This window comes from Seriola lalandi, unplaced genomic scaffold (assembly GCF_002814215.2).
Source record: "Seriola lalandi dorsalis isolate HSWRI2012SDOR001 ecotype SW California unplaced genomic scaffold, Sedor1 jcf7180002054566, whole genome shotgun sequence".
Taxonomy (NCBI): Eukaryota; Metazoa; Chordata; class Actinopteri; order Carangiformes; family Carangidae; genus Seriola; species Seriola lalandi.
In genome coordinates this window covers 645928-707018 of record NW_019525119.1, presented here as the reverse complement: position 1 = coordinate 707018, position 61091 = coordinate 645928, and the positions used below count along the sequence as shown (strand labels likewise).

General features: G+C 40.0%; 2 protein-coding genes across 3 annotated transcripts in view; both read right to left on the bottom strand.

Annotated features, from left to right (window-relative positions):
* Window positions 1–1665: 1665 nt before the first annotated feature.
* znf644b (zinc finger protein 644b) lies at window positions 1666–29132 on the bottom strand. 2 transcript variants are annotated; one of them, XM_087176702.1, is made up of 8 exons: window positions 28987–29132; window positions 28245–28312; window positions 24574–24622; window positions 10045–12747; window positions 8273–8851; window positions 6110–6232; window positions 5735–5831; window positions 1666–4543 (listed from the first exon to the last, which is right to left on the bottom strand). In XM_087176702.1, the coding sequence occupies exons 4-8, from the start codon at window positions 12731–12733 to the stop codon at window positions 4366–4368; spliced, it is 3666 nt and encodes a 1221-aa protein (XP_087032828.1). In that variant the 5' UTR covers window positions 12734–12747; window positions 24574–24622; window positions 28245–28312; window positions 28987–29132; the 3' UTR covers window positions 1666–4365. The 2 variants fall into 2 exon arrangements, with proteins under 2 accessions (XP_087032828.1, XP_023272291.1); XM_023416523.2 differs by lacking the exon at window positions 8273–8851.
* A 24234-nt stretch (window positions 29133–53366) lies between these two features.
* The window catches only part of tgfbr3 (transforming growth factor, beta receptor III), a 72132-nt gene continuing 64407 nt past the window's right edge, over window positions 53367–61091 (bottom strand). The window contains exon 17 of the mRNA XM_023416495.2: window positions 53367–57700. Coding sequence (XP_023272263.1) covers window positions 57582–57700 — 119 coding nt within the window. The 3' untranslated portion in view covers window positions 53367–57581. The remainder of the gene's footprint in view (window positions 57701–61091) is intronic.

Below are 61091 nucleotides of genomic sequence, written 5' to 3'. Positions count from 1 at the left end.
CCCACTCAACCCCCCTCCACCCCACCCCAACCGAGCTCGCCCCTTGCCGCGTGGTGGCCTTGCACGATACCTCCTCGGACGGCTGCTTGAAGTGCAAATCTGTGTTCCAACTTGTTCCCGGTGCCTGTCAGCATGTTTTCCTCTTGTCAGCAGCGACTGAGTGTGGGCCTGTGTCACCCTTGTACCACCGCTGTAACAGGATCATTGACAGGCCAGTGACACTGCCCAACCAGATAATGGAAACCTATTGATTTTTCTTCTTTTTTTCCTTTTTCTTTTTTTTCTTTTTCACACAGGCAGTCTGTGAGACTTATGGATAACTGGTCAAAGGACGGGTCATGATCAATGGTCCTGATCTCCGGATCTCTGCTGCCACAGACAATGAATGGGGGGGAAAAACATGAGACTGGCTGACAGAAAAAAGTCCTATTAGTTGGTGCACTCATCTCAGGACGCTGCAACACACATTATAAAAACAAACTGGTACTATTTTCATTAAATAACTCTGAGTTTAAAATATATTTCAGACGCTAATATACAAACATAAGTCAAGTTTTTTTTTTTCTCCCAGTGGTTCCTCCCGTTTTAATTTTTGCTAAATCAATAGCAAGTGTTACTTTTGACTGAAGTGCAGGTTGTCTCTGTTTTGTGTGTACAGGGGTTTGGCGTTTGCAGTTTTAATGGAGCAATCTCCAGAGAGGAGGCCCCCTTTGATACCCATGGCAATGATAAGCATGCAGTGGCTGCCTACCATTGGACCCCCATGGCAGATGGCAAGTGTGCGTCCTGCAACAACACATTTCTTTATGTCAGCCTTGTCCCTCTTTCTCTCTCCCTCTCCCTTTCTCTCTCTCTCTCTCTTTCTCCAGCCAGTGGAATAATGAAAAGCCCAATTCTGGTCATGGCTAACTCAATCTCATTATAATCTCTCCTTTTTTATTCATTCGGCCCCTTGGGATGCTGTCTGCCAGCGATGTGGCTTTCAACCTCCAGAGAGAACATCTTTTGAAACAGCCAGGAGACCTAATGAAGTCACAGAGTGGCACAATTATTTCCCAAAGAAGGAGCATTAATGTACTTCAAAATTCCCTCCGGAGAAGCATGATGACAATTGGTTTGTACAGCTTTGATCGCTGCTTTAAATACTGCCCAAGATAAACTGCAGGGTTAGCCCCCTTTGCCACTGGTAAGTAGAAAACCCAGAAGTGGCTATCAAGCACTGGATACATCAAACACTCAGCCTGTAAAGCTACAAACCGGAGTTTAAAATAGCACATAGCCCTAAAAATTACTTCCTGATGGGAATTATAGTGCAAAGTGACACTGGAATCTGTATCTTTTTACCCGAAAGCTTTGCAACTAAATTATTGTTAAACATAACAAATAAAACTGGATCATGTTTCGCGGGCGGGGGGGAACGGTTCGTTAGCACATAACACACCTTTAAACAACGGACTCCAGCTGCTGCTGAAACTCTGTAATTAAAGTTTATCAGATACTTTCCCCTTGATATGAAATGAGTTTTAACCTCAACTAATTAGTCTGTTGTTTGAGTTTGTTTATGCTACGGCTACAACAACACGGCCATCGACACAACTGTAGGCAGTGAAGTGAAGTACGAACAGGGAGTAACAGATCACATGACCAACACTCGACAACTTTGCGTTTTCTTCCATAAAATCTACCAGAAATTCATTGTTTTTATTTTGCTACCATATCATTACTGCAGTGTACCTCCCACACATCACCTGTTAAACCAGTGTTCACATATTCTCTTTTTCTTGCTGACGATGATGATGATGATGACAACACTATACCAATACACATATAGCAAAACCAAACAAAGATAATCCTGGAAATACAACAGAGTCATTGCAGATGTTACACTTTAATTTTAGTGTGATCCATAGTATTTTCTTGTTTCTGTGTAAAGCTGCAGAAAGATTCAGTTTTAACCTTCTTGTGTTTTTGCTTTTGAGCTCCACATAAAACAAAAAAATGTGTCCATTTGTTTCCACCGATCAATCGCCATGACTATCAGGCTTCAACTGTACATCCAAAGTCTTCATCAGACACTTTGCCGAACTGTTTCACACACTTGTCAAACCTTTTGTCCACTTCACCAAAAACTATTATTACCAACCAGTTCCCATGAGTTACTACTAACATCAACATCCCATTGTTCATTTAACTCAGCAACACTGACTTTGATTTTGTATGTTTGGCTGATTAAGTATAATTCACTAAATTTATAGTAGTGACGCTTTGTATCATGCATGTTGTTTATTAATGCCACTGATTTCTAAGTTAAACTTGAAATCTAAAAACAATCGAAGCTCAGTAGAGAAGATATATATTATATAGAAATTATTACATAATTTGATAACTTGTACGCTAATAATACAAATCAGGGTATTACTGTATATTTCGGAGTGCTACAATTTTAAACTCTCAAGTGTAACAAGTTGAATATTTCAAGGAAAAATAGATAGATAAATAAATACATAAAATGCCTAATCTTTTATGACATCTGGTCATACAACCAGGGTAAATATTTCTTTAATTTAGTTAAAGTTTTACAGTGTGAAATGTGAAAAACTGGGGAGCAATATATACATTTACATTCGTTCAATACACTCAGTTTATCAGGAACACCTAGCTAAAAACAAATGCAGTCGAAGCCAACAGTCCTTCAGAAAATCCTCCTCCATGAAGGTTATAGTGTTGAGTTCGAATTGTGTTGACTCGATAATGTGATCATTTTGGAGGCTGTAATTTGTGCTGCTGTTGAATTTAATCGCATTATACAGAGAGGTGTGCCTGTTGTTTGGCCCCTCGCTTATTGATTTGTATAGAGTGGGCAAAATAATAGGAACACCTGTCAACATAACACATGCAGTTCAACGGTACCGCAAAATACACGACTCGACTCGACTCAAGCTGAACATTTTAACCTCCATGAAGCAGGGCTTTCTGCAGGGCTGTTGGGTTAGACCGCACAACTGACAACTGAATGTATAATAATGATTTTCTCTTTCTATATGGATTAATCAAACTCTTTGAAGTGTGGGGTGAATTTTTTTGATAATGCGTTCAGCTGACTCAACCACATACAGTGGGTGCGCTAAGGAGGACAAACTGTAGCTGATATATACAATGTACACACAGGAAAAAAAGAATGTCTTCTTCCCTGCTTGATTAGTTGAACAGTGAAAATGTAAAAAAAAAGAAGAAGAAAAAATAGAAAAATTAGAATTTAAGTGCACCAGTTCAAACTGATATGCCATCTTTGTGCATTGCATAGCCCGTTCTCCTGTCTGAAAGTATCAAACTGTCTCTGCTAAGCGGCAAAATAAGCACCAAGTTGTGAGGAATTGTGTTAAAGTTTGGAGGACAGGTTACGGGGCATGTTCTGTATATGTTCAGTGCAAATATGTCACTAATTACAAGACATCCTTCCTCACGTGAAAACCGAAGCCTTCAGACATACAGAGCTGCAACAATGAGGGGAAAAAAAATAACAATATATCATTATAACTGTAAAATCTTTCTCGTGATAACCAGATCACGAAAAAAGACGCCGATATCGCAGCCGCGACGAGGGCCAGGTTTCAGATATTGCAGTGATGGTTGAAGGTTGAGCAGCAGAACAAACAATGACGGAGCAAGTTGTCTCAACATAATGCAGCATGTTGAATGTCACTTTGATTAAGAGGACTCTCTGCTACAGGCACAGAGAGGTGAGATCCTACAAAGCATCCGCAAACTAATGACAGCCCCTTGTACACTGCTTAAAAAGAGCACACTATTTATTTTATGTTGGTTCTAAGAGAAAGTGAGACATGACCGTCATTCAATATAGCAGTGGCAATATTCCTCTTATGGCAAAAAGTTTCTTATAAAAAGTAAGATATTGAGATTTTTTTTCAGTTATTGGCATAGAAAGTCAGATATTTGGATATTTTTTTTCATTTTATAATTGTAATCTTTTCTCATTTTTACAAACTAGTTTGTCATAATAACAAGGCACTTTTTTCTTATCATGACAAACAATGCAGACCAGCTTGAGTTGGAGAAATATGTTTATCTTTTGCCACGGTTATGTTCAAATTAAACTAGATAGATAGATCCTAAAAGATAAATCTTAAAAGTTGTATTAACTAAGTGGATAAGGCAAAGCATAGCATTGTAATATCCTATAATAAAGTTATTGCTTATATATACAGTATTATTTATATATAAGATTTTAAAGTATTCTGAATTAACTATTATATACTTCTATCAGCAGTCGCAGATTACTTTAAAATAATGAGTGGTATTAAATATTGTGCAAATTCAGATTTCACATTCCAGGCCGGTGCAACTCTACACAGTGCCTGGGTGCTCTTGAGTCATGCTTATTTGTATTTTGTGTCGAAGACCCAAAACCTCCACCATCCCTGTTCCTGAGTGGGGCACGTCAGTGTGCAGAAGGTGCCTCTGTAAATGCTTGATCCAGTCCTCCTGGATGGACAGGGGACCCTGGAAGACCAGGTCACAGAATCTGCAAAGGTAAAGAAAGGGAGAAACAGTCACTGCTACTACACGCAAACATTTTCCTCCAGTCAGAAAATGTAAGATGTTCTCTGTTGTATTAATATCTCTCCACCCCTCAGTTACAGATTCCATATGTACAGGGAGTGGCCTGGGTCAGGTGATGTGTCTAGTGTATTACTCTGACAAGGGAGTTCGTAGACGTCCTCAATTTACTCTGAAGAAGGGAAGCTGTTGTCTACTGACTACACGGTGTCTTGACAGTGTCTCACCCTTAAGCCAGTTGAGTGGTTTCCCAAGCAGCTGTGGACTATAAACCTCTCGCAGGAAAACACTGACAAAAAGAAAAAAAAAGCCACTGCTTCCATGTTTGCACTCTGAAACGAGTTGTTGATTTTTTGACATTTCAGATATCGCATGTGGTGCGGCCCGTTGTTTAGGTGGATATGGGCCTGGAATCTGGGAGAGGATAGGTGCAATAGCTGTGGTTGAAAGGCCGCACCTTTTTAGCTCTGGGGTGCCCCTCATCGTCGGGGATTTTCTTGGCTGGTTCCCCTTTCTGATATTTTGAGAGTCTGGCCTGTTTACTCCAGTTTTGGCAGATTCTGATTTTCAATCAATACAGCTCAAATGTATGTTCATAATAAAACAGTCACTATTAAGTATTAAGTAACAAGGTGAGGGGTCTCTCTCTCTCTCTCTCTATGAATAAGGGGAAACTAACTATTTCTGGTTATAAATCTTCACTTCTTGGATCCACACATGCACAGGTGAGGTAAGCGGCGTGGCGCTAGTTTTAGCCGCTTTGCCTTTGCTAGCTTCTTGAAATTGGACATGTTGAGTAGGGTGATGGTGTTTTACGGGTCTCATTAAGTTTGTCGTTCCAAATGTTTTTGTGGTTGTTCCTCCGTGGCTTACTTTGGCCAGCAGCGACAAGCATCCAGCTGGCTTTGCTAGCGCATGCACAGTTGATGCACTTGCAGCGCACACATTCCACACAGTCACACATTTTAGGCCGTATATGGACGTCTGAACTGAGGCCCGTGCAGACCTTTGCAGCCGCACAGATACGGAACATGTATTTTACATGCGTTCCAGTTGCATGGCCGATGAGCTATCGGCCCTGTGCCTGTGTATGAAATCTGTAACTGGGTGGAGAGATTTCTCGCTGCCTACACGTGTAACCTTCCATTCTTTGTACCTGCAGGTGAGTGTGTAAATCTGAGAGTTCAAGGAGGGTAAAATCTTCTTTTTCAGCCCAGGCCTTGGTCTCGGCTTCTTCTGCTTATAATCATAGCCTAAAATACAAAACAGCACACTGCTTTATCTGAGGCAGTGTATTAGGTTATCACTGACAGGCAAAATATAAATAAATAATCCCACAGCCAATAATCTATTCTAGTCAAAATCTCATTTGTTAAAGTGAGATGTATGTCTCCCAATGCAGCATTCATCCAAAAATATTCTTCTTAATTTTGTTCTGCAGATCGAGCCACTTAATCGATGTTAATCTTACATTCTGACATTTTTTCTACAATTTTTATCGCGTGACATTTTTCCTTTTTCAGAAACTTACCCGGTTCTTCAAATACAGCAATCCTCTTCCTGCATGCATAGGCCTGAAGATGACCAGACAGACTGACAGCAGTGGGGAAGTTGCTGTTACACTCAATACAAATCTCACTTGAATCACATTCCCCTGAAAGATAGAACATGGAAAAAATAAATTAAACTCAAGGGGGAAAAAGGCAAATGGGTGTGGTTATATTTTCCACCTGCTTTGTCTTTATGCTTTAATGGGAATTAGTATTGGATGATGTTCACTTTGAGACTGTTTATCTGATACTTGTGCCTAAAATCAAGGTTTAGGATCATCAAAAGTTACATAGCATTTTAAGGAGAGAGGCACTGTAGGATAGCGTTTTGAGTTCATGCAGTAATTTTATTATCAGGCAAAAACTGTTAGTCCCAGTGTGATCTTAAGTCTTCTTCCACCTGGTTTCATTGCAAACATCTGATTTGCACTCTCCTGTTTGAAAAGTGTTACCGGTAAAGTTTAACACAATCTTGTGTCTTCAGGGGGGCCATTTTCACATACACCACCTCATGAGAGTCACGCAGGATTCATAAACTACACACAAAAAATAAATAAATAAAAGAAATCACAGATCTGTTAGTCTTATAACAGAAAACCGGCAGCGATACTGCTGCACTCCATTACTTGTAATAAATACCCAGAAATGGGATGGTTAAGTGGTTTTCCCAAAACATTAAACATTAAAATTAAATAACCTGATTTGATTTTTTAAAGTAATTTCAGCTTAAAGAGGAGATAAAAACAGTGTCCCATTGATTTTCTTCATATAAATAATATAAATGTTGATTAAAAATGGTGTAATATAATGTATCTAATAGTATAATAGAAACCGGAATCCAAATCAGTTTTCAGGGCAGGACACAGAGCAGACAGCCATCTTTGGGAGTACATTTAAGCTGCCACTATAACACTACAATAATGACAAGCGCTGTAATATTCAGTTTAAAATAAAACTCAACAAAGAGCAGTTTGATTCTAAATCTTCACCAACATCTTTCTCAGTCCCTGACTGAAAGTTTGATTTGGACAGACATTAATCAAAATCGTGCAAACACGGATGATGGGCTTCCAACTCGACATCAAGAGAATCTCATGATTTTTTAATATGAACTTCAAAAACACTTTGGTGACATTCAAGCGACAATATGTGTTGTTTTCTTTCTCCCACAAATCAAATGATTGTGAACCATTCTCACACTGTTTAACCGGCTTCCCCCTGCAGAATACAGGTATCTGTACTGAGAAACTGTAAATTGGTGATAAAATATTGATTAAACAAATGCTATCCCCATTACAATATGTGGTGCATTCCTCTTCAGTCAAACAAAGCTCAAATGCTCCTCTACTGATAATAAGGGGAAACAATACGAGCAGTTTGATTCTACTTTACCGTCATTAAGGCATTGTCAAGTCTTTTCACTGCCAGATTTCATTCGGGGGTAAAATATTTCACTTTTCTTTGATTGATGATGCCAAAATCTCCTGTTCCAAAATAGTGTTGTCAAGCAAAAGGTATAAAATATAATGCACTTGCTGCAATTCAAATTAAGCACCAGACACAGGAGATGAATAATATGCAGTTAAATAACTCTATTCTAACTATTGTACTTTAAGATATAGTGTCCCATCAAGCAATTCAGACACTGCTATTCTACTGATGATGATAAAATGAGCAAGTGACCATAACTAATATATTATTATAAATCATTTAAGGGATATACGTGTATTTGATGAGAATAACTTATGAACTTTAGCCACTGTTAACAACAAAGCAGCTCGCACAAAATACATGTTCTACACATTCGCATAGAATTAACACACGAATGATTCAACTGAGTAGTAAATTACTTTATATTTCTTGAAGTTCTTCTTATGTCTATGAGGGATTTTGCAAAAATATTTACAAATATAGTATAATTTAACCAATTTAACCAATTTAACCAATTTAACAAATGTAATTTAATCTCCTACTGTAGTTCCTACAGTGTGAAAATCAACTTGCATGGACTCAAAACTTACCTGAGGTGTTTGGCAATGATGTAAGTCACTGTATCTGTGGAGTTCAGTTCTACTCGTGCTAAAACATACAAAACCTGCTCAGCCATGAAACTGCTCTCAAGCTCAAAGCCTAGGCCTCCATACCGTGAGTCCAGGCGGGCTCCACACCTGTCATCTGTGTCTCCTCCTTGTAATCTTTGGTCATAACACAGAGCTTCCTGGCTGCATGGGCGTCGCGGTTGTTTCTCGCTGTGAGCGCCGAACTTTCCCGTCTCGTCTTTAGCAGTTCAACTAAAGTGCTTGAGGAGGCCTTCAGGTCTGTTTGTGCTTCTGCTTGTGGCTTATTCCTCTCTGAGAAGGCCTGTGCCTCCTGCTTTGGTACAAATCTATCCCCTATGGCATGTGGACGCTTCATTTCATACTGGAGTGTCACTGGTAGTGCCGCGCGCATCAAGACCAGGCCGCTGCTGCTGATGAACTTCTGAGAGACTGAAGGTCCTGGAGGGAAGTGGTCCTTGTTTAGGATCTGCAGTATGTTCCCATGTTCCTTTTTGTCCTGTAGCAGCTCATTTAGGATGCACAGCGGGGACTTACTGGTGCTGGTAACACTTCTGCCTATTCGTTTCAGGTGTCCCCTCACATGGTTGGAGAGGCCAGTCTTAGTATCAAACCAACCCCAGCACAGGGGACATGTGTGCTCTCCTTTTGTTTCTGGCTTAACAGCTGTATTATAAGATAAAGTTTGTCACAATAATTGAAATGAAAGGATCAAAACAGTATCCCGTACTGCAGCTGTGACTTTAATTATCATGCATTAGCAAAGAAATTACAGCAGCCATGCTAAAAAAAAAGGCTAAATCTGTCTTACAACTGAATATAAGTTCACCCAAAATCTAAGTAAGCTGACAATTGCCATTCACCAAGCCCCACCCCCGTTGGTTACTGTTGCTATGCCTCTTTCAATTCTCACATGGCACATACATTGTTTATAATGACAACCAAATAAATTTGCCGCTTGAAATTTATAGTGATTTTCAAAATAATGGGTCCTTCATTTCAGACGGAGCTAGACAAAAGTGCTTTTTACTTTCTCACCAAAGAGATGAAAACTCTCGCTGGCAGATTTTATCAACTGTAGAAAGCTTATTAAGATAATGATAGCTCCATGAGTTGGGTGACAATGCTGCCTTGTAAAACTCGAGGGGAACATACATGATATTGTGCTAAAAGACTGAGGCTAAAGATAGCATCCTCATTAGTGAATGATCCAGAGAAACTATAAGACACAGCATTTTTCCTATATTGCATTGTAGAACTACTTGGTCCTAATATCATGTGAGACAATTTTCATTCTTAACCCTGTTTAGCTACTTAGCTTATATAACTTGCCTTGGGATACAGAGTTCATGATGCTTCATCTTTTGTTTAGCAGGATGTTCAGGATGAACAGAAAAAAGAGCGGACAGAGCTGCAAACATTGGTCCACAACTCTGATATAATAGCATCCAGAACCTGCTCCTGTACGGTGGGGAAATACTACACAGTGGAAGTGCCGGCCGTGAATTGGGCTTTTTCTTTTTTCTTTTTAACATAACCTGTACACCACAAGATAATCTATTATGAAATGCGAGGCCTTGGAGGTAACACTGGGTAGCGTCTGACTCTTGGTAGTACGCTAGGTAGCTGGAAGGACTAATGTTGGAGCAGGTAAACAATGCTGTTTAATCCATTTCTTAAACTTGTGTATTCATTTGTTTTGAAAAAGGCTAGACAGGCCTGCTGTGCCTGTTGGTTGCTAAACTATGTCTGGACGGTTGCTTTTGGGGGAGGGGTTTATCAAACACTCATTCATATCTCCTTTGTTTGAGTTCTGATCGTTTAATTGCCTGTAAGAATAGTTGAAATAAAGCTCGTACCTCTTCTCATTTTCCTCATGGCGGCGGGGATCCTTCTGCGGGTTCGCGGCTGATGATCACGCAGCGCCACTTGCTCCGGCGAAACCATGTGCCGAGCGTTATAGCTCAAGCCCACGCGATGAAGGTGCCCTCGCACGTGATTGGACAGACCCACTCCAGACTCAAAGATGGCGGGGCAGTACGGACAGAGCTTGTGCTCTACCACTTGAGAAGGGGAAACAACAAAGCCGTCACTCATAGACGTACAAGGCGACTCTGGGAAATCATCACACACTGTGGTTTCGATATACTCCTCCTTGATTATGAGTTGCTCTATGTCACTGCAGTCTTCATCTCCGTCATCTTCATCTGTGAGCTTATGGGCGCTTTGGTCTTTGGCTGAAAACCTCTGCCTCTTTCTGAAATACTTCCGAGCGTACGGGTTCCTTTCTCTCTCACTGCTTTCCAAGAAGCTGCCTGTGGCTCTGCTGGTGTCATCACTGAAGTTATGGCCGCCCTCACAGCCTTTCTCCAGCTCTCCAACTCCAAAATGTTTCTTACGCCTCCGGCTAAGCCTTGGCAATATATTACCATTCATGTTGTCAATAGTGTTTTGCAAAGGTGTTGACATTTTTCTCACTGATAGAGAATTTTGGTTTGTTTTGGCGTGTAAACTCCTGCTTTCCAGGTTGTTCTTGCTACGCTGACAGAACATCTGGTCTAATTTAAGACTTCTAGCTGATGGTAAAACATCAGCCGTTGCAGGACAGTTTGCCTGCTTTGAGCTGCCAAAAGCCTCGTGGTCATTTTTTTCACCGTCTTCTTCCACACAGGTGAGATCAGTTGCCACATCTAATTTTTCCTCTGGCTGCAGGAGTAATTTTCCATGCTTGCCGATCCTCCACAGAGATGGCGACAGCGTGTTTTTGGTGCAGCCGACGTGGCACTTGAACTGAGGGGAACTGACGGTTTTGTCTTCAGACTTTTGAACGTAAATGTCCTCATGTCCACCGGAGCAGTGGGGGAAACGGGCTGCTTCTCCAAAGGCAGATTTACTCCCAGCAATTTTGGGCTGGTCGGCAAACTTTCTATAATCGCCAGAGTGTGATCGCGGATTCTCCAGCTCAGGATGTCTTTCCAATGTTACTTTGTCTCTGCTGGTGAAAAAACCCATCTTACACTGAAATTGAACATGGTCTGCTTCCTCTGCATCATTAGTATGAGTCATTTCCCCACACTGAGGCTGGTGTGTGTCGAGGTGTGCGACATGCAAGTGTAGTTCAAGTGCCTGCCGTGTGAGAGAAATGTAGTTACACTCCTCACAGAAGTAATAGTGCTTCAGATTATCATGCGTTTTGGCATGCTGGACAAAGATTTTGGGGCATTTACAACCAAACACACACTGAGGGCACTGCACTGCGGCGCCTCCGTCTTCAACGTCAGTGTTTTTGAGACCCTTGATTTCCTCCATAAGTTTTTCCAGCCTATCTTGGTGAATAATGATGTGCCTCATGAGGGAGTTGCTATCACAGAACAGACGCCCACACTCCCTGCATATAAAGGTCTGTGAAACATTTTCACTGTTCACCTGATTATGCTTGCCTAAATGATACATCATATGTCTATGGAAATGTCTTTTTTCCTTGAAATTAACATTGCATATTGTGCATGAGAAGAAAGACGGATCTCGCCCAAGTTGCTTCGTTGTCGATTGCTCCACTTTTGGACTGAAATTGTCTTCATCTTCAGGGTCATTTTCCTCATTACAGCCTTCCTGTGCTGCTCTATTAATATGGTGCTCGGAGTGTAAAGCCGGGAGATCTTTGAATGGCACCACGGAATATTTAATACCGCATTGTGTGTCCAAAGAATCGGCTTTGCCGGCGATGTCAACGTTTTCAACATCATTACCACTGCAGCAACGTCTGCGTGTGTGATTTAAGCTGTTGTTAACCTTTTCCAGAGAGCCTGCCATGCTTTTTACATGTGTATTGTGGCGCCTGTCTCTTTGGTGTATCACTCTGGTCTCCAGCCTTCTGTCAGTGTGCAGGAAGCTCTCTCTTTCCGAATCCCAACTGATTACTTCAACATCATCGCAATCATCAGAGGAGTTTTCTGGCCATTCAACGCCGTGTCCAGATCCTGTTTCTATTGTCTTTTTTGTCCGAGGTTGGCTAATGTGCATTTGCTCTGCACTGTCACCTGACAGTGCGGAATAGGCCAGTTTAGACTCATTCTCCTCCGAGTGAGACGGTGGCGTGTTGACACCTGGCTGTGTGGCCAGTGTTTTTACAGCGAGCCCCGCTGTGTTCTTCCAAGCGTCTGATTGAAGCTCACTAGGTGGTGGTAACACCTCGGGGCTCATGTCCTTCTCCACTTGCCACGCGGCATCCAGGACATTGTTGGATAAAACAGAGCCTTTGTTCAGGACACAGTGTACCTCTGAGGTGGGGTGTGAACCAGGCCCATTAACAAGTGCTCCTGAAGGCAATGAATTGCCTGCATGGGGAACAGCGGGGACACTGCTGTATACAAATGGATTCGGCTGGGTTCCATTTAAAGGGTTTTCGTGTTCATCTGAGGACAGACCTGCAGTATTGTTTTTCAGAGAAAATGTGTGACTCTGTAATGGCTCCTGAGTACGACCCGGGCTGTCAGACACTGATTCCACGTCTTTGTCCTCTTGAACATCTGGCTTCAGATCAGACATAGTAGCAGTACTTTCTGAAATATAAAAGAACATCACAATATTATTAAGACGTCTCTGTTTTTATAATCCTAGCTAAGCATATTACCACTTTGTTTTTTCATCCTAAGACAATTTACCAAATGAAATAATGTAAATTACAAAAGGACACGCTGCTGTACAACAGGTACAATAAAATCTATTTCTTTCTCATTCACACTGACAATATGGTACTGTTGAAAGAAATAGTTTTTTGGGCTATTCCCACCGCTCCGTAAAATGAGAGTGGTATTATTCTGTGCTGCATTATGATTTTCCAACACCCTCTTTTGCCACCTCTATTCACAACAAACCCTGCTGTTAGCCCTGAATACCCTGGCGAGGATGCTTAATTATGTGAGCGTACTTCTGGGAGATAACCTTCCTGCTTCGCCACCTAAAGTTCTCAGTCGTCTGCTAAAATTGACCAATTTCCATGGGAACAAAGTACACCTCCAATGAGATCATATTGTGTCTTATCACTCTGTGATGGTGCCAACACAGATCCCAGCATGAGACTGTTGTTACTTGAATCCTGCCAAATTGGCAGGCACACAATCTGTGTAAAACGCACACAAAGAAAACATACACCTTTGCACATCCACATGGACAGGCATACTAATTCTTTTAAGAATGGCTGAATTTAAGCCACAAGGGTTCTTTTCTTATTTTTATTCATATTTATTTGAACAAACATATTAAAATTGATGCCTTTGAATCATTGAACAGGATCATAATCAGCACACAGTTCAACATGTGTATGCTAGATCTCATCACAGACTGCACTGTGCTGTCCAAGGCTGATTTAGTGTAAAATGTAAGCTCGGTGGATTTGACATCCAGGGCTGGTCGCTCTCTACAGGAAGTTGCGTTGCTAACGAAGTGGTAAATTCAGTGTTAATGAGTGGCTTCACTGTTACCACCTCTGAGGTAAAACCTTCCAAGCTCCATATTCTCCCCATCTGTTGTGGTGTTAGAGGTTTGAAGGGGGAACAGACGCTCTATATTTAAAGCAAACTTCACTGTTACCCCAAAACGGCAGGGTGGCAAAAACCATCAAAATATCTTGGTTCAAAATGTGCAAGCCTCATTAGCAGCCGACTCACACAACTCGCTTCTATATTTATAACGAACAGAGGTTCAACAGAAATGCGATTTTTTAAAAATGTATTTGCTTCTGTTTACTTCATTTAGTCAATGTTAAAAGGCTGACTTTGATTTACCTGAAGATATTTACAGGGATTATCAGCTTTAATACGGTTAAGCTGTATGCACAGATCAATCTGCTGTGTACTTTTGTGAACCCTGTTTCGTATTTTACCCAAGACCCAAGACACTCGCCTTGTTTTTCAATTTGGTAAACAAGATTTAGAAAGAGCGTCATTATTTTTGTGTTCTGTTAGACAAAGGAAAACAAACTACAGAACACCTTTCAGTTATGAACTGAGCAGTTTTCATTCTCTGTCTTTCAGGACATGAAGTCTGCATCTCATTTTGAGGACAACAGGAATAGAAAATTATGTTTTCAAATTGGAATAAATTCACATGCTATAGATAAACCTTTTGCCAGTTTATTAGGTACACCTGTCCAATCTGATGTAATCCGATACAACAACCAAGCAATATAACCTACATTTTTTTGAAGCCTTTAAGATTATTGTAACACGTTTTTTTTAATAATCTGTCCTGGGTGAACAAAGTATTAGAAAATACCAACCACACTCAGTGGCCACTTTATTAGGCACATCTGTATTATCCTATGCAACCGAATACCTTTATAAAGCTTATAATATTTAGTTTTGTTGACACTGTCAAAGAGGCATTAATTCAGCTATTTATTTATCATTTAGGGAATGGTTAGTGCTGAGAGCTGTTTCTAATATTCTGCTTACCTGATGCGTATTATGTAAATGAAGTGGACAAATCATTTGAAACACATCTCAGTATACACCAATGCAGTCGTGCAGAATCGTGGCACCAACAAAAAATGGAGGAGTTTTCAACTTTTATAGAGATGGGAGTTGTTGCAAGGCTGTTGTGTTGGATGAAATAAGATTGTTAGAGGTGTACCTAATAAACTGTAAACTCCACTGCCATAATAATAAAAGCTTTGATTTTTACTTTACTAACAGCAAAAGTGACATCAACTCAAGTTATGGAGTTAAAAATGATCTCCTGCAGTATGCTGTGATAGTCGGTGGGTTGGGAAGCATGCCATGTACTCACATCAGTATGGCTTTGAGTCTGGCTCACAACCTCAGCGCATGTCATGCCCTATTCTCTTTCATCTTCCTGTTATTCTCCACTGTGCACAATCTAATTTTGTGAAAATGCCATAACATTTGCCTGCAAAATTTTTTTTTTTAGCTTGAATTATTTATTTCATTAATCTAGGTAACTGTGTAGGCAGTAATGTCATATGACTTTTCTTTAAGGGCAATGTGACTATAATAGCAGGTGAAAGTGATTAGAGACAAAGTTCGCAACCTGCGTCCATCACAATGACACTGAGCGCAGAGGTCAAGCATTATTGTTAGACCCTGTCAGTGCGATTCTCTGATCTACATTTCAAGAACCGTCTACTCTACAAGGCATTGTAAAGTGAACGTCAGACAACACTATTGATTGATAACAATCTACACAGAGATTGATAGTGTCTGTGCAAGTTCTCATTCGTCCAGGTCATTGTTATCTCTTTCCCAGATTAAATCGAAGGCAACTGGACTTGTATTTGTCTTCCACAGACAAATACAAGTCCAGTTGCCTTCGATTTAATCTGGGAAAGAGATAGTGATTGATAGTGAAAATAATTGTCAGTTGCAACCTCACAGTAGACAAAGTCCCGTTGACCATTGAACATCGAATCATGAACATTAAAAAATAAAATTAAAATTAAAAAAAAAAGATAGATTCATTGTGACTCAAAGTTGTTTAATTCAGAACTTAAAGTCTAGCAGGACAACAAGCTGATTGAGCAGGAAGAGTTTGGTGCTGTAGGCTTGTAAGGCTGTGAATGTCTAAGCAAATTCCTTCTTCCTGTTCAACTGAAAACCCAGGCTGGCAGCACAGTGGAGACGGCGCTAAAGACCAACTGGGACCAGTCAGCCAAACCATTTCAACTGCTGGAGCTGTCTGTATGGATCAACAGCCAACCTTATATTCCTCTGCCATCGCCTTTGCTGGAGAAATGTCTAAACAAGGGGGCCACGGTCCCTCAAGTACTGCACTACACAACTTCCTCAGCTAATGGGATCTATTGATTTATTTGACACAATGTGAATTTATGAAGCTGCCTCTTTAGTGTGAGAGTATCAAAGCGTGGCTCAAAACAAACAGACAGAGATACAGCTTGACACTCCAGTAATCCCAGGGTGAGTATGTTCTCTCAGCGAAGGTGCCACAGCGAAAAAAAAAAAAAAAGAAAAAGAAAAACACTGTTAAGTTCTTCTTCTGCTATCTTAGCCCTGCCGTTACTCACAGTATCAAACAGCAGAGAAGCAGGAAGAAATTACTACTATATGATAAAGCTTGTCTTGTTTTGCATAAGAATACAAAAATTAAAAAATTAAAAAAACACAACACTTGCAGATTCAGAAAACAACCCTAAATTTCTTAAATTTGCACAGGAGAAAATAAAGAGAATGGCTTCACACGATGTCTTTGTCTGGATTACATACTCTTTTATCCCACTGAATTCTTGTCACCCAAAGGTCATTTCCATAATAATGGTCTCCATTCTCCCTAATGGGATTTTGGCTGTGATTATGTATGCCAGCATCTTGTGCAGACACTATCAGCCCTGTCATCCTGAATTGCACAAATGTAATTACACAAAGCCTTTGATAACTAAACAATGTAATTTCATGCTTGAGTGAAAATATATACTGGAGTTATATTGACTCAAAGTAAAGGGAAATATATGAGGGCCATAGGTCGTATGTTGCAAAGAAATTGTGCTTTTTAGACAAATTAAACAATAAATTAAATGCTAATGCATGCTTTAGCAACAAGAATATCGGCATGCATCCACGTGATTTAAGTAAAGATTCACAGGTAAGCATTACTGGAAGTGGTAACTTAAGGCAATACTGTGACATATTTGAGAAATACTCAGATGTGAGGATCAATACCACTCTGAGGTCTGTCTGTTAAGTATGAAGTTACAGCTAGCAGCTGGTTAGCTTATCTTAGTTTTACTGAACACTGGAGGTAACAGATAGCCTGAGGTAAAAACAAAAAAAAAAATCTCCCCATCAAACTTTACCTTGCTTTAAGTAATAAGATGTTAGTATAGAAAATAATGTGTTATAAAATATGTAAAGGGTATACACATGCACAAAATAGAAGTGAAACAGAAACTTCTGCTGCACAACAACCTCATTAAAAATCCCACTGAGATTTGTTACTACACTAATAACTTAAAAACTCCATCCCTGGAACATAAGCTTACGCAACAGTATGTTGTGTGGCTCACTCCATATGTCTAGACAAGGATGGTATTTAAAACCAAAAAACAACAACATATTTAACAGACAACATTTCCCATAAGCCCTAAAGAAGCAGATAGCAGAGATTACAACTAGGAAGTTGAAAGATTTACTGGTGATCATCATTGATACGAACAAAACTGCTGCCGCCGCGGTGAATTTTTATGGGAACAGTGGGTTTTTTTTTGTATGTTCACAAAGTAATTGTTGTTTAACTTGTTTAAAACCACAAATGTTTCAATTTTTCTAATAGCGTGTTTCATTTTCATTTAACGAAGGCTAACCCCGCCGTGACGTCAAGACGCTAACTTTTATGAAGCTACAGCCGGCAGCGGGCTAGCTTACAGTAGCTTAGCATAAAGGCTGGAATCAACAGCTAACATGGTTCTGTCCAAAGGAAACAAAATCCTACTACCAGCAGCTTTCTAGCTCACAAACATGTCGTATCTTGTTTGTTTAGTGCCTACAAAAGAACAAGGTGTATACAAGTTGTTGTTGGTGTATTTTTTACAGAGCTAGGCTAAAAGCTAGGCTAGCTTTCCCCCCCTTTTCCAGTCTCTGTGCTAAGCTAACCAGCCGCTGGCTTTAAGTTCATTTTTTAGAGGACTGATATGAGACCGGTTTCAACAAGCATATATTCCTAAAATGTCTCCTTCTTTAACCAAGTTCTGGGATAGAAAATAATGTATTTAAAAAACAAAAAAGTGAAGAGGGAGAAATGGGACACAGAGACGGGACAAGGTTCACACCGGCGAGAGCAGCGCCTTGAACCAATCACACAAACCAAAAACAGTCTTGTTCTTTGGCCGAGGTACAACATTAGCAGAGAGAAAAAAAACTGCCCACAACAAACTTCTCCTTGCCCCCCCCCCCTCCTGAAAAAGGGGAATGAGTGAAATGGCTGTGATGGTAGATTTACTGATGAAAAAAGGTGAAGCGAGAACATTCGGAGTGATAAAAGGGGACAGGGAGCGAGTGACAGTTGGGTTAAGACAGAAGTCATGTTCAATAGCAGGTAGAAACATCAAACAGTGAGTTCACAGGAAACCCATGCAACCTTGTCTTGAAGGAGGATTTTCTGTTGTGTGGAGTAGATTATATCTGTTCAAGCTGCTGACACGGCCTCATTTGCTGCCCGTAGTGTTGGAGGGGGATTAAACGATATAAACTTTAAAGCTTTAAACAATACCTTTCAAAATTAAATGGATTAAGGGAGGGATGTCTGATGGGGATTTCCCAAGGCTTTGTTAGTTTTAAACTCTACTCCTTTTAAAGAGGGGAAGAAGAAGAAGAAGAAGAAGAAGTAAAAGAAGAAGAAGAAGAAGAAAAAAAACAGCAGTTAGAAATTTCTCAGGCATGTGACCGTTTTAATGAGGCTGCTCTCACATTGAGGAGGGCAGTAGGCACAGGAGGGCTGCCAAGCAGATGGCTCTCATAAACATCATATCTGCTCTGTTTAGATACATGACTTCTCATCCCCCAACACTGAGAGGAAAACAAACCCGACCATCACCACAAGCACTACCCACTTGCCCGCTTTTGGCAAGCTGTGCCGGCTCGTTGAAATGGCACATTTCCATTTCCTGCATTTCTCCTTCATAACAATATGCATGAGCTGTGCAATTGATATACATAACCTCTAATCTGTTATAAGTATGCAGAGGAGATGCGGTGATTGCAGCGGTGGGTATTTTTGTTTAGTGGCAGTTAGGATGTTGACTTTTATTAAATGTTATTATTACCATATAACTGAAAGTATATAAATACTAAGCAAGACAGAGGTTGTTGCTATGATTAGGCATGCTCAGATGCTTTCCACTTCAGTTGAGATGGGGGAAAAAAAAAAGAAATATATATATAAATATATAACAAACTTTGTTGCTGCCGCTTTGCCGTAGACATGTGACCATTCAGATGAAAGGGAGTTGGTGTCAAACTGCTCTCCAAATTGAGGACAGGCTCCACATTGCCGAGCAGACATCAGTGAGCTTAGATACGGAGGCATGTCAAGCATCGCAGGTATTAGGATGAAATCTCTCATTATCTTTCTTTAAAACATAATATGAGAGCACCACGGCAGGAGCAGGGAGGGGGGCCTCATAGTCACTAATGGCAACCAAAGCGAGTCCTCAGTAGTCACCTTGAGTTCTATTATTAGATCAGGACAAACAACTCCAAACAGAAACTGGATCAAGTGTGTCGTTCGCAGCCTCTGATTGGGTTTAGAGACCTAGAAATGGCTAAAATAAGAACCACTATGATCACATGGGGGTCAAAGAGATGACAAGAACAGCAGAGCCTATGGTGAACAAAGAAGAAACAAGCCTCTGAAGAAAAAAAAACGCCAAAAACTGTGGCTGTCAAAAAGTCACGAGGAATTCAGAGGCCAACAAAAGCCTATTTATCTAACTCTATCAGAAAAAGTGGACAGCTTGAGCGCAGTAGCCTTGACAGCAGTGGGAATCCCTTGTCATTTCCCAAGATCCACACACACACACACACACACACACACACACACACACACACACACAGGCACACGCAGACACATGTAAGACGATTATTCAGTACTGCTTGTCAATTGTACCTTTTCAACCCGGATCAATGAGTCGTCTTGCACCAGGGGCCTGTATCAGCGCCAGTCATTAACATGTGAGTGCCACTCTATCAGCTCCAGCTCCAAATAAATCAAAGGGTCGGCCACAGAAGAAAAGGGGGCTAATATTTCCTCAATAACCCCAGAGAGACACCATGGAGAGATGCAAATTGCCTCCCAGGAGAGCCCGGGGGATGTGAAGGAGAAACTCGCTGGGAGGCAACGGGAAGCTAATGAGTATAATGGTAAATGTATACAAGGAGAGGGAGAAAACCCTCTCTATTCATACCAATTAATACAATCTTATCAATGGAGGTGTACTGTAAAAGGAGGGCCCGTGTCTAACCCCTTGCCCTCCTCCCCATCTCCACCTCGCGAGCATTTGTATTATTCAACACGGGCCAGGCTACGGTCATTAGGCCTGTGGGAGGCTGGGCCAGGCCTGGGGAGTTAAGGAGATTTTAAAAACCACTCACTCCTCACATCAAAACAAATTGGGCCAAATCAAAGGGGCTCAAAAATGTCCTTTCTTTGAGGGGCGAGGGAGGGAACTGCCATTGTTGTGAAAGCCTGCTTACTGCGGCGTCGGTGTACAAAACGCACCAAAAATAATAGACAGCGGTAGTTGGCGATAGTTTGAAGTGGCTTGGTCATGAAGTCCTACTGCATTTGTGATAATTATATTAATTCAATCTATAACAGTGTTAAATGCCTTTGCTTAAGTAATTATAATCATGGCATATATATATATATATATATATATATATATATATATATACCTTGAATTATGGTACTTAACAACTATAACATCAACATGGGTGTTGATTTCTTTTCTGGATTATGAGCCAATTCACAGGATTTTTCCAGTTTCTTGTTACAAAGGAATATTTACTTCACTGAAAAGGAAAAAGACACTGTTTTATTGCTGTTGCTAACATACCGTCAGTTGTTGTATGTCTGACTCCGCAGCAAAAAAAAAACAAAAAAAAGAACAAATTAAACAAACCCACACATGCAGACACATGCCAACATATTCAAACACACACTGTGAAAATCCCCGCTTCCAAAAATGTTATTTTCTTCAAACTGTGAAAAATCTAAGCTAATGGAGGGTGCGATTATTTCACCTGCTTCCAGCTTTTTTAAAATCATCTGGCATTTTCTTGATTTTGGTGCAAAAATCTGTTTTATTCTGTCTTGTTTCAAATTACTGTCGTTTATTTCCAGCTAATTTGTGAAACAGGTTTGTTTATTAAACTGGTTATGATACTCTAACCCCCCCCCACCACCACCACCACCACCACCAGCACCCCCACCACAGTTTTTTACATGAAAAATGAATTGGTAGGAGTTTTTAATAAACACTTGTGACAATCTACAATCCAACATAACAATGAATAAATATGATCAGAAATAATAAAAAAAAAAATCATAAATAAATGAAACACGGATGAAAACACAAGATTGGCACATGTTGTGAGAGAGACGTTCATTTAAAAGGTAATAAAACATACCACTTTCATACTTTAAAAGGTGCCCTGTGGAGTTTTCTTGCACACAAAAAAAAAAGTCATCTTACCTGTCAGTCAAAACAAGGGTCCACTCACCGCTAAAAACACTGCTCCATAGCGCCACTAGTGGTCAAAAACTCCACAGGGTGCCTTTAAGTTACCGCTGAAGAAAAACTGAGCAGGATGTAGTTTAAGGAAGCATTGAACTACCTGAAGGGGCAAATGCTATTCCTTCCTCATATGCTTCAAAAGCAAGAAGAAGAAGAAGAAGAAGAAGTAGAAGAAGACGAAGAAGGAGGAGGAGGATGAATGCCTCAATGTATCATTCTGAAGGTCATTTATTAGGGTGGAGAAATATACCTGACAGCTGCTGACTGGAGGAGGATTTGCCTCCAAGAGATCACCGAGGGGACTGAAATGAAGGTTAATCGCTATATAACTTTCTACATGTATAATCCTATACTCAAGATTTCATTGAGCATGTCTGTAAAAGCCCTCCGTCAGCATAATTGCGCCTAACCTGTGCCCCGCATGCTCAAATCTCTAAAATATCACATCCAACTCTGAGAATAAATGGGAAATTAATGAGGAAAGTGCTGAGCTCAACCTTAGATAGGTATCACAGAAAAGGGTTAGCTGTCTCACAGCTCATGTACAATAGAAGCTCACTAATCCAAACCCTCAGAGATAGAGGTTGTTTGGACTTGTGAAATGTTCAGAGGGATAAATACAAGACTATTCTAATTTGACACTCCTGTAGACTTGGGTGCATCTGGGTCAGATCTGAAGTATAAATACATACAGCGCTTATTTTGTTTAGGTTGCCTGGTAATTTGGATTTAGTTATTGTGCTTGACAAATAAAACCACAGTTAACTCAAATATAAATAATGGATGTACACTAGATTATTCCTCAAAAATAAGCACTAAATGACTTGTACTATAATATTATGAATACACATAACTGCATGTGCATATGGATTTTTTCTTTTTTTTTACCTCCGGACATTATTTACTATAAGGTTTCATATAATGATAAGCATATATTTTTAGCCCTTCTTTGTGTCCATCATTCATCCCTTCTTTTTTTTAACATCTTTTCAGTGTAATGTGATTACACAGGCCACATTATCTGATGTTGCTTTTCAATACTTCATCCTTTTGAGTGAGGACTTTGCATATCAGTGATCATATTCTGCCCCTTAGTGGAGGAAACGGTCCATAGCCTGAGTGAGGCGGGATAACAGGAGGGTTGATCTGCAGAGGGGGAGCAGCAGGCTGGATTGTGGGCATCGGCAGCCTGATCCAGTGCTTCATCCAGCCTTTGATGGACCAAAGATTTAAATAGTCTGAGCCTGTTTCTGCTCTGAAACTATTTCCTTGCCAGGAATAAATGGGAGTGCTATTTAATTCATGCGTAATCCCTTAAGAACAGAAAATTTACGTCTACGAACATGAATGATAACCAGAACTAGACACTAAAAAGAAAAGAAATCCGAGCGTTCATGTTGTCAAGATGTGCACTGTATTGTAAGTTGCTTGTTTGAAGCTTTTTTCTATAATCAGGCTGCATCATGTGTCAGCGGATAAGTATCTGAGAACGAAGCGTTATCCCTAGAAATTCATCCAAAATACGTTTCTGCGAACCCTTCTCAGAACAGCTGCCGTCACAAATTAAGAAAGCAAAAGCTTTCTCATGTCTTCATACAGCTTCCTACAGGAGCAGCAGTGAATGTTCATTTATATGACGTGCACTGTAACCAGGAAACAAATATGAGAGCTGAAATTACTGTATGAGGGTTGAAAATAAGATTGTACGCACATACTAGACATATTAAATCAAATGTCAAAAAATTGTGTAGGTAGAATCAATTTGCACAAAATGGTACTAGTGGCCACTATTAAGCATTTTACAATTTCAAAAATCTGATCATCCCTCAAACATAACATGGGTTAGAAAGTATAGAAACTTTATGAGATGGAGCAAATAAGATAAGAAGCAAATGTATAAAGATGTGGAGACTTAAAATACACGCCATACTTTTCATATTAAATTTCATCACATACTGACGTATTTGCACTGAAATGTTAAAAAGTGACACTATATTGTAACTGGTACTGTATAAAAGTCTAAAAATCAAAACGACGTAGCCCCGCAATTAACGACTATTTCAATAATCAATTAACATAGTGTCACAAAACAGTGAAGAATGTCAATCACCAAGGTGATATCTTCAAATTTCTTGTTCTGTCCAACCACTGTCATAGAGAACCAATTAAAAAGACATTTATTAAAAAAAAGGTGGAAATGAACCTCTGGGAGAAACACAGCTTCTTGTGTACGTGTCTGTGTTGTGGTAGGTTGTTTAGAGAGAGCGACCAGCATGAGGCTGTCAATGAAGTTGGAGACAATAAAGCAGAATCACTATTTAGTAAATATTTTGCTATAAAAATTACAGAAGAAACTCCTGAGCAACACTTGAACTACTCATTTAATAATCCTACCACTCAATGCGGTGACAATTTCAACATCCAAATTCACCACAGTGGCTTGGATTTTTAAGAAAATTAAAACAAAGACAGCTGAACTGTGATCGCTATTTGCTTGTCAGTGATTCTGTTTCACACTGGAAAATAATCAACAGCCAGCTTGTCACTCCCTACAACCTGCCAAGTGTAGGAGTGGAGGCACTGACACATGTAACTGACATCTCAGATTTAATTTGACTGGTAATCACACCCAGCTATAGTTTCAGAGCATTTCACACATCTGAGCTACAGTTTCAGGTGTTAAGCCGGTAAGGAGACATACAACTGTGTCTCTGAGCGATAACACCTCTTCAGAGACGGCCACATATTAGGTTTATGCTCTGCCATTATGATTAGAAGAATTGCATTATTAACGAGAATATTAAGACTTCACATAATACACATGTTCTTGCTTTTCAATTAAAACAACCAACACGCATTTTCGCTCGTCTGTAGCAGTGGCTTCATTTCAGTTCGGTGGCTATTTGAGACAAATTATAAATGTGCATCGCCTCACTTGCATGTCACCTTGTTGGGATTCTTGTCTGAATCATGAGCCACGAGCGGATAATGTCACTTCTATTAAGAGACAATATTCTACTAATGCCACCTCCGTTTGTAACATTTGAGAGAGTGTATCTGAATAATCAGACAGTATGTTTAACGAGATAAAACTCGAAGAAGGAACCAGTCAATGTGTACTCACCAGTCTGTGTCGAAGCTCTGATTCCATCACATGGTTCTTTAAAACGCGCCTGTAACAGAGTCAAATAGTTAGTAAAGTGTTCTGAAACTTTGTTAATAAAGCTGACAGGCGGCACACTATACACAGATCTCACATGGGAAACAACCCAAGTAAGATTTCAGTGCAGTTTCATGAATCCATGTGACACACCCTGCCTCAGGGAATCTGTCCCTCCAAATTCAACCTTTGTTTTTTTGGATTCATAACTGAAAACTGTTGACATTATTTCCTCAACAATACAGCCAAGTAAGGACACAAGGAAATACGGTTTTAGCAGGGTCGGATTAAGGACTGGAATGATTGACAAGAAGAGAAACCTTGTGTTTTGTTGGCACTGGCTTTACTTCCTTATCGTCCCACAGAGAGCACACTACTGCACATGTACAAATACACCTATATTTACATTTACTTATTTGCCAGATACTTTTATCCAAGGCGACTTACAAGTGAGGGACATCACTAAAGCTTCAAATAATGATGACAACAACAACAAAAACAACATTCTTCTTTCAATGTTTGTTCAAACCCAGTATAGAAAAGTATCGAAGTGGTCACCCAAACTGAGCTTGCACTTTTATTGAAAGAGACAAAATACAGGAATTACCATAATGCACTCTTATTAAACCAGATGTTTTATATGTTGTATATTTAAACATACAGTATATATTGCATTTCTTTGCCGAATAGTCCTTCAAAAACTGTAATGTTTGTTATTCTTCATGGTGAAGTTACTTATGTTTGGGGTCAACTCAACCCTGGAAATGTCAAACTCCCTGTTGGGCCTCTTTAAGCAAACTGGTAAACAAACATAAGTAATGTGTCATTTTCTGTAGTGGACATTGAAAACATGCGTTCAAATTCATGTTTATCAGATAATAAGGAAACATTAAGACGTATAAAGGCAGTTAATCAATGGTAAGTGTGCCAAAAAGACAAATAAGCACCTTTACAAAAGACTTTAGTGTCGCAGTTATGTTTGCTGCCAATTCATGAACTTTACCTTAAACTCTCCTCTGTCTTATGTAACAGTTACTGGTTGGATAAAATTAGTATTTACTGACACCATCTCGGCCTGTTGTGCGACAGAAAAAAGAAAACCTGAACAGCGTCATATGTTAAGACCACCTCGAGAAATAACTGATAGGTATTAATTTCATGCAGATGATTCAATTGCAATAGCAATGTGATTCTGTGAAAACACGCCGCCCTTGTTTCCTCACCTCTAATATAGCTCTGCAGAACTCCACGTTCTTGGTAGATCCACCTGATTACTAAAATATCTCATCTCTGCAGCTGTTCTTCAGCCGAGTCGCTAATTCAGGCCAGTGTACTCCCATTTAAGTAGTCCCAGGTGTCTTCATTTATAGCTGTGTAAGCAGCCAGCCAGGCCAACGGAGAACACATAACTGTTTGCTATGCTGAGCATTCAGGGACTTCAGGCATCTTGGTTAAAATATTTGACCTTGTCGAGTGACATATAATCAATTTCTGGATAACATGCCTCAACCATGTGATTTATTTAGTCCAACAGTTGACTCCTTTACTCTCTGCGGTACATTAATGCAGTTAAAACCTACACTAGGCTGTTAAGCTGTCACTGACTTCTTCCTATAGCCACGTAAGCTCGTCCTTACGCACCTGCAGGGAGTGATGGACTCACTTCTTTAGGTCTGTCCTTTCATCTTTACAATACCTCAATTCCTGAGCTGGGATGTCATTCATACTCGCTGTCTGCAGAAGCTACAACTTCCTACTTTTGCCTCATATGCTTGTTTATCTCTTCTGTTTAATGACTCATGAAATCACATATTTCAGCTAATATAGAAGGGAGGTGCCTTTTTTTTCATAGATTGTTCATATAATTATTCTGGGTGGTCACTGGGGATGGACAGATGGATGTACGAAGCACCATTTGTCTCGGTGAAAATGTTTTACCACCAATTTACTATTATTTACCATGATTTATGACGTAAAACGCTCCCTTTTGGCCAGTTCATGATGAGTAGTGTTTGCGAGGCAAAAACCACAGTTGTGTTCAACTATTGGAGCGTATTGGAGTCCTTATTTTGATTTTTATTTATTTTATTTTTTTTATTTTTCATTTAGATTTATCTATACATGAAAAATATATTTCAAACACAAAAAATAGACATAAACTAAAAAGTCTAGCACAATCAAACTACAATGTACATAATCTCTCCTACTGTAGATCCAACGTTATGGAAGTTCTGTAATGACAAAACTACTGAGCACAAAAATATCAACAAAATACTCACACCATAAAGGAAATGTGTGATTAGTTGCAAGTTCAATTGGTCTCTGCATTATTTGCTTTCAGTTTGATGATGATGTTTCCAAAGAAAAATATCTATATCTGATGAACGCTATAGCAAATTCAACCGAGCAACACCTTTTGCTGCATAACACTCTGCAGATCAGAACCACCAGTGTTTGGGTTCTTTCTGTCAATTGTCAAACGTTTCCTTAGCAATGTTTATTCCCCAAGGTGTGTATCGTCCCCAACAGCTCAGCTATTAAAATACTATAATCTCTACCATCATATAAAACTCTTCCTTAACCTGCTCTTCAACAACAACTACATCAAATCCTGAAGACAATTTGAAGATTAGTATGCAAATAATTTTCTTTCTTACTGGAAGAAATTATATTATAATCATCAGTGAGCTATTAAAACAGTTCCAGTGCTGTCATGCTACTGCTTGAACATTGCTATAGCTATTGAAAGACAACAAAAATATTGCACTGCAAGCTGATGCAAATGTAGTCATTTAGACAGTAATAATATCTAATTAAACACAACGACAAAGTGTTTTTGATTATTCTGATTCATTAGACCTCTAGACTTCAAAACTATTGCTGCATTCACACACTGTCGGCAGAATGGGAAGAACACAAAAAAACACCCCTTATTCTGATTTGGGAGTATTCATGTATTATTTCAAGTTGGTTAGCGCTAGTGCTAACCTTGTAGTCACACCAAATAAACAGCCTAAATTAGCTACTTTTGTTGTGTTATGTAACAGTTCATTACCAAGTGAAACCAAATACAAACGAACACACAGTGTCTATCTCCCAAAAGATTAGTTAAACTGATTGTATTAGTGTTAGCAATGGATATTATTTTAATGTAATTGCCAGCGGCAGTGCATTTGCAGCCATTTTGCCAATATTATGTGGACATGTCAGAATAACAAAGACGGTGAATAGTTTACTTTATAGTGAACAATAAAGGCTAATTTAGATTTTGGACATTTGCTAATCAACGTCACACTGCGTCATTACTGACTGATGTAGTATCATGTGTATCGCGTTGTGTGACTGTCAGTGGAAAGTAGAATCACGGACTCTTGTCAAACCAATTTGAGAAATTTTGATGGTTCTATGTAATGGATAAATTCCACACTCAAAATGCAGTCAAATAAAAAATGAAGGGAGGGTAAATGTAGTGCACTAAAGGCGCCTACAGTAAACAGGGAGTGATTTCAAACACAGCCTTCATCAGGCAGACGTTGGGTGAAGCTATGTTGGCAATTATGTGATTGTAAGTACTACTAATAATAATAATAATAAGTTGGGGGGGGGCGCATTGATCAACCACAGTTTGTACTCACCCAAGCAGTCCTGGGGACAAGTCTCCTCAGCTAAAACACCTGTGTGGGTGGAGCCTAGGTGTGTAGTCCTATAACAACAACAAAAAAAATATTTTTAGTCTAATTGGGAACAGCTATAGACCACAGCTTGTTCAAAATCCAAATTTTAGTTGTTAAAAATGTGTTTAGATGCTATGTTAGATGTCATGTTTTGCTGTCCTTATTCCGGCCCTTCAGTGCAGTCTCAATTTGACCTGCAGGTTGACTGGAGTTCAGCTTTGCTTTAGCCACTGGCAATACACCTGGCTTTTAATAACTTCCATACGATGTGGGTCTACTAATATTCCCACAGCCACCGCATTCAAAATCACTCTCACTCACTCTTTCTCACAATCACCCTGTGTTTGTAATAGGCCATTTAAAGTCAGAGAGGGAAGGCAGAGAAGCCAAGTTTACTATGTAGCCGTTTAGGTCTGCGTGAGATGATTATATTCCCTACAAAGATATCCAACGTGACAACAAATGTTATCACGCCGTACGAATTCAACCGTAACAGCTCTTTTCTGTCGCCTAGTCCCCACGTAGCAACACGGAAGCAGTTTTAAGTTAATGTGAGAAAACACGGCGGCACCGTTCAAGGCACTGCAGTGTTTTCATAGCTTCACAGCGACCTCCGACAGTTACACGTCACTGACTAATGACCGTGCCTGGATACAATGTATCCCTGCGCACATCATACGGCACCGCAGAGTGTAACGCTTACCTGAGGGCGACGACGACGATCGGAGTCCACAGGTTTGTCATTGCGGTTGACATCGTCACTGGTTCTTCCCTTTCTGTTAGACTGTCGCCATTTTGCTTTAAAATCACGTAGGTTGTACTCCGGTCCAGGGGAGAGGGCTTCACTGTTCACGGCGGAGGTAGAGAAATGAGCGTCACCCAAAGTGCACACCGACCCCTTTTGTCCAGGTTCCCCGCGAGCCCGAGAGAACAACACACTAGGACCATCAAAGGATAGTAACCAAGCTACAATATTAAAGTAACACTAATGTCCCCACATATGAAATAGGAGGATAACAGTGTAACAACACAACAAGTTTTTTCTTTTTAAAATTTGGGATTGAGGTGCATGACCTTGAACTGCATACTACATTAAATTACCTAAGATTAAACAGAATAAGTAATAAGTAGGCTGTTAGTGTCATGGCCTACAGAGGGTACACCAAAATAAAAATAAAGAAATCTATCACAACATATCTAATATGACTGTGCACAGGGAAGAGTGTTGCTCTGTTGCTCTCTTTAAACACAACAGTGTCATTCGCACTGTAAGTAGAGCTTAGACTATATAAGCAGGGCAGGACGGAAAGGGTTAAAATTGTCTTAGGTGACCATGAACTGAATTTCAACATGGCTCCAGTGTAAGATTCACTGGTGAAAATGTGCTACTGTTGTATATTTAATGTTCAATTGCTCTTGTACAAGTGAAGCTAGTGAGCTTTAACCCTCATTTAAATTGTAGAATAATGATGCAGAATGCATGTTGAAAATGCATTATTAATACTGTTGCATGGTTTTTCTGGCCCCAGTGTAATTTTCATGTTTCCACTTGAAAACCTCGCGTCTAAGGGAAAAAAAATCGTCATCCTCAGTGTCTCTTGGAACAGGTGTTATTTACCACAATAATCATTTATTGAAATGTTGTATGTATTTTTTATTCCTTATCTAAGTAGTCAAAATCGCAAGCTTTAAGCATGGTTAACCTCATATACACAATGATGAATTAATATGTTTAAGTTAGTAAGTAAGTAAGTAAGTACCTTCTGTTCCTTCCATTTTAGGCTATTAAAAGGCATCCAAAACGTGGAACATGTTTAGATTAATTTTTATGAAAAGTTAAACTGACTGCAGACTGGAAGCCTTTTTGATTGAGTTATAGTGGCTTGAGACTTCTTCACTTTTTGCACACTTTATAGTGGATTTAATTTAAATTGATAAAATTGCCATTTTTGTCCATTCGTCTATACATGTAATAACCCAGAATGAGAAAGTGAAAACATGTTTTTAGAAATTTTTGCAAATTTATTAAAAACCCCCTAATTCGGTACTTTAGTTGACCTTTGTCCTTTTGGCAGTTTGTCCCATCTCTGAAGCTCTGTCAGAGTGACCATTGGGTTCTTGGGAGCTCAACTCGAGGAGGAGTCCAAACTTACAGGTTCGGTTAGGTATGTTAGGTTATCCATCTAAATTCTACCATAGACCATGTACACAATCAGATATCCCAAACCATAATATACTTTTATTGTGTGTAACATTAGTATGTTTTTGACCAGTGCATTTAGGAAAGCACAGTATGTGTGTGGTGTCTTCAGTGGGTGATTGCAGTGGTAATTCACATATTCATAAACACATAAAATATTGATTGGATTAAGCAAACAACTAACAAATCTTTGAATTACATTGTTATTATCAACAAAAATAGTCTGTAGACAGCTAAAATTTCTCCAAATCTGTTTAATATTTATAGAGTGGGCAAGATAAGATTTATTTATTTTTGCTAAATTATTAAATGTGTGGAATGCAGATCATTAATCATTAATATTGATATATTGAGAAACTGTAAGACATAAATATTTGTGCATAAATATTTATCTACTCCATGCCAGTGTGTATTAACTCTTGGTTTAGCTCCTTATTCAACAGAGATGTGTTGCTTTTAAAGCTATTTCCAAGTCACTTACTGTATTTGTGCTTGCATCACTGTGATCTGAGCTTATCATCGTACCCACCTAGATGGCAGAAAACACAAAGCAATTCCGAGGAGTGCGTTGTCTTTTTGTGTGAGATATAGGGATTGACACAAGCCCTCTGTTTTCAGAGCATGAAGTAATTCTTTTAATGGCCTGCCAACTGTGCACTCCAAAGTTTGATTTTGCTCTGCAAAATGAGAGCAAAAATCTCGAACAATTTATTATGCTGTTTGTGCCTCGCTTCACTAGTTATCGTCTGCAATTTATTTCCTACCTTGGGGTACTGAAAGCCATTTTTCTCCATTTTCAGTGGCTCACTTTTTTTTTCTTGATCCTGCTCGCTGCTGACTAAACTCCTGCCTCCAGCCATGGTGTTGGAACATCACAGAAAACTACATCATTATACTGAAGCTAGTTAACAAAGAGAGGCAGAGAACCAGTTTAAATCACAGGGCACAAGACAGTATGTGAATGACTGAGTTCACTAACACAGATCACAGCCTGTCTCTCCCCAGCCGCACAGGTGAACTGCCTCACTAATAAAGGTTGCTTCAGACCTCACTCAGAATTCAAGGTCAGCACCTGACCACTCTTCACTATTTTAAATTCATTTTTTTCTATTATAAATTAAGCTTTAGCCCAAGTAAGTGCCATGCATCTGCTGAGCACCGGTGATGAACCTTTTCCAGACATTTATTCATACTTTATTTACACCTGTGCTTTTCCTGCTGTGACATGTCATCATGTCTCTCTGGAAAAAAAAAAGAAAAAAGATTTATCTGTGATTTAAAAGATGACGGAAATTTTAATTTCAAAGCAGGTAATTCCAAAGTATAAGAAGCGCCCTGTGGTTATAGACTTTAGAATCAGCAGGGGAGCTTTGCTCGATGCTGCACTATAGCACACACAAAATGCAACTATTACAGATGATAGACCGAGTTTAACTAAATCTGAAAAACAAGCAACAAACAACTAGTCCACTGTAGAAAACAACCAGTACAAAATATAAACAGTATCCATTATTCAATGTATTAAAGAAATTGCATTGGTGGAAGATATATTTAGATCCGTAAGTAAAACCACAATGGAAATATCTTGTATTACGTAAAAGTGCTGCATTAGAAATTACTTTTCTTTTTATGCATTAACATGTAAGCAGTATTGTATCGTGTTGTAGTTGGTTGAGAGGGAGCTAATTTTAAAAATAAAAAATATTTATCCTGAAAATGCAGCATATTTTATAAACTGGTTATAGATTTTATATGAAAATTCTTAATATAAAAACTAACATATGTCCCTTGGTGATGCACAAAGAAATACAAGTACTAATAACTGTACTTAAGTACTTGGTAACATTTCACCACTGATAAATTGGCAACACAATTTTAACAATATATGCTAATATTGTGAATTCAAAATAACTAACATTTACATTTTTAAAATTGAAATTACATAGATTCTTGACTGTACTCCAGCTAAGTGTTGCACTTACTAAAGGTAAGAGAACTCAGAGGAGACAGATTTTTAAGAAGAACTGTCAGAATTAAAACAGTAAAACTCTGATGTTTGGTCACTAACTGCACACACACACACACACACACACACACACACACACACACACACACACACACACACACACACACCAGGCCTAAACTGAAGTAACCATGAAGAAATCATCACAGTGTTTTTCCTCACCCACAGAAAACTACATACATGAGAAGCGATACTTGTAATGATGACCAGCATGTGTGAAATCTGTGGCTCGATCCTTTAACTTACACCTGTAACAACATCTGTACTGGCTTTGTACATGCGTGCAATATAAGATCAAAAAATGAACCGAAACATGCACCGCATCAAAGACGTACAAGATAATCATAATGTAATAACGTTTTGAACACCCCTTCTCCCCTTCATCCCTGCAGTAAGATCAAATGACCACAAGGTGGCAGAGGGAAGCCTGCTGTGCCCATTCCTAGTGTGAGTCTTATTAACTACCATTAAATCACTGCTCACAAATTGTATTTTGATATGCAAAACGATTTTTAAATGCATATTATATGCTGTTTTAATCCCTAATATCAGTAAATATGGCATATTAGGGCTTTTAATATTCTTAAGAGATTATCAGGCACTCATTGCCTGTGTGCTTATGCAGGGTTTCAGCATTATCAAATATTAATTCTTCTAAACTTGCTCTTTTAAGAGGACTTCTTTGATGTTGATGTAATTTTTCATCAGCTAAGCAGATCTCACACAGTGGTATCTTTTGGAAAGCAGTGGGCCATAATTCATTGATGAGCCACGTGGAGTGCGGATATTCACATCCTAATGCTCATACAAGATCTTAAACAGTTGAGTTGTGGGATGGATGTAACAGAGCGGTGCGGTGCCAGGCTGCCGGCCTTAGCGCTGCCTCGGACTGATTTAAAGGGCTAAGTAGAGGGCAAGGAAAACTAATCTGTGTGAACTTTGTAGTCATTTATTATGCCTAGAAATCAGCCAGGAAAGTCATTTAAAAACTGTGTAGACATTAGAATAGATTAGAATACGTCAGGGCTTCGCAGACAAAGCCTCTTTTCCAAATCTGTGAACAACTGAAGGTCAAAGTCGTTAAAAAAAAAAAACTGTTTCTGTCACCGCTTCGAAATAAACAAGCAGCACTACTTTGATTCCAGTCATGTCTATTTGGCACAGAAAAAAAAAAATCAGGAAGAATATTACAGAGGCAATTATGGAAAAACAGAAAGTTTAAGGTTATCATTATTAAATTATTCATTTTTGACAGTGTTGGCCCTCGGAGTTTGGGAATTGATCTCTCTGTAAACACGCTAAAGCAAGTGAGATTGACATAAATTGCAAAGACGAAGCCATCTTTTGAGCGCTCTGCTTTCTCTTTCATGTTGCCTCACTTTGGGGGCTGAACGTTGCTAATAAAAAAATGGGAAGACCTTGGGCGAGTAACACAGGCTGATTAGTTCTGTACACTGGAGATGAGAAGTGCTTTGGAGTCTGCGATGATATTTGTTTTCTTTTCACAACATATCTAAGGAAGAGAAATAAAGAGAATGCTTAAAGTTTCACCGATGTGTTTGTTCTCTTCAAAGCCGAGAGAAATCTTGTGAGTCCGTGTCAGATGTTGTATGTGCATGCTCATTATTGCAATAAGCCAATTTTGCCTCCCATGATTGCTCTATAAAGAGAATAGTGAATGGCCCTGGCTCTGTTGTTAAGTTAATGCTTTTGCACAAAAGAATAACAGATGCTGGTTTGGGTAACAGTGAGGTTACGGCGGGACCCCCCGTCTGCCTTGTTATCGGGGCCACTGGATGAGTCCGCCTCAGAATGTGGCCCCTTGGAACATGCCAGTCTGCTCGAGTTTATAATCACACAAGACAAACAAGGCCTGTTTGGGCTCTTCAGCAAAGTTTTTCACTAATGGGATAATTGATTGACAGTCTTTGAGCTTTCATGCAGTTGTATTATTTACTGTTGCGCCTTCATGCTGCAACACTTTCAGTTTAATTGAGAAACAATTGGGTATAAGGGCAACACTGCCATCGGGGGAAATCAAGCGATGGGACTGTTTTAATGATTCCCCCGCCAGAGAAGTTAGATCCACAGTGAACTGAGTCTCTCTGCACTCTGATCTCATGATGACAGAACGCTGTGAGTGATTTTATTGTTCACAGTCATCATCTTTTCGGTGAAATCCCATCCCAGTTGGATATGTATGGTGGCATCCAGCTGGCTGCCCCGTGTCAATTTCAATATCACAGATTAATTCTTTCTTTTTCTTTCCGAGACAGTAGCTTCGCAGGAGTTTCACTTGTTTTTAGTGGGAGTGTGGCAGCAGCATATGATGTGCTTTTTTTTTTTTCACTCAGCAGCCTCAGCCAGTTATTCCCAACACTTTGGCATGATGAACGCACTCAACCAGCCAAGCAGCTTCCTGTACATCCAGCTGCTGTAATAAATGTACTGTAGTGCTGCGGAATGCAGACTTTGGCTCGGGGTCGCAGTCTGCACTCCTCTACACACTCATCCCTCTCACTGCAGAAGTGTCTGTCTGTGCTGAAGAGGTTCAATCAAGTTCAGATGCATCTCAAAAGTATCCCGCACCACTTTTATTTCTTCATTACAGTCAGAGACGGCTTAGTACACTGTGTGCACGAATTTAATGAAACGCTGCTGACCAGCCATTTCCGTTTGAGTTTTAGTTTTAAATTATTTCGACATAAACTGGTGAAGTGACTGTAAATTTCTCTGCAGCAAAGTTTTTGTGGTTGTGTGTTGGCACAAAAAGAGCCCAAATTCCACACACAAGCAACAGACTTTAAGACTCTATGCTGCCAGTGGGTAAGCACGTTCACCAGTGTAGTGGACAGTTTAAATTAAAGCAACTGCACTGACATGGCCTTTAATATGTCACATTGGCCGGCCACCCCACCGCTCCGCCGACTGGTTGGAGTCGTTGGAGTTTTAGAAACATGGAAACATGGGATCTACATTTCCTGGAAAAATCCCTGCAGCCAAAGATGCTGCATTCAGTCTGTATTATTATGATGCAACTATATGAAATCGGCTGGACAGGTCTACATGGAAACAAACTGGTCTGCAGGCTCTCAAATGTAAACTGAACTCACACCAGAGCACTTGATCTATACCAAGTTCAATTGTGTTATTCTATTAAATGTTTGTACCCAGGACTCCCCGAGGTGCAATACTGACACTGAGTGAACTATCCTGGTGAAACGAGCTACACAGAATTGTTCGAATGTATTAATGCATGCACATTTATGAAGTGTTGTTGTGGAATGAACAGTGATGGAGCAATGTTTGTTTTCTCCTATCTTCACTTCAGCAGTGTCTGGCTGTTTTTACTGTTTGCACATTTATGTGTTTTTGTTTTTAATAGAAAGCTGTAGATACACACAGGAAATGTGGGAGGAGGTTAAGAAATATAGACCCCCCCACCCCCCAGCCAGAATCAAACCAGGGACATTGCAGTATATGTTATGTATTTTTATTTACTGCTATAGGCCACCAAGTGAAAGCCTGTATACGAAAGTGAACTCTTGAGAGCTGCAGGAGAGGGCGGATCAGTACAGGGCATGGACTTTACTATATGAGGATGGGTGAATGGTAACAGTGAATAGCACTGTGTGAATCCAAGCCCTTTAATTACTTATCATTTGGAATACATGGTACATGAAGGAGCCCATGGAAGTCAAGCCGTGTCACTGCCGTGGATAGATTAGTTTCTAAGCTGCTGTGACACAAATTCATAATTAACCATAAAAGCTGTAGTTTCCTCCTGGCCATTATTTTGATCATCTATGCTAAATGCAGACATTACACACATACATTATACACATACACATTTCCTACTTCTCCTTTCAGTGAATGTAGTCCTTAGTGTTATGATGTTTAATATGAAAAGATTCAAAAAAACAAAAAGCTGATAATTATGATAATATGATGTATTATTTACCACTGAATTAGGCAGGAGACGTGTTTGCTATTATCCTGCTCTAGACTCTAATGGCACTTTATTTCCACTAGAGGGAGCTGCATATGAGCAAATTCATTTGAGTGACCTCACTCCACCACCTTCGCTTTAACCAACGGTTACCTGAGCAATCATTTAGGAACAGCTGTTAAATACAGAAACAAATATTACTTGTGTCTTTATGGATGTTGCATTAACTATATACTTGGATATAGTACTACATATACTATATACTATTATAATACTTCTAATATATATACTATGTACACAGTGAATAATAAGCAAAAATGAATGCTTCTCTGAATTATTGTGTGCGTGTGTGTGTGTGTGTGTGTGTGTGTGTGTGTGTGTGTGTGTGTGTGTGTGTGTGTGTGTGTGTGTGCATGCCTGTGCAAACTTGCATCCTGCATATTGTGTGTAATCGTGTTGGGTAATATATGCCTTACAGTGTGCTGTATGTGCATCTGGCACGCATGTGTATGTGCAACTACAAAGAACTGGGTCGCTGCCAGTGTGTGTGTGTGTGTGTGTGTGTGTGTGTGTGTGTGTGTGCAGACACCTGAATTTTCTGGTGATGACACAGTTGCATAATGTAACGGCACTGACCTCAGCACATCACCTCACAGAGAAATATGATGTTGTGTGTGTTATCTAATCTCATAGTCCTGACAGTGCAGAATGAGCTCATTCTTACAGTTTCACCTCCTGACCATTGCACATGTACACACACTTGGAGCCGTGGATTCAGTTTATTCTGACAAAGTCTCTGTGACAAAAGTCTGAGTTAAACTCCACTCATCACCTTCTATATGAAGAGGACATGGACTCGTCGTCCCCTGGGACAGCTTGACTCACCTTCGCTTCCATTACTCTCTGAGTTATGCTCTGGTGGTTTGTCTTCTGCCTCTGTCCCTCCCCATCCCAGATATGATGCAGAGTGAGCTCAGCCTAATGTTGCGCAACCCTCTCTGCTGGTCCTTATCCAACACAAACCTTTTCTGCCTCTACAGTGTGTAACCACGGCCCCTCTGCAGTGCCAATGAACACATCTCAGGCAGCAGCAGAAACTACACTTTGTGCCATCTGTAATTTCGGGTAGGTTTCACTGAGCAAGCGAGAACAAGCAACTTGCACTGCCCCCTCGTAGTGAACAGATTTAAATGACCAATAAACAGGACTTCTAATTGTTTGTATTGGAACCTGAGTCATGCTCCTACTTGACCTTTCATTCTGCTGTTCAATAGTGACGGCCAGCTGTAGTCTTATTAAGAATTATTAGATCACTTGAGGTGCTGAATGATGCCATTCGTCTTTTTGGAGGTGAACCAAGCACAACAGACTGGATGGAAACTTTGGTGCTGAGCCAGGACTCAGTGGAAGGACTACGTTTCCCTGTTTGCCTCAGTAAGACGTGGAAGAAGCTGCAGGAGAAAGTGTTGTTTCATCACAAGCCTCCATAATCTTTTCACTTCTCCTTGATGACATTGAGAGGGTGCTGTTAAACTTTTCCCCTCCAAAATCTCTTTCGCTAAGTTATGCTCCTTCTAGTTTTGCTACGTTATCAGCCACTGGCAGTTTACAGTAACAGTGGCAGATTTTACCACTTTGACACCCCTCAGTAATCATTGAGACTTGGTGTCATTGGTAGACTAAAGCAGCCGGTGACCCAGTTGAAACGACTCAGCAGAGCTAGCTTCAGTAAGCTAGCTAGTTAAGCTACCGTTAGCTCCAGCTATAACACGCAAATCTCATAGGTCTTAGACATGCATGTGATTGCTACATACATGATGTCGTGCTTAAACCAAATGGAAAACGCCTTACAGCCCCATGTGCCGTGTATACGACCTCTGTGATGTGGAGAAATGCAATAGGTTGACGGCTTCAGTGTTGCCAGGTGCACCACAATGTGATATATGTGATAATTCAGCCCTTTAACAACCCTTACATGTACAATTTTACAGTTCTTTTCCATGAGAGTATCCGGTTGCCATTGCAGTTTTGTGCAAAATGGAAAGAAAAGTCACATTATACATACTTGCCCATAGTCAACCTGTTAACCAGTGGGATGTTCTATATGATTCTTGGCACCTGGTAACGCTGAGAGGTGTGATGTGCCTATTAGCTATGATTGGGTAATAGCATTGGATTCACATCATTTTCATACTCATCAAGCCATTCTGAGAACCCTTGTGCCCTCACAAATGCTCCTTTAATTTGTTGTGATGTCTTTGATGAGGTGACAGTGGACGGTTGCAGGGAACAGTTCGGTTTATCTGAGGTTGATCACCAGACATCCACACCGACCCTTTGGCCCAAACACAACGCGAGCAGAGTCTGCAGCGTTCATGCGAGGATGAATTATTCCTCTCCATCTAGAGGAGACGCCACTCCTCTGCCAGGAGTATCCCCCAGGGAGTCGCTCCCTCCGCACATCTGGATCCCTGACTGTGTTTTTTTTTCTTCCCATCTTTGTGCAGATTGTTAGCATTAATATGCAATGCAACATCTGTGGGTCTCTCTTTATTTCTCTGTATTTTTTCCTCTCCCCTCTATGATTTGGTGTCTGCTCACCGGGCTTACACCAGGCGGCCAAGTCTCTGCAGGTCGCAGATGTTTTTGCTGTTCTGTGGGGAAGAGCAGGTGGCTGCCGGACCGCAGGTACGCCGTAGCTTCCAGAAGAGGAGTAGTCTGGGAAAATGCCATGTCCTGCTTCAAAGCCATGATAGAATTCAACAGGTAACAGACGCCACATTCACAAATGTAATCTTATACCCAGAAATGCTTTTGCAGTGATTTTCTTTGGACATCCATTTTTGTTTTTTCAAACAATTAATCTTTCCCAGTTTGCAGCGGAATAACAAAAGAGCCTTTGTTTAGTTTTCTGCAGCTCATTGAGTTCATTTAAATGATTTGTTGCTCTCTTCAGCCATTTCCTGTTTACTAGGCTGAATGTTAGGATACATGTGACAGTAGTCTGTCAGATGGTTGATGTAATTTCCTTTAGTTAGCACCCTTCAAGTCACACGCACTAAAATGGCCTCAAGCTGGAAACATCTGGCACAGATAAGATGGACTGCATTTGCACATTCAAATCAAAGCACACAAAGAGACTCAACAACAACTACAAAATTTACTGTGTGAAAGGATTAATTCCCTCACGTGGATTTACACTGAATCAACACTTTCAGCAGCTATAAAAAGAAACTGAAAGTGTTTGACAAGGAAGCCCCTTTGCTCACTCTGTGCAAAGATTGTGTTTTAATATTCGAACCAGGCTCAGGAAAATGTGTGTGTGGGAGAGGCAGCCAAGAACTTAATTGTCAGCTGTGGCTAATCTAATGGTCTAAATATGCTTTATAAGAGCAGGGGGAGCTCTTTGTGTGTACGCCGCAGTTTTGTGATCGCAACAGAGCCTGAATTTTAATGATTGCCCGCATGACTACGTTTACCCCTGGGAACGGAGATTTAGTGCGGCCCAGCTACCACATGAGCTACGCTGGTGTCGGTAACCGTGCAGTTTATGGCAAAGAAGGTCCCTATCTGCTTTGAGACCACCATAAGCATGCCGTCTGCAGTTTTACACAACGCACTGCGTTTCCTTGGCACCACAGTGTATCAGATGCTGTGATCAGGCTGCAGTCAGCTGGACTAAACTGGCATAATGTGAAGGCTTTATACTAAACCCTGTCACCAGTTATGACTATGTTTTATCAGTATGAAACTTCCATTTAAATATATTATCTTAAAGAGTGTTTATTTCAGTTTGACTGCCCCATGCAGATAGCATCTTTTCTTTTCTTAGCTCAGGACCCTGCAGGCATGCAAATAACACAGAGCTGGCACAAATAGGATTGTCGCCCCTCCTCACCCCGAGAGAAAAAAAAAAAAAAAAAAAATTACTATTCATGTCAGCAGATTTTTTTAAAGTCATAAATCCTTGGGGTGAATTATTCGCTGTGGCCACTCTACAGTGCAGCAATGACTGTAATTACGCACAGTATTCACATTTCTTTCTGCAAGTAGGTGGCGTTAAAGACATTTAAAGAGCGGACTTACTTTTAATGACTGACAACATTCAAAAACAAAGTTCACAGTTCATATGGATTAGAGGGAATATGGGGAATAGTTGCTGATGTTTGATACTGTGCATAAAAGAGACTGTGAATGTGAGTAACTGACCGCTGCAGTCTCTGAATCGACAGCGAGGCCCGAGATGAAGAGCAGGAGCGATACATTTAGCTCCTGCAGGGCACCGATGAAGCTCTTGAAGGACTACACACACCCCGACGGGACGCCAGTGAACCTGTCTAATCAAAGTGGACTGTCCATGTCCCCCATGACTGATACACTGGCTACAGCCCCCCCCCCATTTGCAGCTCTGTGCGTTGCCTCAGAGGGCTGCTTTGAATTCTCAAGTGCAAATCATACATGCATCGATGCGGAGGCCTCACAGGAAAGGCATCATGTGGGCCAAACTGATGTTTTAGCTGCAAAATGATAAACTTCTTTTTTTAGCCTTTTATTTCATTCGTTATATCGGTCGTTGTTTGATGATCAGATATGAATTGTATTTTAAAGAAATAAATGAACTGATGAAAGGAATATTACTCAGTTACTCAGTTCAAGACGTCCTCTGATGGAAATCAAGTGTTTAACCTTGTTGACGTGTGGTGTTTTTCATGTATTTACAAGACATATCATGAGTTTCATACGTAACTAAGGAACAAATCCTGTGTCAGCCGCTGTGTCAAACCAATAAAAAAATAAAAGCACAGATTTTGATGCACAACTGAATGTTTCCTCCTCTAACCATCCAGATACTCTCTGCTCTTTCACCTGTCGACCTAGTGCAAGCAGCGGTGGTGGGCGGGGCATAAGGCCTGATCCAGATTTCTCTATGAGGACGTAAGAGTAGATGTGCAAATTCCCTGAAAGTCATCTCGACCTTATCTTCTATTTCATACACCTTTTCTATATTTTATATTGCTCTATATTTATTCTTTCTATGTTATATGTTATGTTATTATAAGACAGAGGAGGACAGTGATTATTGAAGTATACCAGTGCACTGGAGAGTGTACAACAATCCTCCAGGTCAACACACAGTAGCTTTAATATCAGCAGTGACGTCAGAGCTTTAACAACAGCAGCATGTGGAGACACAAGCTTTTCCTCCACAATGGTAATAGAGGTAATCGCTAAATAAATAGCTACATTAAACATAATCAACTCCAGTTGAGTTTTGTACAAATATCACTGTCTCTTCCCTGCTCTTGCCTTTAAGCCCTGAGCAGCACCAACAGAGGAACATTTGAGAAAATGTTCTGCTGCTGCAGTTTGCTTTCAGCTCTGCGTATTGTAAAGGAAAAATAATGATTAATTTTTAATGTAAAGAAAATATTCAGTTTATCGGCTCATTTAAGTAAAGATTATTCTCGTCAGGGTTCGTGGGAACTGTACGAAAGAACAGCTGGAGTCGATGCCGACAGAGTCAGAGAGTTAACCTTGATGAGCACGGTGCCCACAATAGCAGCGAGGCACGCCGACAGTAAGGACAGCAGGGATACAACAAATAAAAGGAGGCTTAGAGCCAGAAATATGGCAGCCTTCACACAGTAAGGCTGCTCTGTCAAGGCTGTGGAGTAAATATATTGTTTGGAGGAAGAACCAAGGTGCGTCAAGGCTGTCTCTTTGACAAGACAGGGCCACTGGATGAAAATGGCTAGAGGGAGCCGTAGGTTACGGAGGCAAACTTAGTGTGATTCATAATAGATGCAGCCGGTGATGGTCAGCTGTCTTCTGCAGCCACATGAACCCTCTGCTGGTGTCCAGTGTTCAAGGCAGCGAGGAAGGGTTTACACATTTCTCTGCTCATAAGAGGAGATAAGAGCTGCGGCACATTTGATTTTCTCTGTGAGGCAGAAAGAATTAGGAATTAGGTGTTTTTGTGCAGTTTCAAGCTGCTGTCAGGAGAAAAAAATCTTTCTCATGAGCAGAGCTCAACTTTTAGAACAACTATTCTTTATGACTTTAACTTCTCAAACTGCTTCGCTGAACATTTGGGCTTTAGATGTCACAGTTGCTGATAGTTTTTCTTAACTTTAGGAAGGTTTACAGGACAGCAGAGGATTTCTTAGTTGTATGTAAGTTGGTACTGAGGTGTTATATCACTGCTCAGTTTGGTAGAAGTCTCATGGGCCTTTTTCAGCGAAATGCAATGACTGGAGGTGAAATTCGGTTAATGACATAACTAAGATAATTAGCTCAGTTCTGCAATATTAGATCATGTGGCTGATAAATAGTGACTTGTGTCTGTGTTGTGGCAGATATTACTCTAGGTATAACTGGGTTTAATCCTTTTTAAAGGGGCTATTTGTAAGTTTTCCCTGCCACCAAACTTGGATTCTTGCCAGTGGTGGGCGGTGGTGATTGTTGCTTGACAAGAGCTTCAGCTGTCATTTAGTTTACAAGACAACAGGTTATAATACGGCCTCTGGGCAGCGCTACATCTTCAGGGCAGACTGGAGGCTGCAGTGACTTGGTATTGGAAGGTGATGAGATGGGCCGGGGGCTAGCTGGTTAGCATGCTACTTCAGTAAAAGAAAAGACATTGACAGAGTTGGTCGGTGTTTCTTCCCACCTGAGGAGACAACTGTTGGTGAGTAAAATAACCTTTTGTTTTGTTTTGTTTTTCTACATGTATGCACATACATAAATGTATATATTTGTATGTATTTTTTCTGGTCTATATTCACTTCATAGCTTACTGAATTTTCTCAGTGCTAATTGGAAAATTGTAATAAACACAAAGTGGTGAATATACATTTGTTCAGTCAGTTATTAAAGCTACTGTGTGTACAGTCTGAGACTTTCACTGTGGCATAAAGCAAAGCCCCAACACCTAACAATCTGCCAACCTGGAACACCTGGAATCAATGGGCTGAAATTAAAACTCCTTCTGTACATAGTAACGTGTGTTTGACATACACAGACATTTAAAGGCATTTTTATTCTGTCACAAAGAATTTGGCTATTTACTTCTCTCTCGATGTATATCTGAAACATTTTATATTAGTATATGATATTTCAGATGAAAATAACTACAGCATTAACAATTCTCAATAAGATCAACCTTTCAAGGGCATTCATCCAAGACCTCCATAATAAGAGAGAGAGGAGGAGGGCCAGCTGGATAATGCATTAGCAGATCAAACCAAACACTGGCTGTATGTCTAGTAGCTCTCACCACTACCAGGCAAGGTCATAACGCTCTGCTCTGCATCATATGCACGTCTGATTTACATCAGCGCTGAGGTGTTAGCACACCAGCGAATTTCCCTCATGATTGGAAAATGGTGAACAAAAGAAACACATGTGCATGCTTATTAAACTCAACAGCTGATGTAAACTGATGGTGAGTAACAGCTGCTGGCCTGAGGAGGTCTCACAGGTGCCGAGGAACACGTGGCACTTTCATGGACGTCAACTTTAATCCTGTGTATGTGACATATTGATCATTAGGGATTTATGACATTGAGATGTGCGGTTTAATCTGAACGCTTAAATGCTCTGCTTACTGCGTGAGGTTCATGTTTCACTTTCCCGTGTGTCGAGGGGGAAATCTTGTGCAGCTGGGCTGCAGCAGAGGACAGGAACCCTCACAAAAATGTGAAACGTCAAGAAGGTGACACTTCCATAAACAGAGGTCCCTGTGAATAATTTGTTTTGGGTTCTAACCCTGAGTGTTTTTACTATGCTGACCATATAGGGTGTAGACTCTGCAGGGCAGTGGAGCATGGCTGGATCTGCAGAGCGGGGACAGCACTGTTTATACCAGAGCAATCAGGCCAGCAGGACTTTTATAAGAATCACGGGGCTTCTTTTCATAAATTAGCGTTCCTGCTGCCCCTCTAGTCCTGACAGCCTCCAGAGTAAGAGAAGCAGATATCTCGGTGTGAAAGGTGCTCCATCTCTAAGGCTTACCGAGTCGTGATGCTGTGTATGGGACCCTCATCAAGAGAGCTGTTTATATAATACTGCCTTTGCTGTCTGCAGGACATTATTGATCTTCAGGGGAAATCAAGAGCAAGTCAAGCCCAGCTGTCAGACTATAAAACCTAGTAGATTTGTAATGAGAAGCTTCTTGAACCATCAAAACGCCAGGAATCTCTGTACCAATGCTTGAAGACAAATTGCAGCAGACTGGAAAAAAAATCAAAAAAATAAAATAAAATAAGACTCGTACTGATTGGTAAAAGAGGGGGAGGGCCTACAGATGGAGGAGGAGAGAAGAAGAGACAGACCATAGCCAGGTCTGATTTAACTATGACTAAGCTGCATGGAAGAGTCTGTTATTAAGATTGAGAGCAGAGATGAAAACTCCTCAGGGAGGCTTCATGATAACGTGTCTGTGGAATTCAGCTCAGTCCAGCCAACAGAGAGGGCCCCTTTAAGGGATAAGCTACCTTTGACGATTGTATTCTGATATTCTTCTTTCTCAAAAAATGTGACCACTGTTAGAAAAAGATTTTTCACAATTGTCCTTGAGATACCCCAAAGAACAGACGTCAGCTTTCCCCTTCAAGGCTGATTGGTACGACTCACTGCAAGTTTATTCGACTCCTTCCCACTACCAGCTGCTCTAATGTCAAATATCAGCAATATAAGAGAATGATCCTTCTTTTGTTTAAAGGTCCCATATAGTACAAAGCTCTCTACCCATGTCTTGTTTGATTATAGATCAGGTCTAGGTTCTATATTGATACTGTGAAAGTATCAAAGTGCTCAGTCCACAGAGAAATGCACACAGCCTGTATTCAGAAACTGAGCCATAAAATGAGCCGTCAGGACTTCTGTAACTTTGTGATGTCACAACAAAGCAGTCAACCACCCTCAGCCATGTCCCAAGCCCCGCCCACCTGGAACTGCCATCTAACCTTGCAGGATTTGGTTTCACTGCATGTTTACCTGAAATCTGCTATATTTTTATTTAATCATGCAGAAAAAAGTCAGCCAATGAGAAGAGAGGCTCAGAGTATTTTAACTTTACGGAAATAATAATTACAATAACCTGAAATTTTTAAGCCAAATGTTTTTCATGTAATTGTTCAGGAAAACGCAGACTCTTTTCTAACTGTAATTTCATAATCATGGTTTTTAATCTGTGGTGTTACGGTCAAAGTTGAGTCTGTCTTGACTCCAAGTTCACGACTCAAATTGAATGGTTTGGTTCACCCCAAAAAAAAAAATAGAATTACCACCTCGGGTTTTATGCCTCCACCTACCAGTTGCAGGAAATCTACCCTTCCTATATTATGATGTCACAGTGAAGTCAACCTTTGACCTTTTAGATATAAAATGTCATCACTTCATCATTTTATCCCTAAAGACATTTGTGTTATATTGTTTCATAATTAGCATATGAATTCATGAGTTATGGCCAAAAACGTGTTTTGTGAGGTCAGAGTGACCGTGAACTTTGACCTTTGACCACCAAATTCTAATCAGTTCATCCTTGAGTCCAAATTTGTGCCAGATGTAGTGAAATTCCCTCCAGGTGTTCCTGATAGATTGCATTCACAAGAACGGGAGGTCACTGTCATCCTGAACTTTGACCTTTGCCCACAAAAATCTGATCAGCTCATCGTTGAGTCCAAGTGAATATTTGTGCCAAATTCAGAAATTCCCTCAAGGCGATACTGAGATTTTGTGTTCACGAGAATGGAACAGGCAGACAACGCAAAAACGCCTCCGGCCCTGCTGAAGAAACTAAAAAAAACATGTTTTATTCACTTAGGTTAAGCTTTTCTTTATTTTTATTCGACCAGACTTAGAGTTATCCATCTCAGAAAAATGTCTCTCTCCATCCCTTTACAGTGGAGGTGAATAGAATTTTGTTTGCGGTGTTTACAACTTTTGAAAAAATATGTTTAATGGCCTCGTGTCTTTCCACAAACAGTGTCGGATAATCCACACACAACGCTACACGGTTGGATAATTTCATAAGTGTAAGTCAGCACATTTGGGTGAACCAGCCCTTTAACCAGGAGCTGGTGGTGAATATACTGCATCTTCTTAAGGGCAAATGATCCGTCACAGATTCTGTCAGATCTACACATATGTCCTCCTCCACTCTTTGTTTAAAATGATAAAAAAACGTAATGATTTACGCTCAGGTTTTCTGTCTGGAACCTGGTGCCTGGTGTTGAAGGGAACACAAATAACGGTCTTTACGTGAGAACAGTTCTCTCTGCCTCGGGGCTGCCTCGGGCTTTGTGGGCCATTTTGTGAAATTTGATTTGGTTGGTACCATCGGAGACACACTGAGGTTGTTCATGTCAGTCTGACAATCAGACAGGAAACAGTACAATCACTCAGACCGCTCAGTTATCAATGAGTAGGTTTACGGTGTTCATTCTGGGGAAAGGCTCTTTATATCTTATTTTATATAAAACATCAACAGTAAGGGAGAGCCAGCATTTGCACTAGAATAATTACAAATAAAAAGCAAAGAAAAAAGAAAACTTGATTCAGAATATTATACTTAGAGAACATGAATTAAGCATGACACAAGCAGGTGTCAATCTTCAAAACTGTCCACTTTCAAACACTGAAACGTCTAGTGATCCTCTCTGTCAATATCAGCTGCAGAGTTTTGCAGAGCAACTTGCTGCAGCTTTATTATTTTCTTTAACTGCACCTCTGCTCCATTCACCTTTCAGTGCTGCCTCGGGCTGTGAGCGTAATTTCTATGCACAGTCTGCACATCTGTTTTCTGGATGACAGCTTTCACTGATCAGCTGGGGCTTCTGCTGGACCCGTTGTAGGAAAGGTGTGTATTTTCTCTGATTATTAGTTGTGGGCAGACATCTGGTTGTATTTAGGAGCGGGTACTTGGACCTGGCTTATTTGGTTTGGTTGCAGTGCAGATTTGAACTCTGGAAGCCTGGCGGGGCAGTTCTCCTAGATGGAAAAACAAACCTTGATGAAGTCTGGCCCTCCTGAAACTTGTGCTGTGTGTCTCTTTCGGATGCTGGCAGCAAGGAGAGCTGCGTTTTCATCAGGAAGCTCAAAGGAAAATTTACCAGAAATCAGTTAAACGAAAACAAATACTCAGTTGTCCCCTGACGCAATGGCTATTTTTGTGGTTTTGCTAAATTCTATCAGCTTTATGTTAAAGTTTTCATCTCTCAGTTGAACTGAATCTTTTTCCAATTTTGATCTTGCAACCGAGTTCAGGTGAGTATGGATTTAGCTTTACTCTGAAGAAAGTGAAATCCGATGGATCACAACTGAACAACATGAGCTCAATGCCTTTCCACTCAATGCCGTACTACTCCTCGGTAACAAGGAGAAATGTTGTACAATTACGAAGAACCCAGTAATATTCAACAACACCCTCACTTTCATGCCCATTCACTCTTTGGATGACAGATTTAGAAACATGCCATCCAAAACCCCACTGTGGCCAAAACACCTACGCTGTGAATACATTTTCAAACAATGGAAAAAAATGATCTTACTTAAAGCATCTGAGTTTGTGCAGTGCAAAGGAATATGGGACTCACTTTTCACTTCAGTCAAATCTCACACCTCACAATCTGTTTTCCTCCTGAATATTCTGAATCTGCCAGACTCAGTGGTTAGAGAAAGAGTTTTCAACTTAGCAACTGAAGATCTTACATATGACTCAGGGCCAATTCTATAGTGACCTGAGCACACCGACTGTAAACCATCAAGTAAAATTCGATTTTCTACTTTTTTCCCCAGTCCTGCTGGGAAAATGGTTCTTATTGAACCGGAATTCCAGATTCTGTCCATGGAAAACACAACGGATCAATGAACTTACCTCCTGCTGGGTTCCACAGAAGATGCTCTATTTTGTAAGAAAAACACCTGCAGCTTAGAGTGCAAATGGAGCTGCAGAGTTTACTGTTGCTTTATCTCTAATTAAATGTGATGACGGACAGTTGACTCAGTATTTGTTTGTTTGGTTGGTTGTTTGGTTGGTTGGTTGGTTGGTTGGTTGGTTGGTTGGCTGGCTGTTTGTTTAATTGATTGGTTGTTTGGTTGGTTGTTTGGTTAATTGATTGGTTGTTTGGTTGGTTGGTTGGTTGGTTGGTTGGTTGGTTGGTTGGCTGGCTGTTTGTTTAATTGATTGGTTGTTTGGTTGATTGTTTGGTTGATTGTTTGGTTGTTTGGTTGGTTGGTTGGTTGGTTGGTTGGTTGGTTGGTTGGTTGGTTGGTTGTTTGGTTGGTTGATTGTTTAGTTGTTTGGTTGTATGGTTGGTTGGTTGGTTGGTTGTTTGGCTGATTGACTGTTTGATTGTTTGATTGGTTGGTTGTGTGGTTTGTTGTTTGGTTGTTTGGTTGGTTGGTTGGTTGTTTGGTTGTTTGGTTGGTTGGTTAGTTGGTTGGTTGTTTTACTTTAGCATTCGTAATTTTTCTATTACCATAAAATATAAGAATTACATGTGAAATTTTGCTTTGATATCTGATTTCTCTCTAATTAAATATTTACATAAAGAAATCATTTTACCTGGTCCACTCAACGCCATAGGCTTAAAATGCATTTCCCCAACTCTATTCAAGTCTGAGGCTGGTTTGGCAGGAATAAACACTAGTTCCACAATGAATTAGGTTTAGATTAATAATGCATTTAAACCCTATACTCAACAGTTTATTCTCTGTATAATCAAAACGCTGATTGAAAAACCAAGAGGCATAAAAATGTGATTTTAAGCGTAGAAGCAGCAAACACACAAGCAGGCTCGGTCTGCTGCATGAATGTCATCTGCACCACAGATGATATGCTTGTGTTGGCACAAATCCAAATGAGCGCAGCAAAAGTTCCTTCTATTGAAAATAAACAGTGGTCATTCCTCTCCCTCTATGAGTTTTTTAGAGTAATAACAGTCACTCACAATGGTTCAACCTTTACTGAAGTTTAAATTCTGTCTATGGATCGATGCTTTTCAAAACAGAACATGAACAAATCTACCAGCTCATTTACACAGTCACGTCTTAGATCTGTCAGAGAGATAAAAAGCCAAGAATAAATGCAACCAACACACATTATGGTTCAGGATCCTAAGCTGTTTATCTGCTATATGTATTAAAAACCGCCTCCCAAAGTGGTTTGGGACGCTTTGGGTTTGAGGCCACAAGTTGGTCAAGTGTAAATGAACGATGTGTCTGCACAAGCCACGTGTGCCGCTGTGCTTCTCCTAAAATTTTACGACTTCAACCACACCAGCGGAAACATAAACTCCCAACCAGCTCAGAAGAGAAAAAAGTTATTTTCACAGGAGGCTGTTGAGTCGATGCAATCAGCCTTCTGCTGTGTGAGGGAGGATGTGGCCAGGTGTGCCTACTGTATCATCTGGATAAAGTGGATCTAGATAAAATCAGTAGCAAATGAGTCTAATAGCAATCACTGCAAGCTGTCAGACTTCATTTTTAGTTTTGGTGCCTCCATTTGAAAAGCAGATATAGATAACAGCTTTCTCAAATAAGACACTTTGTCCAAACAGTGCAGACATATGAATCATGAGAGTTAGTGCTGCCTCACTTTTTCCAGTTTGTTTATGTTTTCAGTTTGGATTTGTGGCTTGGGCAGCAAATCAGTCAGTAAAATTATGCATGGAGGAAACAGCCTGTTTGCTGTGTGTGTGTGTGTGTGTGTGTGTGTGTGTATGGCCATGCATATTGCACATGTGCATGCACAAGTCCATTGCTTGGAAATGAACAAAAAGGGTACAGAGAGAAAAAAAAAGTCGTTAACATTAATTGATTGGGAGATGTTTGTGGTGTAAAGCCAGTTATGATCGAGCTTTTTCATTACGAGCAGTGTAATTTTAGGCTAGAGAGGACTTTTTTTCTTTTCTTCCAACTGGAAACACTCTAGTGTTTTCCAGCAATAAGTACAAGGGCCTCAAATCTCTAAAAAAAAACACACATGCAGTGCCCATGTGCCACAATCAAAACAGCGTTTGCGATTCAGCAAAATGAGACTGGTTTATGGATTCTGGCAGCAATATGAAACGTAGCGTAGTTATATTTTTGTGCAGCATAGGAACCAGCTGTGTGTGATGCGGCTAAAGTTAGCATACCTCAGACAGGGGCTACGGTTTCAGCATAGCTGAAAAAGAACTCCCCCAACAGGAAAAGAATGCCAACTGGACCAGATAAGCACTTTTATTGCTCAATATGTTCGACTTGTTGAAACTCAAATTTCAGGAATATCTCAGCAGAGCTCAAGAGAGTGGTGTGGCTGCACAGATTTTACATTGTTAGATTATTGATCAGAATCAAATGGTGGGAATCCTCATGTTACTGAGCACCACTAATTGGTATATTTTATATTAACAATGGCTCAAATGGCTACGACGAATGACAAAGGTAGAATTATCACACCGGCCTTTCCATTCCCCTCAGCTACGTGGAGCTTCTTAGCTTCTTTCAGCTCTGAGCGTTTTCCTGTTCTACATTCACATTTACAATCTTTCAGTGTTCTCAACCACAAGACTACAATACCCATGAGCTGTTGCTGCATAAAACACCATCACCCTGGTTCCATTGACAAAAAGCCAATGGGACCTTTACATTGGGTTTTGGATTACTGCAGAAAATAAGTTCTGTGACAAACAAAAGTTTATGATATTGACACGCTTTGTTCAGCAAGATAATCTTCACGAATGAACCCCACTTAATATGATTTTTGAAGCCTAAATAAAATCGCAAGAAGTAAAAAGCCAATGTTAGGCTGTAAACGAACTACACCACGGTTGCATGACTTCAATGTCACCACTTGTAGTTGTAGCAGAGCTCTTACTCTTTTTATAAAAGTCTCGAAGAAAGTTAGTAACAGTTTGCAAGAGTACAAGTATAAACAGATCGAGGCTGTAAAGGTGGACTGGTGAGTGGATCGGTTTTGTTAGGTACGATGACGTCCCCGAAAACCCCTGTAGCCTCATTTAGCCACTTGTTAGCAACCGGCCTTTTTAAGACATAAAAGCCTAAAGAAGTCACAACTGGGGTATTTACTCACGTATTTGACGTTATTTTATGTCGTAGTATAAAATGGCAAAAGGTCTTGAGCTTGTGTTAACCACAGACCTTCAGGCATCTAACGAAAAACCCATAGACTTCGGGATGAAAGTGCTAAAAACTTCCGGGTTTTAGTACTCATTTCTGCATCACTCTATTGGATATTTCTTCCCAAAATGCGTCTTGGGAATTGTAGTTACATTCTCCCCCTCACATTTGTTTTCATGTACACAGGCTCGTACCTTTGACCCTTTTTTTCTTCTTCTTCCAGATACCAGATATTTTTAGAGTAATTGTTCACCTTATGTTGTGATGCTTCATCCAGGAGACTTTAACGTCCACCCCAGCCATGGAAGTGCTCCAGCTGTGAGTCACCTTACGTTGAGCGCGGAGGAAATGAATGGGCCTTTTACTTCCAGAATCAAGGGTGCCCAAAATAGTCTTTGCCTGCTTCACAACTCAATAAAGTGCTATATCAGATGTTGTGCTTTCAGCTTGTGCATTGATTCAATTTTAAAATTCAAGCACTCGTTAAATTGCATTACAATAGAATTTATTTTTGTGCTTGCACTCATATGAACAAACAATTAATGGGAAACTTAAGCCCTCTGCAGAGGCTGACAGGCTGCAGCACTGTAGTATTGTTATTTTTTTTATTGCTTTCCTTTTATAATCATCACAGCAGGTACATAAAATACTGTATGATAGGTGTGACGACGCAGCAGTTGCTACACTACAATTGTATTTTTCACTGACATCATAACCTCGATAGGAGGATTTGCTTTCTTGTGATGCTGGGAAAGTTTTGTTAATTACATTTACAGCTGCATTCTTCCAGCTATATTATATTTACTTGCCATGGGACAGGGAGAGAGGCTGTGAGGTTTGGTATACACAGCCTGTTAATGTGGTCTCATCCCCCCTCTGATGCTGTGAACCAGCCAAAAAAGTTCCAGAGCATCTTACTTAACTTAATTGAAGTAATCATGTTTAGGTCCAAAGGTCTGGTCTAAATTAGTCCAGCTCTCCCCAGCGTCAGTGTTTGGAGAACAGAAAGCCTCTTTCTATTTGAGCCTGTATTTATCATGCACCATTGTCTGGGGTATATGCAATCAGTGACTAAATGGATTAGCTGCAGAACAACAAGTTTGTGTTCCAGGTACCCTAAAGGGGGGGGGGGGGTTAGAAATGAAAATATTTACATCATGATCTACAGCTGGATGATGTGGATAAGCATTTGTTTGTGAATTCAATAAATTTGTCATGAGTTGGACGAGAGCCTCGCTGCATGAGGATGGCTCTGTGAGGGGCATTCTGGGAAAACAAAAAGATACAGATATGACACCACACAGGCCATAAAGGGGTCGGAAGGATTTGGGACATGTGGACCAGTCAACCCAAACCTGAGCTGGCATATCAAGAGGCTGCTTTACCGTTTCGCCCTTGGCCTCTTTCTCTCGCTCTATAATCACAGAGCTTTCCAATCTACTCCGAGGCACGCCGCTCGCAGCCGTCTCCAGGGAGCTCCAATCAAAAGCAAAGATGTCGGTGGGGAGGGGGAAGAGGTGAGGACTGCGATACACTCATCTCTGTGGTCTCCCCCCACCGAAAACCTCCAGCCAGAGGTCCACATGGTCTGTATCATTTATGAGCTCACCACAGACGAGCCATGACTTCACCGCAACAGAGCCAAGCCTGACACATAATCATTACAGCTCATTGTTCTAAACAAAATCCATACAGGGGATGTGCACACTGCACCCTCCCACATCTGGAGCCGCCTGGTGCGAAAACTCCCAAAATGGCAGAGGAAAACTACGGACAACAATCATGTGAATTATAAGGAAAATTTATTGAACATAATGGGTATACAAATTTCATGCATATTTACAGCGTATAAAAAGTTTCAAAATCCAAAGGAAACAATAACTGCCAAGCAAAGTTTTACACATTTACAACGCCCTCAAAGGGCAATCTTGTCATCATGGGAAACAGCAAACTCTTCATTGTTTGTTTTTGAGACAGAAAAATTAAACGTGAGCTGCAGTTAAACCACATAAGGGGCCCCCGAATGATAAAACCGCAGTGTAATCTATAAGCTTTTAAACTTTTCTTTAGCTCAAACATAGGCACAGAAAACACTCGCACACATACAAACACACAAATGACACATTCATAGAAAAACATGAGGTAGTCAAATGGTTAAAAAAAATACAATCAATAACTAGTTATATGGATTTGTGCTCCAATTACAGCTGTTTGCAGATTCATACAGTGGAGCTCTGGTACTTCAGCACACTTATTGTAACAATATGCCTTTGTGTGATACAGCATCATTATTTCATAGTGATAGCATATACCTGCTTGTGCTTATTGGTGGCAATGAGAGGGAAAGTGGCTGGAGGTTTTCCCAGCATGCACTGGAGTAACGGAGGAGGAGGAATGTTGATATTTGAGCAGCAACTCTGAATTGTATCATTAGTTTGAGTGAAAGAATATCTCCAAATGATCTCAAAACGAGAAGATTATAGATCCAGAACATAATTTGAGGCTCAGCTAGTTAACAGCATGGTGGAGGGGGTTGGAGCGGGTGGGGGTGGGGGGTTAATTACATATGGGGAGATGGATTTGCCACGGTCGATAACAGAAACCACAAAACTGCAGGAATGTCAGAGAGCCTTAATCCCACAATGACCGCTGATTATATTACCACTCTGTAAGACATGGATTGCTCTCTGAGTCTGCTCTGTATTCAGTACAGCGGGATACAGTGTTGTTGTTCACAATAACAGTGCACAACATATCATTGCTGTGTATTTACTGTGTAGCTGAGTTAACGGAGACACTGCTGGCTTTAAACAAGTTCTAATGTTGCCCCAAAACCAAGTGGATCTAATGTAATTTAAAAAAAGGACTTCTCATGTGAAACCAGTTGAGTTTCCAGAAACAAACTAAGAAAATGTTGGATTTTCTTCATTTTAACTGAATGTTAGCACATTTAATATTTATTCCACTTTATTTCAAATTTGGTTTAACTGCTGCCATTAGTGGTTTAGCATTGAAGTCATTTTTTTTTTCATTTTAAGGGGATAAATGTCATTGCTCATGACAACAGGAGGAACAAAACACGCTGGGGATCTGGGTTTTGTTCTGTGGCAACAACTGAATCTAACTAATATCATGATAAAAAACAAAGTTTAATAGTCATCGTTACAGCTTATCTTCAAAGATATGAAACTCAAATTTAAGATACTGATTCAAATATATAAGTTTAACATATAAATTTATTTCTGTCATATGAAAATATTTTAGTAAACACACAATTCATACAAAGTAGTATTAATATGCAACAGCTTCAGTAATGAGTCATCATTGCCAAGTGGGAAAATAAAAGATTCGATCCAAACTATAGTAACGTTTAAACAAAACACAGGGGTTTTGGACGTATTTCTTCCATGTACAGAAGAAATAATCTGCTTTGTTTGAAAAGTATTTAAATGTGGTATTCATTACAAACTCATAACATGTTTTATGACTCATTATTTAATAAAAAACTGACATATAAAACTAGAGTTTTTTGTTTTGGCGTACATATTTTCAAATTTTGTGAGAAAATTGTAACTTTTCACTTTTATTAGTGAGTAAAACAAACTCAAAGTGTTATTTAAAAAAAAAGGGGCTTAATAATTTTATTAATACAAATTTTCATTGGTCAAGTGTCATAAAACATGCCATGAGGCTTTTATGAATAATATAAACCAATCCCCAACAAACGTGTGTTATGTATGAGCACATCCACAATTCACAGTCTTACACACATAGAAGATAAATTTTCTCTCGGTAAATATATTCCAAAATATAATTTTATACACAAATATATATATTTATACTCTGTTCCCTCTGTAGAAAGTTTTATACATGTTTACATATGAAATGAAAAGAAAATAAAAAGCTTTGAGATAACATACATTCTGTTTTTCTTGTTACTCTTCACCAGAGACTTGGTTAAATCGTTACAGGGAAACCTAATTTCTCGAATTTCCCAGTTAGTCCCACACACAGTCTGATAGAAAACACATACAGGTTAATAAAAGGAAGGCACGGGAGCAAACATTCATATTATTCGGAGACGGTGGGGGTAGACGTGGTGTCGCAGTTCGAGGAACACCTGAATATGTATGTCCATAACAAGGAGCTTGAGCTACAGCTTATTCGACACACTGTCAGTGCCAAGATTTCTACAAACCGTGACAAGGAAATTCAATTCACTGTACAATTGGCTTTATAAAATAACAAAAGCACTCTTTCTTGTGCTCTGTCTGACAGACAGTGGGACCTTAACTACGTCAACTATGCTAAGACATGATTAGAAATTTGTGTCTTGAAATAACACCCTGTTGATTTTGTCATTAAACACTGTGGTGTGTATTTTGTAACTTTCAAAATATGACATGGTAGAAGTACAAAAACATAAATTTCCACGCTCTGCCTCACGACATTTTGGAGTATTTACAATATTTACAAAAATATACACATCTTAAACGAATAGTTTTAGGAAAGATGATTATGAAAAGATCAAACCCACTCTCATGTCTGTGTGTTAAGTATGGCGCTGGAGCCGGGAGGGGTTTAGCCTAGCTTAGTGTTTTCAAGAAAAATAACTGTACGAAACATTCCCTGAAACACCACACTGATGTTTTTAATTTCAGTTTGCGTGCGGGTTCAACAGACGTGTGTGAATGCCTTTCAGTGGTGTTGGCTGGTGTATTTTTTAGGTTTTATAAACTTACCTTAGCATAAAAACGAGCTAGCCTGGCCGTGCAAAATAAAATACACTTAGTGAGCAGTACATCTAAAGCTCACTAACTAACTAACTTACATGTTTCTTCAACTTGGCAAAGGCAGATATTTAAACTGACAATTAGGAGTTTTACAGTGTTTTTTCATTCTGTATATTTTTCTTAAAAATGTTGAACTATCTCTGTTTTCCCTTTGCTTACAATCTTCATGCTAAGCTAGGCTAATCACCCCCTGTACTGAGCTACATACCTAACACAAAAACAGGAGAGAGTTATCGATCTTCTGTTGGACAAAGAAAAAATCATCGCATTTCCCAAAATGTCAACCTATTCCATGACAACAACTAATAAAAGGGAACCCATAATGCCCCTGTGAAGTTATGCAACATCTATGAAATTGAAACTCAGACCCCCATCTACTGAAATGCATTTCTATAACGACTGTATAGAAAGCGCTGGTAAAATATGTTTTACCGGCTTGTGTCTATAAATCCATTATGAGGGAAGAATGAGTGAAATTAGTACATTATCAAATGTGGAATTTTATCAGCATGTCTTTCACATTTTTCTTTCACATTTTTTGGCGTTTAATCTTCTGTATACATTCAATACCTACACTGTCTCGCATCTTTTAAAAGCCATGATCTCTCTTTTGGTCAAGATGATGACTTCTGTTCATACTGCACTTTTGTCCGCTTGTTAATAGTGGTTGCTTTGCTCCTTTGCCACCTTAATGGTTGCATGTCCTAAAAGTAACGTGTAACAGCCCAGCCGTCGACATCTCACTTACAAATACTGACATCACTGCTATTCACCTGCTTGTTCGAAACAGCCGAAAATCAAACCATTTAAGGTCAAAACAAAAGGCTCTGTTGTCGTCAGAAAAAAGCAGCATTTGGATTAGAAAGAAATGCCTGGTATAAACTCACATTTGTTTCTTGTACTTTTTTGTACTAGATATGAGGTGCGGCTGCCAAGTTGGGTCTCAGAACTGTTACTCACCAATAACACCAGGACAGTACACTTGTCTGCACACACACTTGAAGTGGCACAAAGGGACTTACACAAGAACTAAGGGTGTTATTGTGTTTTTTCTTCTTTTTTAAATTCAGATTTTTTTTCCTTCCTATCGCGTGCCCAAAAATAATTCCTTTCATGGAAGGAAATCAACAAACCGGTCCCTGTGAACCCGCCAGGCCCTTCCTGTGCCACAGCCGGGCTTGTGTGTCCCGCCAATGTGTGTCCTGGGCTACGCTGTGCTGCTGCTGGAGCAGGGCGTGCTCTGTGTGCTGCCGATACTGTGGGCCGCGCTGCTGTTCTCAGAGGCGGGTTGAGACTTCTGGACCCGCTGGGTGCCAGCTGTCTCACCTAGACATGGAGCAGGAGAGGGAGAGGGAGAGGGAGAGGGAGGAGATTGGACCAAAGGGAGATAGAAAAAAAATGTATATGTATTAGAAAAAGCCAGAGGTCGGCTGGAATATGACAAATTGATTTGGGTGAAGCTACAAATTGGACCCTAATTCTCTGGAGCCTCCATTGTTCGTCTGTTCTCTTCTATTGTAAAGGAAAGAAATACTGTTCGTCTTCTACTGTTTACTATGACTGTCACTACTCGACATAAACCTTGCACTGCAGTTAAAATAAAAATATTGTATCCTTTACTACAGCCCTACGTAGATGGATTCATTGTTACTCAAGTAAAAGCACACGGCAAATGTGCAAAAGTGTACATGAAGAACTCTGGACTGCATCTGCCCCGACTTTTATCATCTGAAAGCATAATCTGTTTTCAACTGTCAGGCTCTGAAAGAAAGCCTCAGATTAGCCCAAAACAACCAGTCACAACATCTTTGACAGATGATATTGTAGACAAAAAGTGATGAGGAGGTATCTCGTTCATGGAATTCATTTCTTTTATCTGGAATCAATTAGTCTGGCTTTAGTAGATAAAGCAGAACAAACACGACACAGGGCCCTCTGACTGGAGCTCAAAACCGCTGACTGGTTTATTGTTCTAGGTCTAAATAAGCATGTCATTTCACAGACTCTCAGGATCCAACGCTTTAAAGGGCAAATAATAGTGCTTATATTTGTTCATGAAACGTCTCTGATTGATAATGGACAGCTTTTAAAATAAGGCCCAGTCGGTGTTTAATTTGAGTTTTTGGCTCAATTAATTCTGCTGTCTGTCTCAGAAAAATGGAGAACACACTAAAATTAAATTATCTTAGACAAATATTTTGTGTTGATAGTTTAGTATGTGCTGAATCTAGTGTGTACATGTATGAGTGCTTGCATATATGATAAGCCTATGTGTCCACAGGCGTTCCTGTATCCCGCTCCCTCTTTGGGGCCCCTCAGTTCTGCTAATGTTTACCAGAGCAGAGCTGCCAGCAGCCGCTCTCTCTCACAGGATCAAAATCTCTACAAAACAAAGGGACTTCAATTCACCTCATCTGTCTGAGGAAATATATATTCCCAAGTTTAATATTATCTTTCTAGATAGTAGAGATAAAGGCTGCTTTTATGTCACAGGAACATAGTGTGCATACTGTGTCCAGTTGTTGTAACAGATGTCTGACTCAGAGACAATTTGCCATCACAATCTCAGTGTCTCTTGGACAACAGTGCAATCAACACTTTAAACTTACAATGTAAGTAATGAACAAAGTATCCAAGAAAAGAAAATACAAAACTCCTTTGAAGGCCATGACATTTCTGAAACTCACTAATACAGAAACTTGTCTCAGTCTCAGCCATCAGTCCAGCTAATCACAGTGACTCCAGGTATTTTTTAATCTAAGAAAGTGGAGAAATACAAAGTTTTCTGTGGACCACAAATCTCCTACAAGCATGATGGATCGCTCCAATGATGTAGAGACCCGGAGAAAAGTGCCAAAACTAACCTGTCTCACAAGAAATATAATATCTGCATGGACAAAAGATGTTGCAACTCCAAAAGAGATTACAGAGCAGTATGCTAGCAGCGCTGTGGGGCTGTACTTGAGCTACATGCTAATGTTAGCATGCTAACATGCTGATCTTTAGCAGGTGCTGTATTATGTTTTCCCTGTTTACCCGGATCATTATCTTAGTTTAACCTTTTAGCATGCTAACATTTGCGAGTTAGCACTGAATATAAAGCACAGCTGAGGCTCATGGGAATGTCATTATTGCAGGTGTTGGTCATAAACCAAAGCATTGGACACAGTAGAATCTTGACATGATGATGGCGCTAGATTAGAAGTAAATGGATTTAAATTAATATATAAATGAAATAAATAAATACATTTGTTAAGAAAATTTCATAGCAAATCATCTGTCAAAGAATTTCACTCACAACTACAAATGTAAACCTCATGTTGGCACTCGAGGAAAAGTCATGGGATCACCACAGTTATTAGGATTCATCCTGAGTACCATGACTGTCTGTGCACAATTAGAAGTCAATCCATCTAATAGTTGTTGAGATATGCACCAAAGTGGTAGCATCCCCAGAGACTCTGGTGGCTAAAAAAGGAAGCTGGCATTGTTTTCTCTGTCAAGATAGTTTCTCTTCCTATTGTGTAGACTGCGATCCCCACTATTTTCTAATCTAGCAGCATATGTTTGGATTTCAGAGTAGATAAAGTGTGAAATTTCTCCCCTTGTGGGTGATTCAACCTTTTTATTCGTATGTTATTTCACCAATGGAGCAGAGAAGGAGAGTAGATCTCTTGGCAGAGGTGACTATAGCGTTGGCAGAATGCAGACCTATTGTATGTGCCAAGATAATGAGCAAAATGTCAAATAATATGTTGTGGGGTGCTTTTTAAAGCCTTTATGCCTCTAATTGCCTTATATGGAATTAATCTGTAAAGGTCAGAAAAACTCCAAATATAATTCCAATGACTAACTTTGAAAAGAAAAAAAAAAAAAAGGTGAAAAGTGTTTCTGGAGAGGCCAGGAACATTGTCGTCAGACCCTGAGGGGATACACCCAACTCTGTTTTCCTGTTTTATCACTCTAAACACTGATTTAAATATACTCTGAACTGATATTTTTGGTGACTGTTTTGGGGGATCTACATTCTTGGGGTTTACGTGGAGCTGCCAGTGTTGCCATATAAGGTCATTTTAGTGGAGATAGCTAAACAGGCTCATCCAGAGTTCATCTACACTAAGGCCTATTCAAATAATGTCAACAGGAACATGTGTCTGTATTAAAGAGTCAAGGCTATGTGTTCTTTTTTAATTTTTTTTATAACTACTATCCTTCCACCTTCTCCCTACACATGTTCACTTTTCTAATGTATTTGGAACATTGAGCAGTTTTTCATTACTGGTGACTCGAACAAACCCATAACTCTTAAATAAAGTGACTCTCTAAAGAGGAGCCAATAGCAATATTGTGATACAGATAAGGGCACTAAAATCTGACAGCTGGTCTTTCCTGCTAAATGAAATTGTGTTCAGTGAACACTTTACAGTGTGACTGAGTATGACTGAGTTTTAAACAGTGTGTAATACTGTAACTGTTTTGACAAGTGTCCTTATCGCTGCTAACTTCACCGCTATCAGGGAGAACGATTTACTACTCCAACTATCTGACACTGTCAAACTGTGACCTCCTTCCAAACTGTAAACTTAAGCATAAACTAAAACACTCACATTGTTGGATTTTCTGAAAGACTCAACTTCTAAGCTCAAACATCCTGACCACGTTTATGAAAGACGTCCACGGAGAACACATGAGCCACGGGGCAGCAGGTCAGTGGCAT

Excerpts from the sequence above, each read along its gene's own strand:
- znf644b (XM_087176702.1), bottom strand. The coding sequence starts at position 12,733 with ATGTCTGATCTGAAGCCAGATGTTCAAGAGGACAAAGACGTGGAATCA. Across the intron at positions 8,852-10,044 it reads CATGAGGAAAATGAGAAGAG|CTGTTAAGCCAGAAACAAAA; the intron begins GTACGAGCTTTA and ends CTTATAATACAG. Across the intron at positions 4,544-5,734 it reads ATTTACACACTCACCTGCAG|ATTCTGTGACCTGGTCTTCC; the intron begins GTACAAAGAATG and ends TTACCTTTGCAG.